Here is a 72,089-nt window from a genome sequence, read left to right on the forward strand (position 1 = left end):
GTAGTACATTTCTCAGACTACCAAAAACTGCTGGAGTTCAGTACCAAATGACCACACTTACAAGAAATTCTCAAGGGAGTACTGGGTTTGGTACCTGAAAAATAACTACCACTGCCATAAAAACTCAAGAAAAATCAAAACCCACTAATAAAATAAAAATGCTAACAGTGAAGAGAAAAAAAAGTTTATCTACAACCCAAAGAACCAACAAATACAGAAGGGAAACAGGAAATCAGAAAGAAAGGAACAAAAGACACTTAAGATGTCAAATAAAAATCAATAAAATGCTACGAGTAAATCAACACTTTTCAATAACAACTCAATGTAAAAGGATTAAGTTCTCCAATCAAAGGACACAGGCTGTCTGACTGGATTAAAAAGGAGGAACCAACTATATGCTGCCTTCAAGAGACCCACCTCACCTATAAAGAGTGAAAGGATGGAAAAAGATTTACCATGCAAACAGAAATGAAAAACAAGCTGGAATAGCTATTCTGATATCTGATAAAATAGACTTTAAACTAAAAACCATAAAAAGAGATAATAAGGGCCACTATATAATGATAAAAGGATTGATCCATCAAGAAGACATAGCAATCATAAATATACATGCACCCAATGTCAGAGCAGCCAGATTTATAACGCAAACTGTATTAGACCTAAAGAAGGAAATAGACACTAATACCATAATAGCAGGGGACCTGAACACCCCACTATCAATATTGGACAGATCATCTAGGCAAAGAATCAGCAGAGGAAAACAAGATCTAAATAACACTCTAGACCAATTGGACTTGGCAGATATCTACAGAACATTCCATCCAACAACCTCTGAATATTCATTCTTCTCATCAGCACATGGATCATTCTCCAGGATAGATCACATGTTAGGTCACAAATCAAGTCTCCACAAATTCAGAAAAATTGAATTATCCTGTGCATTTTTTCAGACCACAATGGATTAAAATTAGAAATCAATAACCAACAAAATTCTAGAAACTATACAAATATACGGAAATTAAACAGCATTCTATTTAATGACAAATGGGTCCAAGAAGAAATCAAATAGGAAATCAAAAAATTTATTGAAACTAATGAAAAGAATGATACATCATACCAAAACCAGTGGGATACTGCAAAAGCAGTACTAAAGGGGAAATTTATCACATTAAATGCTTACTTCAGAACAATGGAAAGATGGCAAGTGAACAGCCTAATACTTCACCTTGAAGAACTAGAAAAACGAGAACAATCCAAACCCAAAGATAGTAGATGGAAAGAAATCATTAAGATCAGAGCAGAGCTTAATGAAATTGAAACCCAAAAAGCAATACAAAAGATCAATAAATCAAAAAGATGGTGTTTTGAAAAGATAAATAAAATTTACAAACCATTAGCACGGCTAACTAAAAAAAGAAGAGAGAAGACCCAAGTAACAAAAATTAGAAAAGAAAAACGTGATATTACAACTGATACATCTAAAATACAAGGAATCAGAGACAACTATAAACAACTATATGCCAACAAATTTGAAAATCTCGAGGAAATGGCTAAATTTCTGGACACACACAAACTACCAAAACTGAGCCAAGATGATGTAACAAATCGGAACAGACCAATCACAATAAAAGAGATTGAAGCTGTTATCAGAAGGCTCACAACAAAGGAAAGCCCAGGACCAGGTGGATTCACAGCAGAATTCTACCAAACATTCAAAGAGGAATTGACACCAATTCTTTACAAACTATTCCAAATGATTGAAACAGAGGCTATTCTCCCAAACTCATTCTATGAAGCAAACATCATGCTGACACCAAAACTAGGTAAAGATACAACAAAAAAAGAAAACTACAGGCCAATATCCTCAATGAATATAGACACAAAAATCCTCAATAAAATTTTAACTAACAGAGTACAGCAACACATATGCAAAATTATACACCACGATCAAGGGGGATTCATCTCACGGGTGCAAGGTTGGTTCAACATATGCAAATCAATAAACGTGATGCACCATATCAATAAAATCAAACACAAGGATCATATGATCATCTCTATAGATGCTGAAAAAGCATTCGATAAAATTCAACACACGTTCATGATAAAGACTCTCTACAAGTTAGGTATAGATGGAAAGTATCTCAACATAATTAAAGCCATATGATAAACCCACTGCCAATATCATCCTAAATGGGGAAAAACTGAAAGCTTTTCCTTTAAGAACAGGAACTAGACAAGGATGCCCACTCTCACCACTCCTATTCAACATAGTGTTGGAAGTACTAGCCAGAGCAATCAGAGAAGAGAAGGAAATAAAGGGCATCCAGATTGGAAAAGATGAAGTCAAACTGTCCCTGTTTGTAGATGACATGATCCTATATATCGAACAGCCTAAAGCCTCTACAAAAAAACTCTTGGAGGTAATAAATGATTCATCAAAGTAGCAGGATACAAAATCAACACACAAAAATCAGCAGCATTTCTATTCTCCAATAGTGAACAGGCAGAAAGGGAAATCAAGAAAGCTTGCCCATTTACAATAGCCACCAAAAAAATAAAATACTAAGGAATAGAGTTAACCAAGGATGTGAAAAATCTCTATAATGAGAACTACAAACCACTGCTGAGAGAAATTAAACAGAACACAAGAAGATGGAAAGAATATCCCATGTTCTTGGATTGGAAGAATCAACGTTGTGAAAATGTCCATACTACCCAATGTGATATACAAATTCAATGCAATACCTATCAAAATTCCATTGACATTTTTCTCAGAAGTGGAAAAAACTATCCAAATATTTATATGGAATAACAAAAGACCACACACTGCCAAAGCAATTCTGAGCAAAAAAAGTAAAGCTATAGGCATAACACTATCTGAGTTTAAACTGTATTACAAAGCTATAATAACTAAAACAGCATGGTACTGGCATAAAAATAGACACACTGATCAATGGAATAGAACAGAGAATCCAGAAATCAACTCACACACCTACAGCCATCTGATTTTTGACAAAGGCACCAAGCCTACACACTGGGGAAGAGACTGCCTCTTCAGCAAATGGTGCTGGGATAACCGGATATCAACATGCAGGAGAATGAAACTAGACCCATACCTCTCTCACCATATACTAAAATCAAGTCAAGATGGATTTATGAATTATACACACACCCTGAAACAATAAAACTTCTTATAGAAAACGTAGGAGAATCACTTCAGGAAGTAGGACTGGGCACAGACTTCATGAATAACGACACCCAAAGCACAGGCAACCAAAGGAAAAATAAATAAATCGGATTATATCAAACTAAAAAGCTTCTACACAGCAAAAGAAACAATTAACAGAGTTAAAGGACACTCAACAAAGTGGGAGAAAATATTTGCAAAATATGCATCTGACAAAGGATTAACATCCAGAATATACAAGGAACTGAAACAACTTTACAACAAAGAAACAAGTAACCCAATAAAAAAATAGGCATTTCTCAAAGGAAGATATACGAGTGGCCAACAGACACATGAAAAAATGCTCAACATCACTCAGCATTCAGGAAATGCAAATCAAAACCACACTAAGATGCCATCTCACCCCAGTTAGGATGGCTAATATCCAAAAGATTGTGAATGATAAATGCTGGTGAGGTTGTGGAGAAAAAGGAACCCTCCTACACTGTTTGTGGGACTGCAAAATGGTGCAGCCTTTATGGAAAATGGTCTGGAGATTCCTCAAACAATTACAGATACATCTACCATATGAGCCAGCTATTCCACTGCTGGGAATATACCCAGAGGCATGGAAATCATCATGTCAAAGGGATACCTGTACTCCAGTGTTTATTGCAGCACTATTTACAACAGCCAAGATTTGGAACAAGCCCAAATGTCCATCATCAGATGAGTGGATAAGGAAACTGTGGTATATCTACACAATGGAATACTACTCTGCTATAAATCAGAATGAAATACTTCCATTTGCAGAAGATGGATGGACCTAGAGAGAATTATATTAGGTGAAACAAGTCAGGCACAGAAAGAGAAATACTACATGTTCTCACCTATTTGTGGGAGTTAAAAATAAATAAGTAAATTCACAAATAAACTGGTGGGGGAGGGAAGAAGACACAACAATTACAATTCCTTGAAGTTTATACGACAAGTGAACAGATATGAGGTTGTTGGGATGGAGGGGGGAGAGGGAGGAGGGAGGGAGGTTTCGGTAATGGGCCACAATAATCAACCACATTGTATACTGACAAAATAAAAAATTTTTAAAAAGAGTACAGGATTTCTTTTTGGGGTGCTGAGAATGTTCTGGAACTAGACTAAGTTGATAACTTGTACAACATTTTGGACATACTAAATGCCACTGAATTGTACACTTTAAAATGGTTGAAATGGTAAATTTTACGTTTATTTTTGCCCCAGAAATAAGCAGATAATAAGTAAATAAATAAATAAAGAGAGAGGTCAGTGGGCAAGACCCACACCTTTGAGTAACACTACAAAGCAGCACATACTCGTAGAAGGATGGCTTTGAGTTGATGGACAATATGTTTATAACTGACATACACTCCATGCAGTTTGTGTGCCACTGGGGAAAATGATATGTTTGCCAGAGGATCTTGCCAGGGAGTCTGGTTCTCACTGATTATTATTCACTTGACACCTCGTTTACACATATTCACTTTCGATACATAGAACAAGTCTGCCACTTGAGAGACCCATCCACTATTGGTGCAGACAAATCAGGTTTCCCAGCCTTCATTCAAGGGCCAGACCCTGGTGAAGCATGCTACCCTGTGAGGCTGTATAATGCACTCAGCTTCTACAGAGGACTCTCCAAACTCAACATGCACCTTTCTTTCCAACCATACTCTAAGGTAGTTAACGCTAAAGTGGGGTCTCTAGATTTATATAGTTCTTAATTCACAAATCCTAAAGATTTTTCCTGGCAACTGTGATTTTAGCTTCTCTCTGGACTAGAGCTAATTTACAGTATAACTATGGGCTATATATTTTGAATACACAGAGCAATTATATTTCCAATTAATAGAATTTTCCTAATCAAGGGAAACTTCAAATCTGACCTAGCAGATTATAGTAATCTCACCATTGCATTTATATCTATAATCAACATAATTATATTAACAATACTAGTAGAGGGAGAGGTGTCTGTTTCTCTTCGTGACTTCAAATTTCCTTTTTTTATATTTTCTGTCTAAGGTTCACATCGCAGCTGCATTAGAACCTCATTTACCATGTAAATGTAATGCAAATGATGTATTCTTTCCAACTGGAGTTCACATGTCAACAAAGGACACAAATTGAAAGTATCTTCATTCCTTCCTTCAACATTTGGTGTACCAGGTGTTACAGGCATAGTGATAAAACAGACAAAAATCTCACAAGAATAGAAAGGGAAACAGGTACACAATGACAACACAGTTTGATCAGTGTTATACAAAGTTAAAGATACTGAGTTGTAGAATCACAGGAAAGAGGCCTTTTTTCCTTGTCCGATGGGTCAGCAAAGGCTTCCTAGAGGAAGATATATGTCCCTAAGTCTTGAAATAGGAGAAGGGCTTAACTAGATGGAGATGCAGTAGAGAACATTGCTGACAAAGAGAACAGTATTTTCTGGAAAATTGTTATTTGTTTAAATTAGTGGTTCTCAGCCAGGGAAAAATTTGCTCCCCTACTTCCAGAGACATTTGATAACATCTGGAGATACTTTTGATTGTCACAACTGGGATTTTTCTACTAGCATCTAGTATGTAGAAGAGCCAGGGACGCTAGCCCAAAATGTCAATAGTGCCAAGGTTGAGAAATCCTGGCTTAAACAGATCAGGAAAAAGTAACAGAAATATTTGCATCACTACCCACACAAGATTGGGTGATACAGACTTGTTCTACAAACACCAGATTCAATATATTTCCCATAATAAACAGAAGTGAATCTTTTATTAAAGCTTCAATTGTGTCAAAATGAAAAACTGTACTCTTGACAGAATATTATACACTCTTCAGGAGTACATAATGCAACTTTACTTTGAAAAGTGGTTCTTCATACACTACATTAAATAAGATATACAGCTGGCAGATAAGCACAAGAAATGATGATTAACATCTTTAGTCTCAATTAGGGAAATGGAAATGAAAATCACAATGAGATAGCATTGCATACCCACTAGAACGGCTGAAATTAACAAGTGACCATACCAAGTACTCACAAGGATATGGGATAAATTGGAGCTGTCATATACTGCTGGTGGGAATATAAAGTTATACAACCACTTTGGAAAATAATTTGGTCATCTTAAAAAAATGTATTTACATAAGTAATTATCCAAGAAAAATGAAAGCATCTGTCCAAGCAAAGATTTGTTCATAAACGTTCTAATAGTAGCTTTATTTGTAATAGCCAAAAGTTTAAAGCAGCCCATGTCCATCCATGGGAAAATGTATAAGCAAATTGTGGTATACTCATAAAATGAAATACTGCTCAGCAGTTAAAGGTGTTGAAATATTGATAAATGCAACAACATGAATGAATCTCAAAAAATTTTGCCAAGTGAAAGAAGCAGGACAGAAAAAAAGTACATATGAGTACTGTATGATTCCATCTAGGTAAAAATCTAGAAAATGCAAAATAATCTATAGAGACATAAAGGATACAGTGTTTGCCTGGGAATGGGGGCCAGGAAAGGTGGGGGGAAAAGATTATACAAGGGCTTGAAGAAAGTACTGGGCACGATGGAGATGTTCAGTATCTTGATGATGATGGTTTAATGTGTCAAAATTTACCACATCGATATCATATTGTATGTTTACAGATAGCCAGAAAAGAGGATCTTGAATGTTATAACAACAAAGAAATTGTAATGTTCAGGTGCTATATATGCTATTCTGATTAGGTCATTATACAATATATGCATGTATGGAAACAACAAACCGTACCCCAGAGATATATACGATAAATTTTTTTTTAATTTTCAAAAATTATCAAAGTGTACACACAAAATATATAGCACTTATTGTATGTAAACTATAACTCAACAGAGCTGTTAGAAATGTGGTTTATAATATTACCAAGCATTTTGAATACTTCACAAGTTAACATTTGTCTCTAATCCCTATTTACTCATTTAATATCTCCTCAGTTTTCTCATAAGGAGACTGCTTTCTTGTTTCAACCATTCTCAAATCTACGTGTAAATTTAATTAATTGGCCACTGAAAAATGAAATACTGGTGATCCTCTTAGAACTATTCACACATAATTATAATGTAGAATTTTATTGAATGATAAGAACTCATGCCCTGTAGACAACACGTTTTTTATTTTATGCATATATATGCACTGTCTTATTTTATAATAACAATAGAAATATTTTTCTTAAATTTAAAGTCAATATGATTTTCAACATTCATCATATGAGACTGTAGCAGGGGGTCACCTTGCCACTCTGGGCTTTCTCTTTTCTGTCTTTTTGGTCATTCTGACTTCTTTGCCCAGAAGTGGTATCTAAGAGTGAAAATTCTTCGAAACGACCTAAACCATTTCCTCTCTTTCGCTTATTTTTTCTCTGCTGTGAACATAAGCCTTATTGCAAAGACCATTAATGAACAATTTTTTTTAATCCTACTTTCATCTAAGCATTGTTGATTCTTTCTCTCTTGCTGCCACACTGGCTGGCTCCAGCTGAAGAGGATCACAAGAAAACTTTTTTGTTTTTACCAATAAAGAGAATCTCTGAATCCTGCATGGAATTTGAACTGAAGTGCAAAATGAAATTAGTAATTAAGCACACAATTCAATTTATGATAACATTTTAGTTAAGTGATTATGATACTTGTAAACTAAGGACCCAGAGGTCTTTAAATATTATACTGAAGATTTATGGCTCCACCATATCCCAAGATAGGAACTACAGAACACTTTTAAAACATATCTAGACATTTATTGTATATTAACTGGCCAGGTGCTCACACAAGCACACATTCCTGATAGACAACGTCTTCAAATGGACATAAATGTTCATAATTAAGAAGTTCAATTATCTTTTGAGAGGATTCATCAAAAGCAATGCTGTCCGAGGCTTTTGTTCCTTGATTTCAATCCAATTAACTTCCAATTGACTTACACATGTCACAGGGAATTTCAAAAACATATTTCTTGATTTGGAAAAAAAGAATTCCCACTTGGTCATAGAAAAAGATTACAAATTCATATTTTATACTAAATTACTGACATTTTAGAAAAATAAAATCATATCTCAGCTGTTTTTTTACCATTATTTTTTATATGTTGGCTATTTTGATTAAATAATTTATATAGTCTTAATCCTAAATATAACTGAAGATCCTCAAGCCATTTTGGTTCTCCTTGCTAATAAAGTTTGGTCCACGGACCAGCAGCATAGGTATCATCTGGGAGCTTCTTAAAAATGTAGAATCTCAGGCCCCACCCCATTTTTTACTTGAATCAAAATGTGCATTTAAACAAAGGTCCCTTTGAGATCTCTATGCACATAATAGTTTGAGAAGCACCTGCGGTAATATCTTTAGTCAAGTCTAGGTCTTGCTTTGGTCGCAGAGCCCATTTTATCTTTAAATGTGCTTTTGAAATATATCTGCTCTTATTTTGTAGTTAACCCTTAGAGTACAATCTTATTTTCCTTATATCCAAGTTCTCCTGACTGCCTCACTTTTTTCCCCACGTATCCAAATGGAAATGGCTTATCTCCTTCTGATTTTTCTATAGCTTCAAAATGTTTAAAGCCTGGAATATGAAGCACTTTCACCAGAGGTCATACTACACCCACATCTCAAATATTAGGGCAGATTGAGGTGATGGGCATTTGGAGGACACATCCCAGTTGTCCTGGGGATGCTGTTGCCATAATGGGGTTTTGGAAATCAAAGAGTTGTTGAGACATGCTAACCTAGAGAAACAACTTAATATATACTGAGTACTTTCCATGTACCGTGCACAATTCTAATTGCATGTATTAATTAATGAACCATCAAATCTATATAGCTGACATTATTATCAATGTTTTACAGAGGCACATAGAGCTTAAACAACTATTCTAATACTACATAACTAGTAAGTGGCAGGAACTGGATTTAAACCAATTTGTCCAAATCCAGAGATCTAGTATTAACTACTCTGCTCTTTCTCTTACAATAGACAAATTTCCTATATCCAGTTTGTTCAGAAATAAGAAATAGCTTTACCATTACGAAGGCTATAGTATCTTCCATTTCTCACACTTATGCTAGAGAGAGGCTCTGCTAAGGAAGGTTGTGGTCACAAGATCTCATTAAAGATTTGATCTTGTCACATAAAATTATTCTTTTGTTAAACTTTTTGTTTTGAAATAATTTTAGATACACATTCAGTTGTAAGAATAATACAGAGAAATCCTGTGCACCTTTTACCCAGTTCCCCCCAATGGTATCATCTTGAAGAACTATTGTAAAATATCACAACCAAGATATTGACATTGATATAATCCACCTATTTTATTACAATTTCCCCCGTTTTCTTATATTCGTTTGTGTGTTTGTCATGTGTAGGTTCATGTATCCACCACCAGAGTCAAGATATAGAACAGTTCTATAACCACAAGGATCCCTTGTATTGCCATGTTGTAACCATACCCACTTCCCTCCGCAATCCACTTCTCCCTAACCCTAGCAATGTTATATAAATGGAATCATACCTGTCATAAACATCTGTGTACAGGCTTTTATGTGAACAGGAGTTTTCATTTCTCTGGGATAAATGGCTAAGAGTGCAATTTCTGGGTCATAAGGTAATTGTACATTTAGTTTTATAAGAAATTTTCAAACTGTTTTCTAGACCATTTTTAAATACAAATTAAATCCCCATATAAGTGAGTCAGTAGGTACTACTTGAGTACCTACCATGCACTTACAATAGATCTGGGGTCATGAAAATGTGCCTTGCAGATCTCTAACTTCAGGGAGCATAATTGTAGCACACCAAAATCCATTGCCACATTTGCACTGACGCCATGCTTCCCATAAGCTGGTCCCAGTCAATGACTGGTGTGGCAGAGATACTAAGGCAGGCCCATTTCCGGAGACATGGGGCTCCTCTGATGGGCAACTTTGGCCCATGGATGCCATGATGACTTACTGAACTTTCATTAGAACTACGTGGCAGTTTAAGATCACTGTACTTCTATTCGACCTTCATTCTCTCTCTCCTTTACTCCAGGTCAATCTAGCATCACAGCCCCCCAGTCTCTCCCAGCTCCTTCTACATTTTCTCTCACAGGCATTTATCCTAATAAAATTCTCCCACATTTAATCCTGTCTTAACATCTGCTTCTCTGAGGACCTTAACAAGTACACAAGAGTGAGGCATCTTGGCCACTGCCTTCACTGAGCCTGCAGTTCAGTTGGGAAGTCAGTCTGTAATGACACTGTACATTACTGAAACTGAAGGGAGTTTGAGCAGAAAGGCTTCGGAGTCAGATATATCCTGTGCTACATATTTTTCATTTTTTGACCAGTAAGACCATCTATGCTTCTGAACCTGTTTGGTCATCTGTAAGATGAGAAAAATAAATCCTACCTGCCGGGGTTATCATCAGATATTAGTGCTGGTATACTAGTGTCTCAATAAATGGGCACTACTATTACTAATAGTGCACTGCTCAGAATGAAGGATGGAAAATAATTAAGTACTCTCCATGCTATCCAGACAGAACATACAAGAGTGTAATGTCTTTAGAACAGTTTAGATGTTGATCTGAGGATGTGACAGTCTGGTTCCAGGAAACACACTGTATCCGGTATCCTAGTGAAGTATTAAATGGTAGCTCTTGTGCGAGAAATGTCTGAGTTACTAACAATAATAATGATACTAAAAATCACAAGAACTGAATTTAATAGAGTGATCAATATGTGCCAGACACCCTTAAAAGCAATTTATGTGCAGCGCCTTATGTAATCCTTACAACAACCTCATGATGTATATATGGGTAAAGAATCTGAGGATCAGCAGTTAAGTGACTTGCTCAGGATCACACAGACTCTAGCATGTAGTTGGACTCCAGTGCGTTTGAAACCTCCAAGTTCAACAAGTTGTCTGTGAGGTATTGACCTCAGAACAATTCTGAGCCTCTTGTTCCCCATCTGTATAATGAGGAAGAAAGTAAGACATACCTCACCAGAAAGTTGTGAGGCTTAAATGAGAAAATACGTGTGAAGCACTAGCACTATGTTCAATAAGTGAAAGATATGAGGAGTTTTCAAAAAGTCCATGGAAATATTAATACTATCTTTTAATTCCATTTTTCCATGAACTTTTTGAAGTACCCTTATATTACCATTATCACTTGTATTTCATGACACTCCCATCTTGTGTCACATAAACACTCAGCAAATCCAGGGAAATCTTAGTGAAAGCTCAGGTAGGTTCCACTGGTAGTAAAAATGCTGGGACTCCTCATACTGAGCTTACAGGTCTCAAAGGAATTTTCCCCTCCTCCACATGCTAAAGACACCACCATGTTCCCAGTCAGCCTGAATTCTGGCACCCCACAGGCCAAAACAACCAAAACCAAGTCTTTCCCTTTGTGGTCAGACGGAAGTGAAGTTTGGGGGAATCTTACTCCAAAAAGACAGACAGGCTAAGTTGAGTCCCATCGCAGAAATAGTCGTATGATCAAGTCAAAAAATGTATAATACAGAAGATAAGACCACGTTCACACCTATTCCAAGAACCAAGTATATACCCTGTTAGGATGATGTATGGCCAACGCAATTTGTGCCAAATATGTGCACACAGAGAGACACACACAAACACTCATCTTCACATACTTGCTCACAGACTAGGTCACAATTATTTTGTTACGTTGGAATTGTCCATTAACACATTTTTTTTCCCACTAAATATCTGACCATTTCCCCATCATCAGTCACTAACCTTGAATCACCCTCCCAAGACACCCTCCCACACACCAGACCTCCCGTTTCAGGAGCCCTGTTGCCAACACACAAACTCTTCCTTCCTCTACAAACTTGAGGCCTTCCCCGCTCAGACTCCTGACCCCTGCTGTTCTGCCTTCCTGATCCTGGGTCTTCCTCCCAGCCTCCCTACTCCCATCTGGGTTATCCTCCCGCCCCCTCCCCAATACTTGGCCATGCCCAGCCTCTTTCCTAATCCTGGATATGGATATCTCCATCACAACTCCTTTTCTCTAGCCACTTTGGATTAAACCCTGTCCTCTTTTTCTCATCCAGGCTGCAAATCTCCTATGCTAAGAGGTTATATAGTGACTAAGTCCTGGACAGAACTCCTCTTCCAATGGAGACAATAAATGATTGATAAGATAGTGTCATACTCCACTTCTTTTCCAGAGTCACTTAGCATGCCCACAGCCTTCTTTTAATTCTCCAAATAAGACAGAGGATTTACAGTTTTATGGACCCCCACCCCCCACACCAAACAAACAAAAAAAACCCTGCAATTTTTAAATTAAACCAGTATCTTAACTTTATTCATTAAAATACTTGATTATATAAAATAACTTGGAAAATGAAAATCTCGGCTTAGGGCCAAAGACAGGGCCTTCTGAGGGAGAAGGGGGCCTGGAATCAAGGGCCAACAGCAGATAAGTGCTGCTTGGTGGAGTCATGGGGAAAGGAGGCTTCAAAACTGCTTCGGAACTGGTTAATGGCTAGAACTCCTGGAGATCTCACAGGCAACTGCGGAGCAGGCAGCCCATTCAGCACAGCGGGAGATGTTGATTTTCTTCGCGGGTCCTGGAGGATGCTCACAGGGGGTGGTCACACTGCAGGCGGCATAGGGCGGTGAGAGCTCCCTTTCGGCCTGCTCTCCTGGAAAGGCAGGGCTCAGGGCATCAACCTCCGGCAGCAAGGCGCGCCTAAGGCTGGCAGGGCTAGGAGTGGAGATGGAGCTCAGGCCTGAAAACTTATGGGGACGAGGAAGAGGAGCTCTGGCCAAAAAACTTAGTAGGGGAAGAGGAAGGGCTTCGGCTAGGAGACCTAGGGGAGGAGGTGAAAGAGGAGGAGGAGGTGGCACAGGAGGAGGAGGAGGTCTCACCATATTGCTCAGGGAAAGGAAAGAACCTACCAGGAGGTGAGGGTGAGGAGGCACGCATACGGACTGCATGCCAAGTAGGCTGAGAACCAAGGCTTGGGACCTGAGGATCAGGAGGGCTTGGGCTGCTCCGAAAAACCAGTCTTCTCCCAGCGGGAGAAGGATTCCCGCCAGCCGGCCCAGACAGAGAGTGGCGGCTGAGAAGGGCTGACCTTCGCTGGGTGGAGCGGCTCTGGAGGACAGGCCCTGGCGCCGTGCTGGTGCTGCTAAGAGTAAGGCCTGAACTTGCCGAGCGGTCACGGAGAGCAGGGCCTGGCGCAGATGAACATCGGCGTCGGACAGCAGATCCTGACCCGGATTCACCGCCGTGGGAAGCAGGGCCTGGCGGGCTGTCGCGGCTGGGGAGAGCAAGACCAGACTGGGATGCACCGCTGCGAGGAGCTGGACCTTTCGCAGATGGGCGGCGTCGGACAGCAGGGTCTGACCGGGTGGCGCGGACTTGGATGGCAGGGCCTGGTCCTGATGCACGTCTGCGGAGGGCAGGCCCTGCCGGGCTAGTAGTGCAGCTGCGGCGAGCAGCACCTGGATCAGATGCACGGTCGCGGAGGGCAGCGCCTGCCCCGTCTGGTTGACTGCGGAGGGCAGGCCCTGAGCGGGATGCGGGACTCTGCGGAGCAGTGGGAGGGAGGAGGCGGCGGCGGCGGCGGCTGCGGCGCCGAGACCTTGGAGAAGATGGCGGCGAAAGCCCAGACGGCTGAGGCAGATGGCGCCCTGGAGGCTTCTGAGCCTGGGCAGCCTGCTGGCGGCAGGGCCGCTCCCTACGACGGCCGTTCCCGGGGCTCGGGTGCCCGCTGGCCTGGCCAGTCCCCTCCGGGGCTTGCCCGAGGGCGGCCTGGCCGTCCGTCTTGGGCACCACCTGTCTAAGCTCTGCGTGGGGACTACGGCGGCCTTGGGGGTCGGAGCGCCTCTTCGCCGGCACACAGGCCATGGACGGCAGCCCCGGGTCCTCATCGGCCATGGAAATGGCGGCGGAGACGGAGGCGGTGGAGGAACCTGCTGGGCTGCTCCGCAGGGAGACGCTGCCCGAGGGAGACACATCACTCCAGGCTGTGGGGACCGAGGCGACAGGATCGTGATTGCCGGTCCCACAGGCCTCGCCAGGGGCACAGGCGGCCTCGTCGTTCGGCTCTGCGGGTACCTCACCCTGCTGGAGCTTCTGCTCCTTCTGCCCGTGGGACCGGGTGGCCATAACGCCAGGTTCTCGCTCTGAGGCACTAGAGCGTGGCTGCTCGAATCACCGGAGGTAGAGCCACGGCCGTTGGGGTGAGGAGGGTGGGCGGGCCCTGCCGAATCCTCGCCTCCGATTGGTGAGCCACATGTCACGTGACACCTCTCCCCGGAGCCATCCAACCCAGAGCCATCTGGCTTCAAACAGGAGGATGTGCTCCGCCCCTCGGTGGTCTGCCGTGACCCGGTCAAGAGTGGGAATTTCCCCTTTCTTAAACCCGGCCCCTGAGGGGGGGTGTGTTTCGGGGGAGGGGCGGGGGTGAGGGGGGGTGGGAGTCTGTCTGTAGGAATATTTGAGTCGCTCCAGATCAGCTTGTCAGCACCATTCCAGTGGCTCAATCTCAAGTGATAGCTTAGAAGAAATACCACGCTGACCCAGAGGCTATATCCTCTAGCCATGTGTCCCTCTTGGCATCTAGTCAGGACACTGTGCCCATGTGTGACCCCAGAAGGGACTCTCCAGGACTCCTCCAGGCATCTGGATGACACGATGCCGGTCCCCTGGGTTTCAGGGTTGGAGAGAGGCCTGAAGGCAAGAAAAGGGAGGGGACCTGCTGCCTCCCTCAAGCCTCGCATGCCAGAGGGGGATTTAGAATATTCCAGTAAGAGGTTTCTCCCTGCCGTGACCCCTGAGGCACAGGCTGCAGGTTGCATAGGACTAAGGGTGATACTGTCCTTAAATATGCATAACATTTTCATGAGCTGCATGGAACTCCACAGACGAATGTACATTCATTTATTTGGACTAGTCTCTAGTTTCTGTTGATATAAATATGCTGTGATGCACAGACTTGAAGTTTCATATTTGGACACTCATTTTTAGTCATCATTACTAACAGGTTGCATGTTCAGTACCCTAAACAGAAAAGCAAATGTAAGGAAACTAGCACCTAAATTCCCACATACCCCACAGGCAGATAGGGGAAGTCTTTACTTATGTGTTGGTAGAAAGGCCATTCGTATATATTCCATATTTTCCATTGTCTTTGTTTTGTTTTATGAAATGGAATCGTTTTCTCCTTAGATATTGTTTTGTAACCTGCTTTTGAAAGTCCAAACACTCTTTCCACGTCAATAAATACACTTCCACAAGCCGTTTTTAACTACAAAACATTCCATTTAGAGAAGAAGCTTTCAGTTTCAAACATTCCAATACTGACCAGCTTTTATGGTGTTTCCAACTTTTCACTACCTATTACCATCACTATGAGGCACATCGTTCTTACTAAAAAAGTTGTCCACCTCTTCAATCATCTTGTTGTGGATAAATTCCCAGGACAGGAAATTCTTGGTGCAGGCCATGCACACTTGTGGTTCCCTGATTAAAATATTAGCAAGACGCTCTCCTGAAAGTCACTGTTATAACAATTTTGCAGAATGAAATGGGATGTTGACTGGACTGGCTGAGCAACCAGAGTGAAACAACACAAAATGGAATGAGACGGTGTTTGGAATGTCAAACAATATGGAATGGAAAATGGATTTGAAATGGAACACAGAACGGGATGAAATGGAGACTGATTGCAGCGGAAACTGGAATGAAATGGAGGATGGAATATGGACTTGAACAGGATATGGAATGGAAAATTGAATGGGATGGCAATTGAATGGAATATAATGGGAAAATGGAATGGAAAGGAGAATGGAAATAATTATGGCGTGTGGAATAAAAATACACGTAGACATTGTACAAGTTACATTATAAAAGGAATGAAATATACAGCAAAATAAAATATTTTAAAAAATAGGAGGAAGGAAAAATTAAATAGGAAGGAATATAGAGTAGGACAGAATATGCAATGATGCAATGACATGAAATCAATGGACTATGAAAGATCCACTAAAAATGTAAAGTACCGGCATGGAATAGAAACTAATGGGATGAAATTTGGAATGAGAATTCAAGGTTATTAAGGATGAAATAGACAATTAATAAAACTGAAATGGAACGGACTATGGAAAATGAAAAAAATACTGATGAAATAGAGGATTACTTAAATGAAGAATACATGAATAGAATGTGTTCCGGTCATCGACTACTCCAAAACTTAGTCTTGTGGAACAATGGCCACGTGATTATGCTCATGCACTCTGTGCGGCTAGAATTCCCACAGGGTAGAGCCGGGGGATGGCTTGTCTGCTCCACGATGTCGGTATCTGAGGACTCAGCTGGGAAAGCTTGAATGGCTGTGAGGCCAGGAGGGAGGGAGAGCAATCAGCGATGGCTCCTAGATTGCAGCCATAGTATCCGGGCGGATGGTGGCACTGCTTCCTGGAATAGGGAAGACTTGCTCGGCCAAGGAGCAGATTGGATAGACAGTGGGAATCGGTGATTCTGTTGTGAACTTGTTGGCCACTACTTATCTCATAGATGTCCTGTTAATCCTACAGGTCAACTTGAACTAGTTCCGTGGATCCAGTTTTCCTCAGGTGTGGGGTGGGGGAGATGTCCTTTCAGTTTTCATTCTGGGATCTTTCTTTTTGTCCTCTCTGAAATCACGCTGGGCCTTAGCCATGACCTCTGACTTAGGAATAACTCCAATGTCTACAGATCATCCCTGCCCCTCTTTTTTTTTATATTTTATTTTTTAAATTTTATTTTATTTTGTCAGTATACAACGTGGTTGATTATTGTGGCCCATTACCGAAACCTCCCCCCACCCCCCCCCAACAACCTCATATCTGTTCGCTTGTCCTATCAACTTCAAGGAATTGTAATTGTTGTGTCTTCTTCCCTCACCCCTCCGTTTTTTGTGTGTATTTATGTATTTTTCACTCCCACTAATAAGTGAGAACATGTGATATTTCTCTTTCTGTGCCTGACTCGTTTCGTGCCCCTCTTTTAAAAGAGTATTTTCCTTATGGACTGGCTATCCTCTCACGTCTCCAACTTTCTTCTATGGAAGCCCCTCTCCTGAACTCCACAGGTGTGCTTTCAGCACCCTGTCCTTTCTCTTTCCCACAGCTCCTGTTTAGAGGGAGTGTATATGTATGTATGTATTTATTTGCTCATGGAAAATCCTAGAAGGGTGAGTTTTGTTCTCATACTTTGCTTTATGAATGTTTTCAATGAGCATAGGTCACTATTACGTTCCTAAAAATACAGCTATTTGCACTTTGGAAAGCAGCTACCTTTAAATGTTTAATTTCGAAGTAAGCTGTTGTAGAAAATCAGGCTCTCTCTCTCTCTCACATGCTACCGGATGGGGTTGTACATTCATAGCATCTGGCCAGCTGGATATTTCACAATACATAGAAAAAAAGGTCACGATCATGAAATCCATTTGATGCTACAATTCCCGTTTTGGGTATTAATCCTAAAGAAATAGGCATATATAAACACAATGTTATACACTCAAAGGTGATTGTCATGGTGTCATTTACTTTTTAAAAATTTGAAACAACCTAAATTTCCAGCAGGACTGCACGTCCATACCATATTCTTAAGCAGATTTTAGAGGATGTTTTTGAAGAACGTTCAATGCCATTGGAAAATGGCTGTGTTATACAAATAAAAAACATTATGTACTGAACATACTGGTGCATATTTACATCTAACTATCCATCTATCTCCCTTATCTACCCATCTTTTTATATCTACCTAGCTTTCTACATACTTACAAAAGAAGGAAGTCCTGCCATTTGCAAAAACATGGATGAACCTTGATGACATTATGTCAAGTAAAATAAGCCAGGCACAGAGAGACAAATACTGCATGCTCTCACTTGCATGTGGAATATAAATTCGGGGGGAAAAAAAAGTCAAATCCACAGTATCGGAGAGGAGAATGGTGGTAACCAGGGGCTGGAAAGTGGGGGGAAAGGGAAATATTGGTCAAAGGATACACTTTCACTTACAAGATGAATAAGTCCTGGAGACCTAATGTACAGCATGGTGACTACTGTTGGGGCGTTGAGGCCACACACCTCCTCCCGGGGCAGAGAACTAGCCACGACCCCACCCACATACGCCTATGTAATCTGTTGAAAACATTCGCCTGGACAGGAGAAATAAAGATGGCACCTGACAGAAGCCGCCAGGGAGTGGACAAGGAAAGACATAGTTTAAAATTGTTGGATAAAAGATATTTCCGCACTCGTGCTCACCACGTGATTGCAATAGCAAAGCATTAGAGCAAGTGCATGCTCACATGACCTTTAAGATGATAGGTTGAAGTTAGGAAATCCCCTTGCCATATGCTTATAAAAGCAGGTGCTTGACGGAACCCGTGCCGCGTCTGAGTGTCTCTCTGTGGGCTGAATAGGCAGGCAGCATACTCACCTTCCTCCCGGGCTCTCCTGGCCACTAGGGTGGCAGGAGTAATCCTACCGGTTCCCTCTCTTGCTCATCCCGTGGCGGGGGGATAAAAGGGGCTACTGGGAGGTTCGGGGCCCGCCACTCTTGAGCCCCCAGAGACTACATTAATAATAATGTATTGCATACTGGAAATCTGCTAAAAGAGTAGATCTCAAGTATTCTCATCACACACACACACAATGGTACCTCTGTGAGGTGATGGATATGGATATGCTAATTAGGTGGACTGTGGTGATCATTGCACAGTTTATACACATACCAAAACATCACATTGTACACCCAAAATATATGCAATTTTATTTGTCAGTCATTCCTCAATAAAACTGGTGGTGAGGGAAGGGGACAGGAATCTCATTCACTGTAGAGCAGCGGTTCTCATTCAGGGGCATTTTGTCCCCAAGGAGATACTTGGCTCTGTTTGGAGACATTTTTGTTTGTCACAGCTGGGGAAAGCGGAAGTGCTACTGTCCTCCAATGGATCAACGCTATGGATACTGCTTAACCCCCTGAATGCGCAAGGAAGCCTCCTACAACAAAGAATTATCTGGTCCAAAATGTCAACAGTGTCAAGGTTGACAAGCTCTGCGACAGAGCATTTAGATAATTCAGAAAAGTTTGAAACAAAATTTAAATCACAAGCAATTCTACCAGTGATACAAAACTATTGTTAAAAGTTTGATATGTGTACGTGTTAAAGTTTCTGTGACAATGTTGTATTTTATGATCACCGCAAGAGTATGTTTGAGGCAAACCACTTCATTTTAAAGGCCAATTCTTCCTCCCCAATCTACAAAGGTTTTTCAAATATTAAACATATCAGTCTTTGCTTAGGAGATGATGTTCCTCAAGATTTGTAATTTCAGCTCATTTACCTGAAGGGATACACCATCAGTACTGATCCATCATCATTTATCTCCTGATTTTCACCTTTCCGATCAGAGGTTTCATTTCCAAGTATTTATATATTTGCTTAAAGTAGAGAAAAGCTGTGCCTCAAAACAGAATCTGTCTAATATATAAAGGGCTGTGTGGTTGACTAAGCAGGTCGTAGCAATCCCATCACCCCTCTGGTGATTGGGTTTGGAATGGGCACTTCCCAGTTCTAGGCGATGAGATATGGATGCATGCCTACTTGGAGTCTTTGGAGAAAGTTTTCTCAGCTCTTAAAGAAGTAAAAGAGACACAATAGATTGTTGTTGGGAAAACAGAATAGTTTAATCAGGCCCCTTCACCTCAGGTCCAGTTGGGTGTGGTGCAGTACATTCTCTGTAAACAAATTGTGTGTGTGGGTGGAGTTAGTGCTCATGCTGGCCAATGTATCTTTTTAGTTTTGTTGCTATCCTCGCGTGTTCTTTAGAGTTGTGTGGAGCAAGGGCCCTGAACTGCTGGCCGGCAGAGAGCTCTGTCTAAAAAATAGAGCATGTTTACTTTGCAGGCAGCTGCTCAGTTTTTCTTTGGACTTCCTGGTAGCAGTTGAATTTTGAGTTTCTCTTTGGACTGCCTAGCTCCTAGACGTGTGTGTGCAGAAATAAAGACTATTCTTTCTTCAACCAAGGCTCCAAGGACCTTTCTTCTGGTTGCCTAGCTCATAAACCTGCGTGTGAAGGGTTGGTGACCCAGTCTGGACAAGGGCTTCAGGGGATGTGAGCTCCAGACCCAGCCCTAACTCTACAATTGTTCACACACACAAAAATCTAAAAGGATGTATATATCTAGTATTACAATTAACAAATGTATTTAGCATGATCTTGCTAGATACACGGTCAGTATTGCAAAACTCAACTAGATGTCTATATCCTAACGTTAAAATTATGAAGAGAAAAAAATATTTAATGCCATTTATTATAGCATCAGAAAACATCAGACACCTAGGAAGAAACCTAACAAAAGATTCCCAAGATCTCTGCCCAGAAGTCTGCATAATAATTCTGAGAGATATAAAATAAAGACCTACATAAATCAGAGATATATCGTGTTTATAGATTGGATGAGGATATTATGAAAGTAAACTGACGAGGGAATTTCAATGAAAATGAGCTACGGATACCATGAAATCCAAGTCAAATTCCCAGCATTTTTCTAAAAATGGAAATGGGCATGCTGCTTCTAAATTATAAAAGGCTATCAAAGATCCAAGAACAGCCAAAGCCTTCTAAAACAAGACATCTTTTCAGGACTTTCACAGCCGGACAACAAGATCAACTGTGAAGCTCTGATAATTAAGATGGTGTGGTACATGCACAGGAACAGACAAATAGGCCAATGGAGCAAAGACAAGGGTCACGGACGGACTCACATATATCTGGTTGCCCATTTACAACAAACGTGCCACCACAGTAGTCTGGGAAAAGGATAGTGTTTTAAGTAAGTCGAGCTGGACTAAATGGAAACCCATCCGTATGGGAAAAAAAGCTAACTTTTGGCCCTTACTGACGCCATACACAAAAATTAATTCCAGAAGTTAAGGCTTCTACTAAATAACGTATAAGTGTAACTCTACAACCTTGAGGTAGACACAGATATCTGAAGCAGGCCATAAGGACACTGATGACAAAGGAAAACATTGGTAATTTGAACTTTTTCAAAAGTAAGGATGTGTGTTCATCGAGACACATGTAGAGACCGAAAAGATAAAGCTCGGGATGGGAGAAAGATATTTGTAATATGTATATTCCACAAATGTCTTATGGGCAGAATATAATACCTCCCAAAATCAAGAAGAAAAAAGAATAATGCAAGCGGAAAATTGGCAAAATATTTGAACAGAAACGTCACAAAATAGGGCATCTAACCAACTGACCAATAAACCAACAGCTGTTCAATCTCAGTCACTAGGAACATGCAAGTTAAAATCCCAGTGAGATATCACCAAACATCTACCAGAATAGCCAAGACAAGTAACAATATCCAGGGTCGCTGAGGATATGCAGGAACCCTCTACTGCCGGTGGGAGTGTGAATTGGTACCAGCACTTTGAAAAACTGTTTGGCACTTTCTATTAGAGCTGAACATGTGCATTTTCTATGACCCAGCAATTCTATCTGTGTTAGTTGTCTATTCCTGCATCATAACAAACTACCACATCTTAGCGGCTTTAAAACAATGAGTACTTATCAGCTCGCAGTTCTGTAGGTCAGAAATCCGTAGGTGGCATGAATTTGTTCTCCGCTTGGTGTATCACAAGGTGAAATCAGGTGTTGGCCAGGCCGTGTTTCTCAGAGGAGACTCTGAGGAGGAATCCAATTCTAAGCTCATTCAGGTTACTGGCAGAATTCAGTCAAACTCTCAGCTCCTGGAGGTGGCCCACACAGCTCCTTGTCACTTCGACCCCCCCGTACACCCTCTCATGCTTGAGTCGCTCAGGAAGGGCCCAGGTCATATTAAGGGTTCACTTGATTAGCCCTGGCCCACCCAAGATAACCTCCTTATTGGAAGATCCACTGATTGGGACCTTAATACATCTGCAAAATATCTTTTCCCATAGAGCGTAATATAACCACAGGAGAGATATCTCATCCTCTCATCCATATTTACAGGCTCTTCTCCCTCTCAACGTGAGGGGGTTATACAAGGTCAAAGGTCATTAGGAGGCATCTTAGAATTCTCCCTACCGCAATTCTCCTGCCCTCTGACCCCCAGGGATCCAGTCGGTCCCACAAACAAAATACATTCCCTGCCATCTCATGGTCTCCAAATTTCACATCGTTTTACAGCATCAGCTCAATTGCAAAAGCTTGTTTGAATCTCTTTGTTTGAATCAATTCAAAGTCCAAAATCTCACCATCTTGACCATCTAAACCAGGCATGCCTGAGGTCCCTAGGTATGATCGATCCACCCAGTGTAACTCCTGGGACACAATCCCTCTCCAACTTTGGACGGTTGACCCTAAAGCGACAAGCTGTCTTCCCTAACACTCCCACATACAATGATGGGATGGGCATAGGATAACAGCTCTAAACATTCTGGTTCAATAATGGGGGAAGGAGAGATGGAAGGTAGAAAGGAGTTAGAGTTTTTAAGCAGATTGGAAATTCAGCCGGGAAAACACCAGCCAGAATTCTCCAATAAAGTTTCAAAGCCTGGAACAATCCTCGGTGCCTCTCGGCTCTGTCTTTGGGCCCTTGGTTCTTCCCTCTGACTCATCCTTCCTTTTTCATGAAAGGTAGCAGGTATTTGCAGCTGAGTAGTCATATCAGCCTGCTCTCTGCCGGCAGAATCTTAGGGGTCCAACAGCCTCTTTTCGTTTTGTACTCTCTCTTTCCCTTTACGTCCCAGCTGGCAGTATTTCCGCTGCTCCAAGTTTCTCGAGAACCTTGTGGGACATGAGTGGATTTCACTGGCATTCACTCTATTACACAAAATCCCCATCCATAAATTTGTTCAGCGTAAACCCTTCTTTATTTGGGGTTCCTGCTGAGATGACTGAGGGACAGCAGCCTGAAGCTTCCCAGAGGCCTGCCGGTATACCGAAAGAAATCTGTGAGACGCACCTTTAGTCTTTTGAAGGGGGTTCTTGTGGGACTAAACTTTTGCTGTTTCTGAGCTTTCAGCAGAAGTTTGCACAGCCAAACTTGCTTTCTTCCTATGCCACTCTCAGAAGCGATCTCTTAATTTTAGCCGGCTTTCCCCCATCTAGATAGCCTGAAAACTCCCCACATCATCAAGTCCTGGTTCCTTTTGTTTAACAGTTCTTCCCACAGTTTATCTTACTCCTCTCACATTCTACTCTAAGCAGCAAGAAGAAACCAGGTCACTCCTTCCACACTTTGCTGGGACGTCTCTTCAGCTGTATATCCAGGTTCATCATTTAGAAGTTCAGCTTTCCATACAGCTGTGGGATGCAATCCTGCTAAGCGTTCTGCCACCATATATCGGAGATCTTCCCCCCTATAGTTTCCAACAGCGTGTTCCTCACTTCTTTTGGAGCCCTCACAGTCTGAAACCTCCAAGTCCAGATTGTTTTAAAAGTCTGTTAACAGTCTTCGAGTGTGGTGTTATAACACCAAGGTCAAGGGTGCAGATCTCAGTACCAGCCAGCCGCCAGAAAAAGAAAAACGACGACAACAACAAACCCCAGTCATTTTGGCTTTCTTTGAGGCAATTTAGGATTTTCATAAAATTCTCCTATTGCTTGAGAGCCCCCGCCAGCAGAGTTTTTAAATTCCAGATTTGTATTAACAGTCTGCTCAAGATAATCTAGGTTTTTGCTATATGCTCCCAAATTTTGGCTAGCCTCCACCCACTGCCTTCACCATATATCCAAGTGTGTCGTTTATATTTTCTTCTTTCCACAAAACTGCAGACAACGATCTTGTTAAACTTTCTGCCACTAAATAGCAGGGATCCCCTGCCTCCAGTTGACAATAACATGTTCCTCCATCCTTCTGAACCCTCACCAGCAGTGTCCTCAGAGGCCAGATTTCTACTAACAGTCTGTCCAAGGCAATTAAGGCCTTTTACAAGGCTGCTTAGGCTTTCTCTATCACACACCTCACAATTCTTCCAGCCTTCACCCACTGCCCAGTTCGAGCCACACCCACATTTTGGGGTGTTTGCCATGGCAGAACCCCGCATCTAGGCATCAAAATCGGTGTTGGTTTTCTTCTGGTGTGGGACAAATTACCACACTCCTAGCAGCTGAAACCAACACTCATTTATTAGTGCACAGTCGTGTAGGTGAGAAGACAGTGCACAGCGTGACTGGCTTCCCTGCTCAGGGTCTCATAGGGTGGGATGGTGTTGGACTTGCTGTGTTCCTTTCTGGAGGCTCTGGGGAAGAAGCCCTTCCAGACCCATCCACGTCGTCAGCTGAATTCAGTTCCCTGCAGCTGGGGGCCGAGGCCCCCTTTCTCTTTCTGGCTGTCAGCTGGGGCAGCACTCATCTCCTAGATGCCACTTGCAGTTCCTTGCCATGTGGTCCCCTCCAAATGCTCTCTCTTGCTTCACATCTCTCTTTCAGCAGAGACCTGGGTTCTTCTAAATGCTCACAGGATTAGGTCTGGCCCATCTATCTTAAGGGCAACTGATCTGTGATCTTAATTACATTTGCAAAATCGTTTTTGCCCTAAAAGTAATATAATCGTGGGAGTGATATCTTGTCACATGCACAGGTTCCACCCCGACACAATGGCAGGAGATTATAAGACGACAAGGGTCATTGAGAGTCATCATAAAATTCTGGCTATCATGCGATCCAAGTATATATGCAACAGAGATGCATAAACATGTTCTCCAAAAGACATGAATAAAAACGTTCACTGCTTCACTGTTGATGGTAGTCACAATCTGAATGTCTATCAACAGTTGAACAAACAGATAAATTGTCGTATATCCATATAACAGAATACTACATGGCAATGAAACAAGCACCTATCCTTACATGCAACAACATGGGTAGACCTCAAAATCAGAGTATTGAGCAAAAGAAGCCAGGTAAAAAAGAAAATGTCCATAATATATAATTCTGTTTGTGTAAGGTTCAAAAACAGGCAAAAACATTTTTATAGTGACATAGGTCAAAATAGTGGTTAACTTTTAGATGGGTACACAACACACTATTCCAGGATGCCAGTCGTGTTCTATATATCCTGGGCTTGGTGGCAGTTACATGCCTGTGCTCACTTTGTAAAATGTCATCCATTTGTGGTCTTTTAAGATTTGTGCACTCTTCTCTTTGTATGTTGTACTTTAATAAAAGAAGATTTAGCAAAAATTTTAAGAATGGGTAAAACATAAGAAGAATTGAAAGAAACACCCCAAATTCCTTATTTCAAGTCTAAAATCCCAAATGCTGTGAAAACCGATTATTTTTCCCAGCTCATTTGTCCACAAAACTAAAAAAAATGAGGCGGCTTGGAGTCTTTCTTTATCCTTCCGGCATGAATATTTATGTTTTTCTGAAGAGATATTATTTTATTAGATTCAGCATTGCTATTCCAGACCCTGCAATGGTTCTTATGTACAGTATGGTATATGGAGTCTGAAAATTGATCTGAAGAGATTCAGATAAGGGACTGTGGATGGATGGTAGCAGAACACTTTAACATCGTTTTGCCAGCCAAAGACAGATTAAGTAAACGAGAACTAAGACTGAAGAGAGTTTACCAGTCGTGGATTAAGTTACTTGAAGTATTTTTTTTCCCCCAGCATTTCAGATGATAGGGTTTTTCTCCTTTGACCTATTGATATGATGGATTGTTAAAATAGTCAAATATTTCCTAATATTACACCATCCTCTCCCTTACAGATAAAGAATTAAATCTATATCCATAAGTGAGATAGATCCATATTTCTGTGTGCGTGCACATATGTGTGTGCGTGCATGTGTGTGCGCTTGTGGGCTTTTGCGCATGCACTGTCTTTTCCAGGTGCTGGTATCAGGGTTTAGGCTACCTTCACTGAATAAATTTGGAAGATTTTTATCTTTGCTTCCAGCTTCTAAATCAATGGAAGAAGGCTTAGGAATTTCTGATTTCTGAATAGGATTGGAAAATCATATTCATCTCTCCTTGTACTTTCCTCAGTAATTTTGCTTCCAGAGCCTAGCTGAAAAAAATAACACCATTTTTGGATAAAGCTGTGAATATTAAAAAATGTGCATTCTGGGACAGGCAGAGAAATACATTGGAAAGACATGGATACTGATACAGACCGACATGGGAGGCTGTCCCAGATCCACCGCTTACCTAGTGTATGGCTTTGAGCAAGTTACTTAATCTCTTTTAGCCTAAAGTTCTTCATCTGTGAAATGGGAAGGCAAGCCCCTCACTTTCATTGTTTCCCCAAGATTTAGCAGATGGCAGTTTTCACATTATCGCCCCAGCCAATTAGTGCGCAAAACTGCTGTGATCATGAGTCATACACGCATATCGATTAACTCACAGTGACAACAGATATCAACAAGCAAGAGGTAATAACTGTTTTAGGAATCATACGTAATTTGGCACATTTATTTAACCTTGAAATTACACTTAGAATTTTTGTGAATTTTTTGTGTGTAAAAGTTCTAGACTATTTCTACGTAAAATGCATCACCTATTATTTAATTTTCTCAAATCATATATGTATAGTGTTTTAAAAATAACAATCCTAATAGTTGATAAAAAACAGATATCGTTTGATTCTACAGCCACCCCCTCCACAGACACACCCCTCCTGCTGGATCCCTGAGACAACTTCTTTCAACTTTTATCTGCTTCTCCTGGTTCTTAGCATGACATTTGCAAATCATAGGAATATACCGATTGTGGCATATTTCAAAATTGGCCACAAATAATGAGACTTCTGGTTTCAGCTCCCCATGCAAAGAGGCAAAAAAAAAAAAAAAAAAAAAAAAATCACCACTCCCATCCTTACAAGGAGAAAATGCTGGGAAAATGGAATCAATGAATTTTGGGGGACTCATCAGTGATGGAGGCAAAGCACCAAACCACCACCCTGGAATCTAGAAAGAATGTCAAATCCAGAGTGTCACAACTGAGATCGGGTCCCTGGATCAGAAGCTTCCGTCATCATGCACTGGGAGAAACACTTAAATGGTACATACGATGAATTGCCGAGGCTGGGTGTGGGCTAGCGTGAGAGTGAGAATATGCAGTCATAGGGGGCATTCACATGTTCACTGGCTTTAGCTCAAGAAACAGGCTTTTATGGTGAAGATCTGAGAAAGACACTGGTTTCTCTGGCGGGGAGAGAGGAAGGATAGTCAGTTTCAGATACCCCGAGGGCCTTCTCCAAGACAAGGGCCTACCCTCTCCAAGGCAAAAGACTTCCCAGAGCCTTATCCTAGATGGAGGAAGGGCGTTCATCCCACCCCAGGCCCCTCCAGCCTTCCTGTCTCACCTAAAAGACAGTTAATAGAGATCAATATTTCAAGGAAATAATGGGAATACTGCAGCCAGGGAAAGGATAGAGGATTGGGGAGAAGCCACCACTACTGGAGAAACACTTGTGAAGGTCAAGCCCAGAGACGCGCTCCCTCTAGAAGACTGAGATCCAGTCATAACGCTGTGGAATCTCCTCCCACCCCTGTACGTTACACTACACCAATCAGGCCACAGGGAAATAATGGATTACAGCTGAAGGTACTCGAAATCACAGACTCTGTCTGAGCAGGAGTACTTGGGGAAGACCAAATTTAAGGCGGGGGTCGGGGGAGGTGGCACAGACAAAATCAAGGACACTAGAGGAAGTGGAAGCCTCTGGCACTTACGGCTACAGCAACCATAAAACACAGCCCCGCTCCCAGCCAGATTAGCACAAATATTCACAGTAAATGCCTGTTTATTTCAGGTCCTGTTTCTCAATAGAACATGCGAAGAAAAGGAGAGTAGACTTAAATATTTAAGCACATGCACGTGCGCGTGCACACACACACACACACACACACACACACACACAGACACACACAAGAAATTAAAAAAGCAAACATTAGAACCTGTCTTAGATACTACAAAGACATTGGAATTGTCAAACAGGGAATTTAAAGTAACTATGAATAATACGGTAAGGTCTCTAATGGAAAAATAGAAAACGTGCAAGAGCAAATGGGTAAAGTAAGCAGAGAGATGTAAATTCTAAGAAAGAATTAAAAGAATACTAGAAATCAAAAACACTGTAACAGAAAGGAAGAACGTCTTTTATGGGCTCATCAGGAGACTTAGCACAACCAAGGAAAGGATCGGTGAGCTTGAAGATGGGTTACAGGTCAATAGGACCTTTTCAAGTTGAAATGCCAAGAGAAAAAGGACAGGAAAAAATAAATAAATAAAGGAATTGAACATCCCACTGTGTGAAAATTGCAAAAGTTTTGACATTTTAATTTGAATACCAGAAAGAGAACGAAGACAGAACAGGACAGAAAATAGAAAAAAAAAAAAAAATTAAAAGCCATAAGCGCTGAGAACTATCAAAATTAATCATAGACACCAAACCACATATTCAGGAATCTCAAAAAATATCAAGCAGCATATATACCAAACACACACACAGACACACACACAAATTCACATCTAGGCATATTATATTCAAACTGCAAAAAACTAAAGACAAAGAAACAAAACAAAAACAAAAAACATGAAAAAGTAAAAATACCTTACTTACAGGGCAACATGGAAAAGAAATACAGCCAAACTCTCATCAGAACGCATGCAAAGAAGAGAGTAGAGTGAAACATTTAAAGTTTTGATTGAAAAAAAAAAACACCTACCTAAAATCCTATATCCTGCAAACTTACCATTAATTGATTGTACATATCTGTGGGGTACAGTGTTGAATACCTGTGTGCGATATGTGATGCTCCAATCGGGATAATTAGCATATTCAACATTACTGAATGTCCTGACAAATTCTAAATAAACATTTCAGGAAGAAATGATACAAATTCCCCACCATCTCTTCCAGAATATAGAAGCAGAGAGAACAGTTCCTAGCTCATTCTTTGAGGTCAGCATTACCCTTATAGCGAGACAGACAAAGACATCGCAGGAAAAGAAAACTACAGACCAATATCATGAACATAGACACAAAACTCCTCAACAACATATTATCGAATGGAATCTAACAATGTATAGAAAAATTATACACCACAACCAAGTGGGATTTATTTCAGGCATGGAAGGCTGGTTCAACATTCGAAAAGCAATCGATACACAACCTACCAGATCAGCAGGCTAAAGAAGAAAAATCATATGATTGTATCAATTGATGTAGAAAAAGCATTTGATATAATTCAACGCCATTCAAGTTAAAAACTCTCAGCAAACCAGGAACAGAGTAGCATTCCCTCAACTTGAGAAAGGACATCTATGAAAAACCTACAGCTGACTTCATACATAAGGGTGAGAGACTGGCCGCTGGCCGCCCAAGACTTGTCTGCTCTCACCACACCTATTCGACACAACCCAGAATCCCAGCTTGGGCAATAAGGAAACCAAAAGATATAAAAGGCGTACAGATTGGAGTGGTTGAAACAGAACTTACTGTTTACAGATGATCTGTGTAGAAGTTTCCACAAAAACCTGATGAATTAACAAGGGGGTTTTGCAAGGTCACAGGATACAAGGTCAATATACAAATGACAACTGTTTACCTATATATATGGTCTGTGAACAATTAGAATTTGATGTTTTTTGGATTACCTTTTATAACAGCAACCCTACATATTAATTACTTAGGTATAAGCATATCAAATATGTACAGGATCTGTTTGTGGAAAACTACAAACATTAATGAAAGAAATCAAAGAACGTCTAAATAAAGGAGAGATATGTCATATATGTGGTCCGGAAGACTGGTAATTAAGATTTCAATTCCTTCCAGATTGATCTGTTACAGAAACATCAGAATCCCAAAATCGCAGCAATCGCTTTGTAGATATCGATATCGACTCAATTTTGTGTTGAAAAGCAATGGCACTAGAATAGGCAAAACAATTTCTGAAAAAAAAAAAGAGCAAAGTTGCAGGACTCATATGATCTGATCTCGAGATTTACTATAAAGCTGCAGTAATCAAGACAGTGTGGTGTGAGCAAATAGACCCAGAGTTCAAAGCAACAGAAGAGCAGGCCCAGTAACAAACCTGCACAAATATCACTCAACTGATCTTTGACAAAGGCACAAGCACAATTCAATGGCAAAAGGATAGATAGTCTTTTCAATAAAAGATGCTGGAATAATTTGGAGTCCATGTGCAAAAGAATTAACCTAGACCAAGACCTTACACTTTTACAAAAATTAACTCAAAATGGACTAAAGTTCTATAAGTTCAAAACACGTAACTTCTAGAAGAAAGCACTTGAGAAAATCAACATGTCTTTGTGTTTGCTGATGCGTTTTCAGACACAACACCTGAAGCACAATCCAAGAACAAATAAAGATAATTAGGATTTTCTTAAAATTTCAAAACAAAAAATGTGCTCTGTGAAAGACACTGTTCAGAAAAAGAAAGAAAGAAATTAAGAAAGAGAGAGAAGAGAGAGAGAGAGAGAGAGAGAACGAAAAAGAAAAACCAGGGACTGAAAGAAAATATTTGCAAAACACATGTTTTAAAAGACTTGTCTCCAAATATGGGAAGAACTGTTAACTAAGCGACCCTAAGTGAGTGCGAGTGCTTTGGAAAGTCTGGCGCGCCTCCACGTCCCCAGAGCCCAGGGCAGTCCCTGGCGCCCAGCAGGTGCCTTACTAGGATGGCTGAATTTCAGGCCAGCAAAGGCCGTTCTGATAGGGTCAGGGGACGGGTCTCTTTACATCACGTTCAACAAGTGGCCAATCCTGCCGGTGTGGACAAGGAGGCTGCTCCGTGACTGACTAGGAAACAGGGGCGGTGGGCACGTGCTTAGAAGGTTGCAGCCGCCATGAGCAGGGTGAGGAACCGAGCGGCTCTTTCGCCCGGGGATCCGCCCGCCGCCTGTGCAGCCATCGCGTTCGTGGACGCCAGCCGCGCGCGGTCCGAGTCGGCGTCGGGAGCCACGCGGCGGGCAGCGAGCGGGCAGCGGCCAAGAGGGGAAGGTCGTGGCAGAAGCGCTGGTGGCGGCGGTCTGGAGGCGGTCCCCAAGGATCCGCTTCCACCCGCCCAACCCCCACCACCCCGCGAACCCCCCAGCGCCCGCCGCGTCCGGCAGTGAGCTGTACCTGGGCGCGCAGCGGGAGCGTTGGGAGACGTTCGGGAAGCTGCGGGGCCTCAGCTGCGAGGGCGCCGCCAAGGTCCTGCTGGACACCTTCGAGTACCCGGGCCTGGTGCATCACACCGGAGGCTGCCACTACGGCGCGGTCCGCTTTGCTGCCTGGGCCCCTGCAGATCTGCGCGTCTTGGTTTGCTGCTGAAAGCTGTGCAAGAAGCGGCAGCACCACCACTTCCTGTCCCGGCCTCGCGCTTCACTCTCCTCCAGGGCGCCGAGAGCCTCGTCACCTATCGATCCAACACGCACCCGGTGCTGCACAGCTTCTGCAGTAGGTGCGGGGTGCAGAGTTTCCACGCCACTGTCTCTGAGCCCCGGGTGCACAGCGTCGCCCCACACTGCCTGGACGCGGGCACCGTGCACAGCGTGGTCATCGAGGAAGCCCGCGGTGGCGATTCAGGGGAGGAGGTCAACCAAGAAGCACAAGACCATCCAGAACATGTCCACCGACTGAGCCCCTGCCAGTCCCCTCCAGAAAAGGAGCAGTGACGGGGCCGCAAACACGCCCAAAACATGCCCGGGCGCCCCTCGAGGGAGCCACCACAGTCCTCCTAAACAAAAAATTATTGTGTGAAAGAAGTCCGTCTGCTTCTGGACTGGTCGACCTGTGGTGTCCATCCAGGCTTCCCTTCCAGTATTTTCCCTTCCCTCCCAGTATTTTTCAGGGGACTCACTTGTAATCCAGATCTCGAGCACACGAATCTGTGTACAATGATAATCTTGCAATCCAATGAGCAAGTAGCGTCTCCACTTTTCCAAGTCATCTTTTATGTCCAACACTCGGTTTTACTATTGTAAATACAGTTCTCACAAACCACTTGCAGGTTATTCCTGTGGACTGCACGTTTTGGGGGCTATGGGGAACAGGGTTGTTTTTGACAGCTGCGTCTGGTGCGTAGGACCGCTGTCTCCATACAGTTTGATGAACATTTATTAGGACGTTTTCCACCGGTGGTTGTGTGTGTGTTTTAGGTAGACACTCACATTTACACTACCTAGAGAAACGCGTTATTTTCAGCCACGTTGTTTGTTTAGTGTGTTTTCAGATAACGTTTTAAGATTCGTGAGTATTACATACCCCATTGCCCTTATTAGTCATACCAAGAATTTGGTATTTTGCTTGGTTTTGTTTTAGAAATTGTCTCTGGGCAGGGAGATGGGGAGACAGGAATGATAAAGACATCGGTGCACTGTTTGCCCTCTTTAATGTTATGAAATACCTCTCGTACATGGGTTAAGTATTCAGAAATTAGTAAATACTTAATAAATAGAAAAGCGTGTACTTCTATTCTGTATATCATAAAACTAGCATTAATTTATATGTAATTTGTTGATACCTGAAGTTTTTATTTAGCAATAGGTGATGCGTCTCATTTCATGTTCAGTGATACATATCAACGTTATCATCATTTCATGGCTTCATACAATTAAAAAAAAAAGACTCTTCTCTAACTTATTTTAAGAACTTCCTCTGACAGATGTTTAGCTTTGTTTTCAGCTTTTCATTATAGTAATAATACTTCAAAGGATCAAAGTACAAATAAATGTCCTCAGTGTTCTGTCACTTGGGTAAAAGGGCCTCTTTCCATTTGTCTTTTTCTTGCTGTCTGTCTCTGCTGTGTACATGTTTCGTTGGCTGTGCATACAATATTCATTGAGATGTTTAATGTGGTTCACCTGTTCAACAAATTGAAAACATCAGTTAAGTAGGTTTCTGTATTAGTCTGTTTCTGTTGTTTACAACAGAAATACCCGAAACAGTAATTTGGAAAGAAACAATATTTATTGCTAACAGTTTCAGAGGCTGGGAAGCCCACAGTCCAGGGGGTACATCTGGTGAGCGCCTTGTGGTGGTGACTACAGAGAGGCAGGGTGTCACATGGTGAGAACTGCAGAAACACGAGAGAGCTAATTCTTCACTCGCTCTCCTTTTAAAGCCATCAGAACCACACCCATTACTCCACGGATGGATCAGTCCATTCACCAGGACCCAGTTCTCACAATCTAATCACCTCCTAAAGGCCTCAGTTTTCAATTACCATAATATGATTTCCCACCCTCTTATCACTGTCACAGTGGGGATTAAGTTTCAATAAGCTTTGGGAGGACATTCAATCCACAGCAGTATGTGTTTCCGCGTATGCAAGAAATAACACGGCTTTGCATTCACACAGAAAAGCAACCACCCTCAATCCCTACCTTCAGTTTCCATATACCCTGGCCCCTAAATAGAGGAAGGAGATTTACTACCTGGTTTCTCTAACATGTCCCTTTGCTCTCCAAGATTCCTCCTTTGTTCTTTGGAATAGCTTGCCACCATCCTTCACCACCTAAGGGTTGACTTGCGATAGAACAGGGAGAGAGGGAGAGAGGGAGAGAGAACACGAACATGAATATACACTCCAGATGATTCAGTCATATCCATGTTCAGAAAGTACCAAATTACACTTGAGAGTTACACCCATATGACATTTTATTGCATGGATTGGGATACAGAGCGAGAGAGAGAGAATGAAAATGGCTCAAGACTTCATTCTTCTACCACGTGAGTGTTTTTCTGTACAAAGAAATGTGTGTGTATATAATTTTTCTCTTTTTCTGGGTGACTTTTCTCTCAAAGCAAATATTCATGATTTTCTGCTTCTCTATGCCATGTGCAAACTATTCATGAGTTTGTTTGGTTAAAAACCCATTTTCAAGAGCTTCAGACAGCGTTTACAACTTGGCATAAAATTTAAGAGTCCTGGGCTGGTTTTCAAGTGTGGGAGTGCAGGCAGGGGACTGTAGTGCTGGGAAGAAGGATGTGAGAGGGGCAAACCTGAGGCTGGCCATGCTGTTGGGACAGGGCATGGCCTCTTGGTGTCTGAGGATGGAGAATTCCAGAGCAGGAGAAGCAATGAGCAGCTTTGACCCAGTCAGGAATGCTGGGAAAAAGAAGAGGAGTTTAAGAAAGTCTTTGGGGGTTTTACCACTGTCAATGTTTTTTCCCCCGTCTCCAAAGAAGGTCTTTTTTCTGTCACACGCAAATATATATTACACTTTAAAATTGCGTCTGTTTGCCCACGCACCACCAGTCATCGTGGACACTGACAGTGGTCTGTGTGCCATGCTTTAGGCATCTCTTACTTCAAGGAAAGAGCAAGGGCTTGACATTTGGGCCTGGGATGAAATCCCAACTTTTCCACCTACTATTGTCTGGCTTTGTAAAATCTGTAAAAACGCACCCTTGCCTTCATTGTGAGGATGAAATGAGGTCACGCGGCACAGTGACTGACACCCAGCAGGCACTCAATAAGAATTTGCTGTGATTATTGCTCTTATCAGATCAGGACATCAATAAACAGAACCAATGGTCATGACTGTACTCACTTCTAGGATTTAGACACTTTCACGGCCATCCTCATAGGGTTCATTTTTGAGGCACTTAATGCAAGAGTCAGAGCAATCCAGTGACGAGGTAGAAAGGATAATAGGCCACAAGTCTGCAGGATGCTGCATGCTCGTTCTCTTCTTACTGGATTCGTCAGACAATATCCATTGTTTCTTTTTTGTGCACCCAGACATGCATCTCTCCTCACTCATCCAAGCCCCTAATGGGGGAATCACCCCTGGTGAAATCTCATCCTACCCCATCTCATACTCTATTCTCTCTCCAGCTTTACTCCATGTTAAGCCTCTCGGGTGCCCAGCACTGTTCTCCATGCTAAGATAGACAGGGAACAAAACACAGTCTCTAGGCCCCTATCTCTTCCATCTAGGGAATGAGAGAGACAACTGTCAACCTGCAACACAGAGTGACTAGGGAAAGAACAGGGTATTGCGAGAGCACAGACAAGAGCTCCTATTCTTGGACCAGTTAATAAACCTCTCTGAGCCTCAGTTTCAGTGACATCATCTTTAAAATGGTTGTGATAGTAGTACTCATCTCCTAATCTTGTACTCTCTCCAGGATGAGATACGCAGGAACCTAAGGGGCCAGTCATGTTCTGGGAGAAACCTTTAATTCTGTGCCCTGTGTTAGTCACATGTTAGCATGGAAGGGAAGCGTTTTAGGACCCTTGGCATCCTAGTCCACCCTGGGATCGTGGGTACAAAAATAGGGGGTGGGGGCAGGATTGGTGCCATTTCCATCCTTTCCTGTAGAGGATTCATAAAGCAAATGCACTTCACAGGGCCTGGTTTTCCAAAGCCTTGCAGTTTCAAATATTGACCTTGCAAAGGACAGGAAATTTTCCCCAGGGTATTGAATCTCTGTTGCAAGATAAGAATTGTAACACAGCAAGGTTGCTGGCTCAAAGACAGACAAGTTACTGATTGATATGTAAAGATCTTGGGAAACTGTGGTAAGAAGAGAATGTTTGCTAAAATCAAGCCTTTGTTGCAAATTGCATTACAGAAGGTCACCTTGCTTGACTTACTGAATGTTACCAGCTTCTATTGTTAAACTTGTTAAACTGCACTTAACAAAACTCCACCTGGGTCTCTTCCTGTAACTTCTTGGTCTGGAGAATAAATGCAGGAAAAGAACCCAATTTGTGGTTAATTTCCCAGATGGAAGGATGCCTCAAGCATGAGGGTCCTGGGATATTAACCCCTTTCTGGGGCTTCTCACTGCTCAAAAGAGATGGGCTTTGAGTAATCTTTGGCGGCTCTGTCACCCAGGGGAAAAAGGGTGACAAATCCGTGGGAGGCAAAGCATCACTTTCCTCTATATCCTCACATCTACTGAAAGGGCTTCTTTGATTTATTAGGTCCTCTGTGCTATGAGGACTTATAATTATAGATTGTAAGTCATTAAAATTATTCCTTACAGGTCATATACCATGTCTATCTATCTTTCTATCTATCTATCTATCTATCTATCTATCTATCTATCTATCTATCTATCTATCTATCTATCTGTCTATCTATCATCTTCCTACCTGTATATATACTACAGAAGGTGGTACCAGCAGTAGCATATCACCCTCCAGTGGGTATTATAATTAATGACACATTATTGGATGATTTTACTGCAACACTTGAGAAATTCAAAGGGGATGGGTGATGCTTGCTTCCTCAGAGTCTCTGGCAAAGAACCCTAGTAGTCAGGATGTTTTCCTGTACAATAAGCATTCCAGGAATCACAACCAGAAATAATAGTGTCAAGCAGGAAAAGAGGAACTGTCACTTTCTGTGTGTCTCTTTTTATGAAATGAGAAATCTTTCATAAAATCATTGCTCCTAAGTTCTATTTTCAGTTTTCTTTTTCCTAGCTAAACAAAATCTTAGGGTATTTAGTATATTAAGAAAAGAACCTTGATCAGTAAATTTCAAGTCTTCGGTCATGTCTGTTCATCCAGCTTTGACTGTGACATATGAATAGGAAATTGATGTGAATGCATTATTTCTAACTGCTTTATGTCTCCATCCTATGAACTGGGTCCTCCAGCTGTCATAGTGCCTTTCCTCACATTAGAATGCCCGGTACTGAAATAGGCTCTGGGATATAGAAATGAGCAGGGCATACCTGGTCTCAGTCCTTGTGGAGCTCACAGTGTGCTTGGGGAGACTGACAACAAATCTAGAAACAACAACAAACTGTTGTAGGTGCTCACAGTGATTGGGGAATTCAAGATGCCCTGACAATATATGTCAAGATATACAGCAAGGTGTATATTTTCAAAGAAAAAGACAGGTCATCTGAGACATAACAAATGAATAGACATGGGCCAGGTGAATAGCAGAAGTAGAATTTTCCAGAGAGTGGGAATAACATACATGAGGTCTTAGAAGACAGAGAGAGTGTGATACACTAAGGAACAGACTTCTATCCTGGCCCCAATATCAGATCATTAATTGTATTCGTTTAATTGCTGTTTTCTGTGGGATTTTTGAGAGCGAGTACTGTACCCAATTCTTCCTGAATCTCAAGTGCCCAGTACAGCATCTGACATATCGTTACTCGATAGATATCTATGTGTGCATAAACTAAGAGCGCCCGTTCTATGTGCCAGGCATTGAAGTAAAAGTGCCATTGTCTTTTTATAACATTCACTCTTACACTTATTCAGAAAGTACGTATATTAAAATATAGCTATTTCCTGCCAATGATAAGAAATTCAGAAAAATGTATTTACCATTTGAGTGAAAGGTGTGGGAAAACAACTAACCAGTGTTTTTGAAAATTCTTGAACATTCGAACATTCACTGTATGTACACACTGCTATGTCCATGCATTAACGTGTTTAAAAATGAATAAAGTTAGTTAAATTTACTGTATTTGTATGCTTAAATATCTATTTATGTGTATACATGTACTAATGTATATCCTTGGATACACATTGAATATGCATCGAAGTTTGTAAATAATTTAATTCTAAGTAAACATTCGATGTACATTCTCACACACATGTACCTACAGAAATGGCCTATCCTGTCTTCCCTGTCATCACCTCCACCTTCCTCCTCCATTTACTTCCCAGTTCCTGTTTCAAGGCCTTATGAACCATTTTCTCTAACTGTCCCTTCTGATGTCACCTGCACTGCCCACGGTCAGCAACCACTGGTGAGAGCTGGGAGGCCACAATATTTGGTGTGTGTTGTGGGGGGCGGTGAGGGTATCGGCCAGTTATATGTTGGTATATACTTAACAAGTATCTCTCAAAGTGTAATTCTGACGTAAATTTTGTTTTTAAACCTGTTTATTTTAACAAGTAAGAGGAAACTCAAACAATGAAGATGCTTATCAGAACCTCACTAATTTGTCAATGACTTCCGTGACTTCTTTGCCAAATTGGACAGTAGTTTTCAAATACAAAAAGAATAGTTCTTCAGTTTTGTATGTAATTCTATTGGGAATGTCACTGCCTACAAACACAAAACACACTTAAGTTTAATCTGCATTTAATCATGCAGACTTTTTATGCCACTTCCTTAATTTTAGATAATCAATATAACAATAAATCAAGCCCTGATTTCCTGATCTCCGTGATGTGGTATAAGTACCCCCACGATGGCCTATTTCAACCTACCGATGTGAAGTCACTGAATACATACCTGAGCAGAAATGTGCAGTAGCATACCATTCCATAACACTTCCACAATACAGATACAAAAATGTAAATAACTTCAAGAACACAGCTAATAGTAAAATGTAATAAAATAATTAGAAAACAATTAGTTTTGAATATTTGTCGCTAATATAATTTAATTATAAGTTCATGTAACTTATTTTTTAATTATCAGCTCTAGCAAGTCGGTATGAGCTGCCTGCAGCACACTGCTGATCTTGACCCCTTCTCTCCCTCTTCTTCTCTGTAATCCTGAGACAGAACTGAACAATCCATTGCAAAGAGGACCCCACCTTCTACACTCATCCTCCAGCTGATCTCCAGGACTCAATTAAGGACCCAGTTTTCCTAACATTACCTTTCCTTGAAACCTCAAGTCCCTTGTCCTAAACTTAAAGCCCTTAGTTTTCAGGAATCCCTGGCTCTGGCCGGTCACCCTCATCTTTGGGTGTGTTGTACTAGTGCAGAAACTCTAATATGCTTAGTGAGCTGTTCTTCTCTACCATCTTAACCCTTTTCTTCACAAGAGCAGTTCCTTACTTCATGTCAAAAGAATGTTAAAAGAGCACGTGGTAATATCCTATTGCCTGGATTTAAATGGGAGAAGAGAGAGGGAAAGAAAGAGGAAAAGGGAGAGAGGAAGGGGGTGGAGGGAGGGAGGAAGGGAGGGAGGGAGAGAGAGACAGAGAGAGAGAGAGAGAGAGACTAGAAGTAGGCTGGATGTTTGGTACTATTCCTGCATCCTGTTACTTCAGTATTTCTGGATTTGAAATTTTTTTGTATGCAAATTGTCTTAGTCTGTTTGTGTTGCTATAACAAAATACTGGGTACTGGGTGATTTATAAAGAAAATGAAATTTATTGCTTACAGTTTCTGAGGCTGGGAAGTCCAAAGCCCAATCTGGTGGTGGTGACAGTGACCCAGGGGTCTCACATTGCAAGATGCTGGAAGCAGAGAGAGCAAGAGAGAGACAGACTCTCCTCTTCTTTTAAAGCCCTTAGAACCACGTCCTTGACCACCATTTTTAATCCATTCACTACTGCATGGTTCTACAATCCAAACACCTCTTCAAGGCTCCACCGTTCAATTACCATAATAGCATTTCCCACCCTCTTAACAGTCACAGTGGGGGCTAAGTTTCTAATACATAAGACTTGGGGGACACAATTCAAACTTCATGGAGTTTTGGGGGGACATAATTCAATCCACTACGCAAATCTTTCTTTTTTTCTGGGAAAGAACTGTACTTTAAATAAAAACTTGTGTAACTGAGGACTAAGACAGATTATACATGTGAAACTCCTGGAAAAGTAGTCCTTAGTGTGTCTTAAGTACAGGAATCAGAGTGCCTGTGTTTGAAAATTGACCCCTTCCTTTAATGGCTGTGTGTTTCTAGGCAAGTTCATTAGCCTCATAGTCTTAGTGTTTTTTGTTCTTTTTTTTAAACACGTAAATTGGGCATCATATCAGTACCTACCTCATAACGTTGTTCTAAGGATTGAAATGGGTGTTGAAACATAGTTAGTTCTCAGAAATACACTTCTCATCCTAATGATGATATTTCTGATCCCAGTGGCTAACACCTTATCAATATACTTTGTTGTGAGACTGCATTTCCTGGGATTAGCTCGGCGATTATATTGTTAGATGAATATTTCATCTTCTTCTAAGGATTCTGGTTTGTCCTGTCTGTATGGATCAGGCTGCATTGCATTTAATTATTTCCCACTCCAGTTTTCTGACCATAAAACTGTAGATGGGTCATAAGGCCTAACCTGTATTCATAGCACTGTGCTAATCCCTGATGCTCACACAATGCAGAGGACTAGTAATATTGTGGTTCTACTATGTACAGCAATCATTTCTCATCTTTCTATTAACCCTGAGAGGTAGGTTTTATTACTTCTAATTTGCACAAGTAAACAAGCTCAGAGGAGTGCAGGGTCATCTCCAGAGTCCAAAAACCAGTAAGTGGCAATCAAGTGTGTTTATAAATCTAGAACCAATACCCTTCCTTCATCGTTATCCAAACTGTCTTCAGTACTACTCGTGGACAAGATCAATATGCACTGTCTTCCCAATAGGACCATTGAAGGCAGAGAACATGATTTAGCATTCTCTTGTGCCCCTGGTACTTGATGTAAGCCCATAGTAAGTATGCATGAAATACCTAGTTTATGGGGACTCAGTTTGTATTTCACATAATTTGATAAGGCTGAATCTGTAATGACATTACACCTACAGAAAGAATATGTCAGTTGAAAGTACTCCGCACTAAGGTATTTTTCTGTTCTCAGAAGCTGTATGAGTTGGTAAAAAAGACTTGAAGCAGTAAATATTTAATCAGGCATTTGTTCCAAAAACTCAAGGATCTTTAAACTGTTTTACTTGCATAATCTTGTATTTAATTCAGAAATATCACTTGCCATTAATTACATGAATAAGATAAATAAGGCAGGATATTGTTTTTACATTCATTTACTTAATTCATTTGCAATGTGGTAAGAACTTATCTTGTTATGATAATTACTCTTTGAATAGCATTGTTAAATGAATGTCATCATGCATTGGTTTATTTTGTCTCTTTGAACTAGAATATAAACTTCCATAGAGAATGGACAGTGTCAGTTTTCTTCACCTCTGAATCCCATCACCTAGAAGGGTGCCTACTCATATTAAATGAAAGATAAGTACTTATTGCATGAATCATATGATCTAGGAGCCAGCCTTGGACACAAGGTCCATCTGGAACAGGGCTCCTTTCTGAATTTTGAGTAGCATGGAAAATGGCCAAGTTAAGCTGCAGGAAGTCCCAGAGTCTAGTAAAGCCAATACACCCAAAACTGCAGGCTTCTGGATTCAGGCAGACCTGGGATGGAATTCTGCTTCTTTCACTTGCAAGTTGTGTGACATCAGGATTGGTTTAGAACCTGTCTTAGCCTGCGACCTCCTCTGTATGGTTGTTGTATAAAATTCACAAATGCTCTTATTCATTTATTCGAGAAGCATTTATTGAATGTCCTCCATGTGCCTGGCACTGCTGTGGGAGCTGGGAACACAAAGAAAAATAAACCGGAATGTATACATTTTCTGGCCTCTGGAAGCTCACAGTTCAGTGGATGAAGCAGACAAGTTACCACTGTTTACAGCACAGTGGGATTGGGGCTCTCATAGGCATTTTGTAGCTTGCCAGTGGCAGATGGAATAAGAGAAGTTGCTGCTGTTCACCTTCTTTCAGTCTTTCTACCAGTAAAGACTTACGCCTTTCAAAGGTCTGTATCCTGCCTCTTGAATTGTCTGTGGATAAAACTTAACATGGCAGGGAGAGTGAGGTATTGTTTTTGGCTCAGTTCTATCCAAGTGTAGCTCAAAACCTCAAATGGAAACAGTCATGGCAAAGGTCAATGGAGCAAAAGATGCCTTCCTCTGTGGAGATTCTCGTGAACATTGGCATATGAGCAGTTTCCACAGACCTCTAGGATGCAAGAAAGGACTTTCCAAATAAGCACCGTTGCTTTGCAGCAGAAGCAGCTGAGTCTCGGTTCACCTCTGCACAAGAGAAATTGAAAGACTCCCGCAGTGGGTAGTCAGTCAGTTCAGGGAGACCCTCCCAAGGAACAGCGAGACCACGGCTTCGGATGCAAAAACAAGAGGTTTATTGAACACACAGGTACCCGGGCGACTCAGTCTTTCGAAAGACTGGCGCGCCGAGTAGAGCTCCTGGGTCCTTTTTATAGCAAAAAGCGCGGGTACAGAAGCGAGAAGCAAGGTAATTGGTTAGTTTAAATCAAGCCAGGGGTGAACTTCGGTCAAGTGGGAGTCCTTGAAACAGCTGAGGGGCACTCTTGAAACTTTAACTGACTTGTCTATTTCTGGGAACTATCCGCCCTTTGCCTCGGGCCGGGGCCCAGGTGCATAACCACAGATATCCTGTTTGACTCTGTTCCCCTTGTTTCTTAACTTGACTTTTTGGCTGTATTTTCCCTATACCCTTGTAAAAAGCACTTCCTTCATTCCCCCATTTCTCTTGTGGATCGCTCTAATCTTAGAGCGGAATTAAAAGCTATCTTCGCCATTTAAGGTTTGGTATTTTTGCCTAAGGACCAGAATCTTAACTGCACTTACCCTATCATTGATGAATTGGACTAGTCTATTGATGACGTAGGGCCCAAGGGTGAACAACAGAAGGAGGAGTAATAGGGGCCCGGCGATGGTTGACAGTAGGGTAGTGAACCAAGGGGAGCTATTGAACCAACCTTCAAACCAGTTTTGATCTTTTTGGCGCTCTAACTGTCTTTTATCTAGTCTTTGTTTGAGTTTGGCCATGGTGTCTCGTATCACACCTGAATGGTCTACATAAAAACAGCACTCCTCTCTGAGGGCCGCGCAGAGGCCTCCCTCTCTTAAAAACAGTAAGTCAAGGCCTCGCCTATTTTGGAGTACTACCTCAGATAGAGAAGTCAATGAGTCCTCTAACTTGCTGACTGAATCCTGGAGGGCCCGGAGGTCAGTGTCCATGGCAGTCTGGAGCTCGGTTAGGCCCCGCTGGAGGTCTATAGGTCCTTTAATCAGAGCAGCCGAGCCGGTACCTATACCTGCCACAATTCCCAGTAGGACAGCTAGGGTAAGTGTGAGAGGTTCTCTCTTAAACCTGGGATGAGGGTTGTCATAGGCCTGCAACAAAGTTTCTTCAGGATGGTAATAGATGCGAGGAATCAGCTGAACCTGGACACAGAAATCCTTAGACTGATTAAAAACTGAGAGGGAAACGCAAGGGGTGAGACCGGTGCTGCAAGCCCACCAGCTATGGTTGGAGGGGAGAAGGTACTGATGGTCCCCGGAGGAATTGATGGATAGGGTCTGGTTGCAAAGATGTTGATGGGTAGAAGGTATTGTTCCTATACATAACCCTTGTCCTGTGACCTCTGTGAGAGTAAGCTTTCCCTGGGTCCCCCAACGGCAACTCTCGGCGCTGGTATAATTGGCCTCTCCCAAAAAGGCTATTCCTTCATAGTAGGGGGGGCTTATGGCCAGACAGAGCCAGCAATGCTCTGTGGCGTTCGGGTTGGTGGCATTTAGAGCTAGGAAGGCCCCCTGTACAAGACCAAAGAGCCTGTCACCCGTGGTGGGGGGTAGAGTGCCTGGTGATAGGAGGCTCTGTGTAGCAGTGCTCCTTTGTGCCGCGGGGGGTTGCCTGCTAGTCATTGGGAACAGCTTGTTGCTAGGAGGTCCCTGTTCTGCAAGGACGGGGTCGGGGCCCACTGCCACAGTTGGCATATTGGTGATCTCTAGGCGAATGGTAAACTGTACACCTGGATCGTTTCCCGTCAAATAGAACCTTAGTCCCCAGGTTCTTCCTTGTGCCCAATCTCTGGAATTTTTTCCTTTCTCTGTGAATTTTATTTTAAGGGGGTTACACCAGCCGGAGTTGTCACAGCTTTTACTGCTACCGTTACGTTCTACAGTTATGAGGTCCCATGAGGAACTAGGTCCCCAGTAGACTGTCCCCGTGGTTTCACAACCCCATTCTTTGCAATATAGGGATTCCAGCCCTCCGCACCTTCTAGCTTCTGAAAGGGTCCGGCCATCCCGGGGGCACACGTAGAAGGGGGAAGCGGCAAGCCTGTTTCTAGCTCGGGGATAGCTGCACCCTGGGACCCCCCAGGTGATCTGATTATAAGCTTTTGTATAGTCTGAATCAGGGGGTCTGATCTGGGCCTTGGAGGCCGATACACTGGATCCCGGGATATCCCAGGTTTCAATACCCGCCGCCAGGGCACATACATCAGGTTTAAGATCGGGCCACCAAGTCCAAGGAGGCTGGGTAGCCTGTTTGGTCCAGACAACTTCTCCAGTTTGGGACAGTACCTTCCAGGTGAGGATCACAGGCCGGTGGGGGTTCTTACCCGGTGGACTCATTTTTCCGCCGCCGAATACGCAGCTTAAGAGGATGATCAGTCCTTTCCAGCTCCCAGGTCTCGTTTGGTGCCGGGGGTGGTGCAGGCTTGAGATGGGAAGCATGGACCCAGGCAGCGATGCCATCAACTTTTACTGCGGTCGGGGTGGTCAGCAATACCAGATACGGGCCTTTCCACCGAGGCTCAAGGTTGCTGGGTCGATGGCGTCTGACCAGCACTCGGTCTCCGACCTGGAACGGGTGGGGGACAGCTATGGTACCGGGCTGATATGCCTCTTTGATCTGGTCCCAAATCTGGGTCTTCACAACTTCTAGAGCCTTTAAATGGGTAAATAAGACAGGGAGAAAATTATCATCGGGACCCAGTGTTTCTCCCAACTCAAGTATGGGGGGGGGTCCCCCGTAGAGGATTTCATAGGGAGTTAGACCGTACTGGCCAGGGGTATTCCTGGCTCTGAACAGCGCTAAGGGAAGGAGGGCCACCCAGTCTTTTCCACCGGTCTCTAAGGCCAATTTAGTTAAGGTCTCTTTGATGGTTCTATTCATTCTCTCTACTTGACCTGAGCTCTGGGGCCTATACGCACAATGTAACTTCCAATTTATCCCCAGTTGTGTGGCCAGTCCCTGGCTTACCTGAGCAACAAAGGCTGGGCCATTATCTGACCCGATCACCTTGGGGATCCCGAAACGGGGCAGGATTTCTTCTAGTATCTTTTTACATACAGTCAGGGCCGTTTCCGTTTTGGTAGGAAAAGCTTCTACCCATCCAGAGAAAGTATCTACAAATACTAGCAGATACCTGTTCCCATACCGGCCAGGCTTTACCTCTGTAAAGTCTACTTCCCAGTATACGCCGGGTCGATCTCCCCGTTGTCTTTTTCCGGTCTCTCGGTAGGTGGTAGTCGCATTAGTCATGGCACAAGCCGGACACCGATTGGCGACTTCTTGAACGGTGGACCGGAGATTCGGGATGGAGAGGCTGGTGCGGCTCGTTAGTTGAAGGAGCTTTTCTGGTCCTAAGTGTGTTAGCTGATGTAACCGCTAAATGAATTCTTTTCCCTGGTCAGGAGTGAGCTCTCTTGGCTTGGTCCTAGCTTGAGCAGGCTCGATTGGCTCTTGAAGCTTTATAGTTTCTGCTAGCACCCTGACCGACAGGGCGGCTTGTTTTGCAGCCTCGTCGGCCCTCCGGTTCCCGGCCGCCACAGGGTTATTTCCTCTCTGGTGGCCCGGGCAGTGGATAATGGCGACCTGCTTAGGGAGGTGAATGGCCTCTAGCAGAGCCAGAATTTCTTCTTTGTTTTTAATGTCTTTTCCAGCCGAAGTGAGCAGTCCCCTCTGTTTATATATTGCCCCATGAATGTGAGCAGTGGCAAAAGCATACCTGCTGTCCGTGTAGATGTTGATGTTTTTTCCTTCGGCTAGGCGTAATGCCTGCGTCAAGGCGATTAGCTCGGCCTTCTGGGCTGATGTCCCTTCTGGCAGGCTGCTTGCCCATACCGTCCGTTTGCCATCTACGATGGCGGCCCCTGCTCTCCGCTTACCTTCCACAATGAAGCTGCTACCGTCTGTATACCAGGCAGGCACTCCGGGCAATGGCTGGTCCTTCAGGTCCCGTCGAGTCCCAGCTTCTTCAGCAAGGATTTCTGAGCATTGGTGTACTGGGGTGGATTCTGACTCGACTGGTAGTAGGGTAGCTGGGTTCAGGACAGCAGGGGGCGCGAAAGATATCCTTTCGTTTAGCAGCAAACTCTGGTAATGAGTCATTCTGGCATTGGTCATCCACCGATTGGGGGGCTGCCGCACAATACTTTCGAGGCTGTGGGAAGCAATCACAGTCACATTTTGCCCCAAGGTTAACTTATCAGCGTCTTTGAGGAGGAGTGCCACTGCAGCAACCGCTTTTAGGCAGGTTGGCCACCCACTGGCCACTGGATCCAGTTTTTTTGATAGATAAGCTACTGGCCGTCGCCATGGTCCTAGGGTCTGAGTAAGCACTCCTCGGGCCACACCGGCCCTCTCATCTACGTATAGAGTAAATGGTTTGGTGAGGTCTGGGAGAGCCAAGGCGGGGGCAGACAGCAAGGCTTTTTTTATGTGGTCAAAAGCCTTTTGATGCTCCTCAGTCCAGGTAAAAGGAATGTTTTCCCTTGTCAGGGGGTACAAGGGTGCAGCCAGGGAAGCAAACCCAGGAATCCAGAGCCTGCAGAATCCGGCAGTACCCAGAAATTCGCGGACCTGCCTGGGGGTTATGGGAGTAGGGATCTTCATAACTGTAGCTTTCCGGGCCGGGGTCAGCCATCTTTTTCCCTCCTTGAGCAGGTACCCCAAATAGGTGACCTCTTTCTGGCATAACTGGGCCTTTTTAGCTGATACCCGGTACCCCAACTTACTCAGTTCCTGCAAGAGCTTTTGTGTCCCTCTTTTGCAGCCTTCATATGTGGGAGCTGCCACTAGGAGGTCGTCCACATATTGGAGTAATATGACCTGGGGGTTGAGAGCCCTAAAAGGAGTTAAATCCCGGTGGAGGGCCTCGTCGAAGAGAGTGGGTGAGTTCTTGAACCCCTGTGGCAGCCGTGTCCAGGTCAGCTGACCAGTGTTACCTTTTTCTGGGTCTCTCCACTCGAACGCGAACAGTGGCTGGCTGTTGGGGTGTAGTTTGAGGCAAAAAAAGGCATCCTTGAGATCCAAGACTGAGTACCAAGTGTGACTAGGCGGAAGGGAACTCAGGAGGCTGTATGGGTTTGGGACTGAGGGATGAATGTCTTGCACCCTTTTGTTAATTTCTCTCAAGTCTTGGACTGGCCGATAGTCATTGGTCCCTGGCTTTTTTACTGGTAGCAGAGGGGTGTTCCAGGGCGACTGGCAGGGCACTAAGACCCCTAGGTCTAAGAACCTTTGGATGTGGGGTCTGATGCCTTCCCGGGCTTCTTTAGTCATTGGATACTGTCGGACAGCCACCGGTGAGGCACCCGATTTCAGCTCTACTACTACTGGTGGGACGTTATTGGCCAGTCCCATACCTGTCTTTTCTGCCCATACGGTGGGAAAAAGTTGGAGCCAGGATGGGTCGATGGAGGGAGAGGCCGGCTTTTCATACAGCCGGTATTCTTCTTCTAGGTTTAGGACCAGGCACATGGTAGAGTGATCTCCCCATGTTACTTGTGGGCCCTCTGTAGAAAACTGGATTTGAGCTTTTAGTTTGGTCAGGATGTCCCGGCCCAACAGAGGAGTAGGGCACTCAGGTATGACCAAAAAGGAATGGGTCACTTGCTTATGTCCGACCCTTAAAAGTCTCTGTGTGGTCCAGGGGTAGACTTTGCTGCCGGTCGCTCCTACTACGACTGTCCGCCTGGACCCTACCTTCCCCATGGGTTGGGTCAGTACCGAATGTTCAGCCCCGGTATCGACCAGAAACTCGATGGGGGTCCCCTCCACTGTCAATGTTACCCTAGGTTCGGGGAGGGGGTCCGAACCTTGACTCCCCTAGTCGTCTAGGGATAGAACCTTGGCTTCTCTGATGTTCCTTTTCCGGGGACATTCTCTTGCCCAGTGACCCTTCTCTTTACAGTACGCGCATTGGTCTTTGTCTAGAGGGGGTCTTCCATCCCTAGGTGTTTTCTTTGCCCGGTTGCTCAGGTTCCCTGTCTGCCTATCTCTAGACCCTCTTTCACCTACCACTGCGGCCAAAATCCTAGTCAAGTTTTTTTCTTGGCGCCTATCGCGCCGTCTCTCTCTCTCTTCTGTCTCTCTTTTTTCTCTTTCTTGTTTTTCCTCTTCTGTCTCTCTCTTGTGGTACACCTTTTCTGCCTCTCTCACTAAATCTTGTAAGGAATAATCTTGGAGCCCCTCTAGCCTCTGCAACTTTTTCTTGATATCTGGGGCTGCCTGTCCGATGAAGGCCATTGCAACTGCCGCCTGCTGTCCCTCAGAAGAGGGGTCAAACGGAGTGTATCTCCTATATGCCTCCATCAGGCGTTCCAAGAAAACCGAGGGGGGTTCTACCGGTCCCTGCAAGACCTCTCTTACCTTAGCCAAATTGGTGGGGCGCCGGGCTGCCCCTTTGAGACCTGCCACTAGAGTCCGGCGGTAGACCAGAAGACGCTCCCTACCTTCGGCCGTGTTGTAATCCCATTGAGGTCGATTGAGGGGGAAGGCCTCATTAATGAGGTTCTCGAGTTGTGTAGGGGCCCCGTTGTCCCCGAGAACGTTCTTGCGGGCCTCCAGAAGAATCCTTTCTCGCTCTTCAGTGGTGAAGAGGATCTGGAGTAGCTGTTGGCAATCGTCCCAAGTGGGCTGGTGAGAGAACATAAGGGACTCAAGAAGTCCCGTGAGTCCTGCTGGTTTTTCAGAAAAAGACGGGTGGTTAGACTTCCAATTGTAAAGATCTGCTGAGGAAAAAGGCCAATATTGTAGAGGAACTAGGCCGTTGGGCTCGGCTGGGGGTCCTATGGCTCGGAGGGGTAAAATCACAGTGGAGTCAGGACCTGAGTCGTCTGCCGGACTGCGGGCACGGCGACTCCTGGTCCTAGCGGCTGGTCCCTCAGGATCGGAACTATCGGGCGCCTGGCCCGGCACCGGTCCGATCGCCTGAGGGGCCAGAGGAGGCGGCAGGGCCGCCGGGTAGGGCGGGGGCTCAGAGAGAAGGAGCGAGTCGTCTGGTGTCGGGAGGACGGGGGGTTGGGGAGGGGCGGAAGGCTTCCTTGTAGGTGGCCTTTGAGTATTTTCTGATCCCGAAACAACAGCGACTTTGCTGGAGGGTGGCACCCAGGGAGGGGGATTCTGGGCGAGGTCTTGCCATACCACGACATAGGCAACCTGGTCCGGGTGTCCTCCGGTCTCCTGAAAAACAATCTTTTTAACTGCAAAAATGACAGTAAGATCAAAGGTTCCCTCTGGCGGCCAACCTACGCCGAATGTGGGCCACTCAGACGAACAGAAAGTCTGCCATTTTCCTTTTTTGATCTCCATGGACAGATTGTGAGCCCTGGCTTTGACATCTTTCCAATGATCTAGAGTAAGGGAGAGGGGCGTAAGGGCACTTTGCCCCATCTCGAAAATTTCCAATAGGGGAACGACGACGCAAAGACCTATCACAACTAAGACAAAAAGAAACCAGAAACGGCGACGAGACCGAGTGCCGTAGAAATAGAAGAAAGAGTCCGATGGCAGAGCGCGCCTCCCGAGACGCGGTGAGACCAAAACACAATAATCCTCTGCCAAGGGGTCCACCAGGCGTCCCTGGTCCTCCCCTGATCCTGGGACGTCTCCCAGGATTGCCGGGTGGCGAGCCCCCGAACACGTCTGTTCGCTACCCGCACTTCGCTCCCAGAGCGACTAACCCGGAACAAACTGAAACCAAAATGCGCGCGCTCAGAAAAGACAGTCGAAATCACTGAGTCAGACACAGAGACGAGACACAGAAACGAGACACAGAACGACTGCTGGCCAGCTTACCTCCCGTTGGTGGGTCGGTGGTCCCTGGGTGGGGGTCTCCGATCCCGGACGAGCCCCCAAATGAAAGACTCCCGCAGTGGGTAGTCAGTCAGTTCAGGGAGACCCTCCCAAGGAACAGCGAGACCACGGCTTCGGATGCAAAAACAAGAGGTTTATTGAACACACAGGTACCCGGGCGACTCAGTCTTTCGAAAGACTGGCGCGCCGAGTAGAGCTCCTGGGTCCTTTTTATAGCAAAAAGCGCGGGTACAGAAGCGAGAAGCAAGGTAATTGGTTAGTTTAAATCAAGCCAGGGGTGAACTTCGGTCAAGTGGGAGTCCTTGAAACAGCTGAGGGGCACTCTTGAAACTTTAACTGACTTGTCTATTTCTGGGAACTATCCGCCCTTTGCCTCGGGCCGGGGCCCAGGTGCATAACCACAGATATCCTGTTTGACTCTGTTCCCCTTGTTTCTTAACTTGACTTTTTGGCTGTATTTTCCCTATACCCTTGTAAAAAGCACTTCCTTCAAAATGTGCTGATGCTGCTCAGGCTGAATGTGGTTCAGAGAGTTTTCAGGGCAAGGAGATGACCGAGACGGGGCTGCTATGCTCTGGGAGTTTACAGTCTAATAGGGAGGAAACATAGATAATCTCAATGAGTACATTTTTTCTTTCCCAACCTGCTCTGAGAGATCTTTATCAATAGCTGCCCCCTGTGCTTTCTACAGATGAGGAAGCAGGCTGAAAGGTGTTCAGTAACTTGGGTAGTGACTGATGGAGCTGGGATTCACATCCGGATTTGTCTGTCTCCGAAGCCAGACCTTTATCCACTAACTGACAATGCTTCACTTATATTATACTTGCTGACATATACCTGCCCTTTCTGACGAGACATGCATTATGCTTCCAGTAGGGTTCATGCCTGGAAAATCTGGGCACCCAGCAGGAAAGAGCAACCCTGTAAAGTGCTAAGTCAGATCTCAAAATTGATGCTCTGAAGCCAACGGGCTGGGGTGAACTTCATAGAGAATATGGAAGAAGAAGAAGGTAGCATGGAAGTGACAGCAGAGACAGAGGAAGTGTACCTCTAAAGTCTGAATGAAGACAGATGGCATGTTATAGGTACGAGCTTGGGGTAAGGTAAACTGCATGGAGCGCTGGAGTCATCCTGACCTAGTGATGAAAACTGACCACACCACTATTTAGCTCTGCGCCCCTGACCAAGTGAAGCCTTTTCCAGCCTGATCACAAACATACACCCCTCAGCCTAGTGTTTAGAGGCCTTTCTCTGAGTTTCTAGTGTCTCATCTTCTTACCCCTGTCACAGTCCTCATCAAAATATTTGGTATGATAACCAAAAGAGTCTGCTCTGACCAGCTCAGCTAAATTATAGTGCCTTGGGAGATCTGGAATGTCAGTAATCACGTCCACCTGTCCTGGAACACGTTCTCATAAGGCCATTTTACTTAGAAGCAGCCACAGTGGCACCAGAAAGCCATAAAATAACCTAGAATACTACTTATTATTCTTACTCTAGACCCCTGCATGTAGAATGTAACCTAGTAACAATCCCAAATCTCTATGTCATGTACCACCAATAGAAAGCCTCATTAAGTAGTTAGGCGGGGCTGCCTTTCTCTCTCCTTTGACCCTTCCCTCTTCTTGTGATTATAGAATTTTAAGTTCTGCTGGCCCTCTTTGAAACACATTTTCAGGGCTACCTGATCTACGTGTCTCCCAGTTACAATCATAATATTGGCTCAATATATCCTTGCTTTATGTATTTGGTCTCAGTTTCTGTTTAAGCTAACATTTTGGCAACCATGAGCAGGGACCCCAGAACAACCCCCCTGACTGACCAGCATTTCCCCTTGTGTTCGAACTATCGGTACTGGCAACAAGAGGGGCCCGTTGTGCGCTCCAGCTCCAGGGACTTCATTGCTGTGGAAGGGGTGAGTTTCTCCTGGACTCCACCCCTGCCTCTTTTTGGTTAAGATCAGAGGGTCTATTGAGCTGTTCTTTTTTTTTTTCTTTCCCAACCCTCTCTTTTCCCTTTGAGAGAGACGGTTTCTGTCTTTCCCACGAGGGTTTCAGATAAAAGTACTGCAAATTTCCACTCTCCCTGCACGGTGGGAGATTCTAGGTTTGGCAGCTGACTATATACTTTTTATAGAACTCTCATCTCAAATAACTGTTTTATTATAGATACATCTGGGAAAAAAATGAACGAAACAGCCTTTAAAACAGTTAAAGTTCCTTAGACCTGCCACAAAATTCCTTTAACTTAGGAAAGAAATATTCATAAAAATTAATTTAAATTCTTAACTTAAAATGATGACTCTTAACGTTTTGGCGTACATATTTGTGATCCTTCTACTCCCATAGACAGCTTTTGATTTCTGTTTTATCTTACCAATGGTTTTTTATTTTCCTGCTAGACTAGAAGCACTTTGTAACCTTGGCTTGGTTCTTCTCCATGTCCAAAAATAAATAAAAAAGAATGAAACGAATAGACTTCCACGCTACTAAACAGGGGTACTTCAAAAAGTTCATGGAAAGATGCATATTATCTTTTAATTCTATTTTTCTACCAACTTTCCGAAGTACCCTTGTATTCTTTCATCCAGTCCCATAAAACAACTCAGAGTGCATAATACCATTTCCATTTTTCAATATGAGTAAACTGATACCTGAGACGTTAGGAAACATGCACAAAGTAACAGAGCTGCTACATCACAGATTTAGGAAGGAAACCCACAGCCACATGATGCCAAAGCTGGCAAAGATTGCTGAGGAGGCAGTGTAGGCAGTCCTCAGCTTGCTTATTCACCAGCATTCTCTCTGACACAGCTTTACGGGGTTTACATCCTCCCAACAGTCAGCGCTATCAGCCAATTTCTCATCCCTGAGGCCTCTCCCCAGATCATGTGGCAAAATGCTCAGAACACCCAAGGAGATTAAGTATGGCTTTTTACTTCCTGAAATGCAGTTATAATTTGTGTCTTTTGGGGTCAGGGGAATTTGTTTGATGGCCTTCTGAGAAAGGAAAATTCATGGTTTACAATGTCCTGCTATTGTCCAAAGATTGTGTCCTGAGGAGGGACCTTCGTTGCAGAAATGGATTCTGGTAGAACAATGCAAATCAGAAACTTAGATTCTGCTTCTGTAAAAACAGATGACAAACGGGGGAGGACAGAAGGGTGGCTTCTACTCTTGGGGAAACAAGAAGTCTGATAATGGATAGAGGATTTAGAGAAAAAAAAATGGGCAATTGCCAATAGGGGAGGAAGTCCGAGGGAAAGATCAGAGATATTTACAGGAAATTTTATGGTGATTTTCCATTAAGTATGTAATGTCGATGCCCTTCCCCATCACCCCACAAAAATCTTGATCTGGCTGTGATACATTATAATAATAAAAATCGCTATTAAATTTAATAATAATTTAAAAATTATTGTGGGTATCATCAGTTTTCTGTGTTTCACACTTTTGGAAGCTCTTACTTTCAAAAAAGAGAGAGAGTTTTGAAACTAGTCAGACCTGGACTGCAAAGTTACATGTCAAAATGGGCAGAAAAGGTGAACAAACCGTTAATCTTGTCTATAATTAGACATGGTACATTTCACAGCCTGAGATAATCCCTCAGTCCTGAATTGTGGCATCCTTTCCATACAGTAACACATGGCATTCCTGATGAGATAGGCATCTTCCTGGCAACATCGTTTCCACCTGGACAATCTAAAAATCCAGGAGGACACAGTGCCCTATAATGTGCCAGAAGCCTCTGAGTCAGCCCTAAAAGGAGTTGCCCCGAAGCCAGTAGGCCTGCAGCCCACCTTCATAACTTTTTGTTGTGAGTGCGGTAAGAGCAGACAGCTCAGAAGATGACAGCGACATTAGAGAGCAAGCATTTTCTCATGAAGTTCAGTGCCTCACTCAAAGAGAAAGGCTTGGAAACTGCAGCTTCCCCTTCTGTCACTGCCCTGTACGTGAGGTTCAATCTTCAGAGAGAGCAGCTCTCTAGAATCCCCTGTGGCCTGGGAAAACGGGAAGGAAAAGACCTGCCTCAGAGCCTAGTACCATTCACGACCAGGCAGGGCTTTTATTCCAGGGTTCTCCTCTGCGCAGGCACCAGGAAAATATAAAGACTTGCTGCATTCTGTCCTTGGAAACTGTCTCCTGATCATAGACCACACAGTATTTAGCTGATTTTAAAAAATCAGACACAAGCAAATCCAGGGAAAGTGAAGGTTATAGTGGCTAAAACAAGTAACATTATTAAGAAAAAGAGAGTTTAGCGTCGTGGAAGAAGCACAGGGCTTTGAAATAGCCCAATCTCGGATTGAAAACTAACTCCAGCACGAGCTAGCTGTGTTGTTGAGCAAGTTGCTTAACATCCATTCACTCCTTAAAGGAATGTGTACTGAGTGCCTGCTATAAACCAGGAACTACTCTCTCGGTTAATTCCTCATCAGGCAAATGGGGATAATAATAATGCCTACCTTCTAAACAAGTCCCCTACTGAGACCACATGGATTAAAGGGGCCCATCTCTGTCTTTTCAGCGTCCCGTGTTCTCACAGCTTCCCTAGCTCCCATCTCAGCGGTACCATACTTATCTGTGTGTCTCTCTGTCCATTATTGTACTGATTATTTGTTACTTGGCAATAATATATGGTAAATAAGTGATCATAGGACATCTCTCAACTCCAACTTTCTTCACTAAAGGGAGGATCTGTGTCTTCCAGTCCCATACTTTTCACAACTTCCAGTGCCAGTATATTCTTAAATTAAATTCTTGACTTCTTAATGTATCTGAGTATATCTGTTAGTACAATTTTTTTTCACAATGGGATGAGCAGAGTGATTCAGCCTTACATAGACATATTTAAGGGCGTGAACCCAATGATCAATGGAATTGTCAAGTACAGGTAGCATTCTCATACTCAAAAGAGAGAGTTCTGCTGGTTTTCCTTCAACTTCTGTAGCCATAGCTTCTCTCTCTAGTTCACTTCTCTCCCCTTCCTCTGTGTCCCTCCTTTGCACTTCCCTGATTCTGCAGACAGGGCAAGGACCATATTCCCTGGTCTCTACAGGTCCAGCATGCAGGCCATTGGTTAAAACCTAACAGGCATACTGACTTATTTGTTGAATTAATTGATTAACTGATACAGTGACATCGATAGGAAAAGAGCCCCTTCACCCAGTCTGGAGTTAGAAAAGTAAGTGCTATCACTATTGGCACCAATGTGTAGCTTTGTGGATCAGGTGCCAGATTAACTCTTCTGGTGAGCTGTGAAGTAATGAAGGGGAAGAATTGTGACTCCTTGTGCCAAGACATTGCACATGCTAACTATCGTAGTGCTCACCACGCACCATGAATCAAAGTAGCTTTTCCCAGATCTTGGTCATTCATGTATCGTCTCTAGGATTTTTTATATGTCCAAATACCACCTGAAGAATATTTGATTAATATTTCCATTAAAATCATATAAACTCTTAAAACATTTAAAAAGATACCCCACATCATAATCAAAAATGGAAAATCAATGTCACATGTCATAGTATATAATTAAGAATAAATACATATATCAAGTCATCATGTTGTATACCTTAAATATATGCAGTTTTTATTTGTCATATCTTAATTGTAACGCAGGAGCCCCAAATCTGAGAGGGCACTCGTGTAGTGTTTGTCTGTTCCAAAGAACTCACCGGGAAGTCCAATGGGTAGAGACATCAGTTTAGTAGACTTGCGAAAAGTTACTGACGCTGGCCAGGCAGCTGGATATCCACACCACCACAGGGTGCATACAACAGTTATATAGCGAACAGATTAAAGTAGGGGTGTAAATCATTTGCAGGCTTACGGGGAGACCCTCACTTAGCTCACATAACTGAGAGCATGGGAGATCTGGCTGAGTAGACAAGTTAATCTACTTGCTCCTTTCCTGGTGCCTTAGGGTCCCTGCTTCTTCCCGTCTTCCATTTGTCTTAAAGCGGATGTGCCTTTCCTTAGGCAACTACCTTGGCCGAGGGTAGTTTCCTAGGGGAGAGGGGGAACTCTGGTATGCACGGAGAGGGGGAATAGCGCTAAGTCCAGCATTCATCTTACATCAATAAAGCTGTAAAAAATAATAAATAAAATAAAACAAGACAAACAGTTGTGAAATTCTTAAAAATTCAAAAATAACAGAGGTCCTATATCTGATTACCACTATATTATAAAACTAATATGTGTTTTCTTCTGAGAGATGAGGAAGAAATTTTTGCCCTTTCTTGCTGCCTTCGAAGGAAGATCCTTTATTTTAGTGCTGGCTTTTGGTATTAAGGTGCCCATAGAAGGGATTCAGAGAGAGCAAAATTTCCATGTCTGAGAAAATCCATGGAAGAGGGGTTGAAGAAGCAGGCATTCGGGGAGGGCAGAAAGGATTTGGAGGATTTGGTGAGAGAAGAAATGGGACCACTTCCACCAGGAACAAACTCGAGGGAAAATTTGGAGTGTTTAAGGGGATTTTATGGTGATTTTCTTTGGATGTGTAATACTGGTGTTCTCCATGACCACCACTCAGTGCACCTTTAAAATGCTAGTGTTTTTGCTATTGCAAAATAAAACAAATACCCTTCTATTTTTCTTTTTTCTTTTTTCTTTTTTTTTTTTTTTGGTAAAAGTTTGTTCATGTTTTGCTAAAGCATTTTGCACAGCATCAATAATCTTCTTACAATTGTCAGAAGAACTGGCTGAGCAGGAAGTGTCAGGGATTTGAAATTGGACAACTTGACCTGTGTACCAACTGTGCCACTTACAGTTGTCCAATGTTGTAAAATCTGTAAAAATTTTTACGTACCTTGACTGTTAGGAGTAATGGGTTAATGCGTATAAAGCATAAAGCACGGCCCCCACCACTTACTCAGGTCACACGCCCAGGACAGGACAGGAGGAGGAACTTCCCCCAGCTCTGAGGGCTCCCAGGTCAGTGCTCTTTCCATCTGCGAATGGTCACAATATATACCCCACTTCATCACTTCTTTCTTGGCCTATACTTGTCCCCAGTTACAGAAGCTGGAAACCTGGCAGTCTACTTGGACTAATCCTTTTTCTTTCACCTGCCCAATTGAGTCCCAACTCCAAATGGTGCAGTAGACGTCACCTACCCATTTCCTACCACAGCCCTCCCCACACACCACACGTTTAATTTCTACCACATGTCAGGCACTGTGCCAGATGCTAGGAATGCAGTGGATAAGAAAGCACAATCTGACACTGGGCATATTAATCTAGAAGGTGAGGCAGATGAATAACCATCTATTTACAAAGCTGTATGTTAGGAGACACAGGGAGGACTGTGAGGTCTCAGAGAAGGTCCTGTACAAACTAATATATCTCTATGGGCCTTGGTTTTCTCATCTGTAAAATGGTAATAATAATAATAGTACACATTTTACAACCTTGTACAGGTTGAATGAGGTGACTGGATATAAAGTGCTTAGTTCAGTGTCTGTTGTGTGAAATGGTCAATGGTCAATAACCATTTCACACATTAGTTATTGTAACTTTTATTGTTGTTTAGCATCATTACACTCATGGCTTCGCTGGGCACATAGTAAGATTTCAATACACCTTAGTTATCATTTTATTAAAGTGCAAAATAAGGTATTAGTAATCAAACCAAAATAAACAGAGCCTCCTCTGTTCTGCCTGAAAACAGTTCTGCTGAAAATAGTGCAAGTGGCAATTTCCAATCTCATCCTTTTTGAGCAGTGAAGTCCTGCGTTTTCTCTGAAGGACGAGTTTATGTGTCATGGGAATAAACTAGAGCTGCTACAGCTGGGGTTCAATTCGTTCAATCATGATGAGTCCCTAAGGTTTAACACTACTCCTCTTACTCTGCCTGGACAGGAATCTTGGGGACCTAAGCATACCTGCCGTGGTCCAGAAGAGCCATTCACACTGTGCCCTCTGCTAGCCACACATCAGTATGAAGGGAACCCCTGGGATTCTAGTCTATTCACAGATCAGAAACAGGGCGGATATAGCGCTGGGGACAGGATCACTGCCATTTCTATCTTATCCCTTTTGTCTATACAGCTAAGTCCTGGACCTACTTTACATATGAAACTGTAAATGATTCACATCTACTCTCACTGAGAAACGCAGATGGTATCAGCAGTGGTGTGGCGCCCTCCTGTGGATTTTGGAGGAAATTGAACAATCCTGGATAGGTTCTTGGGGATGCTGTTTCTCCGCTGACTCTTCAACGTGTCTGGAAAGGCTGTCTGAAGTCAGAAGATAGCTGATTTCTGTTTCCAAGGGGTCCAGGAAATAAGCCTTCTGACATCAAAAGAGACTTCAGTTAGAATGCTTTTCTCTGCAATTAGAGTTCCAGGCATGAATTCCAGGCACAACTGCATCCAGCAGAAAAAGAAGGCTGCCGCCTTTGAGTGTCTTTTCTTAGGAGCAAGAAAACCCTTCCCAGAAATCCCCAGCCCCCAGATTCTGTTTCCAACTACATTTTATTTAATTTATTTAATTTATCTATCTATCTATCTATCTATCTATCTATCTATCTATCTATCTATCTATCCATCCATCCATCCATCCATCCATCCATCCATCTATTTATTTATTTATTTATTTGAGCCCGAATAAGATCTTGGCCCGTTTGGGACATTAGTAGTGAGTTTTCATCATCTTCCATTCACTAAGAAGTCACCTCCTTTATTTGTGCCTTTCAATCAGCTGTAATCTATGTTGGATGATGAGGAAACGATGGGGGCAAAGTTTCATATTGGTCTTTGAGACCCAAATGAGACAGAGTTCTCCCAAACCTGCCTTCTGGGTATTGTGTTAGATTCTAGAATGCAAAAATAAATAAGGTTTGTGCTGGTTTTGTACGGTCTGCTAAGAGTCAGAAAACAAAACATACAAAAAAGAAACTACAGCAAAGAGTGTATGTGCTCTCTGAAGTATACAAAATTCAGGATGTTTTGATGTCACACAAGATGAAAATTTCTCCTAGTTTAGGGTGGCCGCCTAGAAGAAGACATTTAGAAACTGAGACCTGAAGGGACAGTAAAAGACTGCCGGGTGGAGGGGGCAGGGCAATTTTTCCAGTTAGTGGGCACAGCATATCTGAGCCCCTGAACAAGTCAGAGAGAGCTTGGTTCACATGAGGAACAGATTTCTCTCCTAGCTCTCATATTATGCTGAGATTGTTTGGTTACACAGAATCCCCTCCTCTCCATATATGTATACACACACCATATCACGAGAACCCTGTTTTATTCATTTAAATCTTGAGTACCCTAATCTGGGAATGGGAACTAGGGGATTAGAGACCCAGGATGAGATGGGGACTTTTTAACCTATACCTTTTTATTTGCTGATTTAAAAAATTCTGTGAAAGTATTATATAATTCAAAATAAAATAATAAAATATGTAATTAATTCAAATGGTGGCAAATCCCAAACATAAAATATCATCTGCAATGCCATCATTTGGAGATGACGTTTTTGTGTGTTTGTGTATCTTTCTAAACTTCTAACTATACATGTGAATGTACACACTCATACACACACACACAACACATGTCTCTATTTCAAAAGCTGTTTTTCTTGTTTGGCCTTGGAAGATGAAAATATATATATATATGTTTATAAAATTTTACTTTATCATGATAATTAAAGCCATATATGATATGCCCACTGCCAATATCATCCTGAATGGGGATAAGCTGAAAGCTTTTCCTTTAAGAACAGGAAGTAGACAAGGATGCCCACTCTCACCACTCCTATTCAACATAGTGTTGGAAGTACTAGCCAGAGCAATCAGAGAAGAGAAGGAAATAAAGGGCATCCAGATTGGAAAAGATGAACTCAAACTGTCCCTGTTTGCAGATGACATGATTCTATATTTCGAACAGCCTCTACAATAAAACTTGATTTCAGCAAAGTAGCAGGATACAAAATCAGCACACAAAAATCAGTAGCATTTCTATTCTCCAACAGTGAACATGCAGAAAAAGAAATCAAGAAAGCTTGCCCATTTACAATAGCCACCAAAAAAATAAAATACTTAGGAAGAAAGTTAACAAAGGATGTGAAAAATCTCTGCAATGAGAACTACGAACCACTGTTGAGAGAAATTAAAGAGGACACAAGAAGATGGAAAGATATCCCATGCTCTTGGATTGGAAGAATTAACATTGGGAAAATGTCCATATTACCCAAAGTGATCTACAAATTCAATGCAATCCCCATCAAAATTCCAATGACATTTTTCTCTGAAATGGAAAAAACTATGCTAACATTTATATGGAATAACAAAAGAACATGAATAGCCAAAGCAATTCTGAGCCAAAAAACAGGAAAGCTGGAGGCATAATAGTACCTGACTTTAAACTATACTACAAAGCTATAATAAAGAAACCAGCATGGTACTGGCATAAAAACAGACACTCAGATCGATGGAATAGAATAGAGAACCCAGAAATCAACCCATACACCTACAGCCATCTGATCTTTGACAAAGGCACCAAGTCTACACACTGGGGAAGAGACTGCCTCTTCAGCAAATGGTGCTGGGAAAATTGGATATCCATATGAAAGAGAATGAAACTAGATCCATACCTCTCACCATATACCAAAATCAACTCAAAATGGATGAAAGAATTAAATATACACCCTGAAATAATAAAACTCCTTAAAGAAAATATAGGGGAAACACTCCAGGAAGTAGGATTGGGTACACACTTCATGAACATGACCCCAAAAGCACAGGCAACCAAAGGAAAAGTAAACAAATGGGATTACATCAAACTAAAAAGCTTCTGCACAGCAAAAGAAACAATTAGCAGAGTTAAAAGACAACCAACAGCGTGGGAGAAAATATTTGCAGAATATACATCTGACAAAGGATTAGTATCCAGAATATACAAGGAACTCAAACAACTTTACAACAAAGAAACAAGTAACCCAATTAAAAATGGGCAAAGGAGTGGGATAGGCATTTCTCAAAGGAAGATATACGAGTGGCCAACAGACACATGAAAAAATGCTCAACATCACTCAGCATTTGGGAAATGCAAATGAAAACCACACTGAGATACCATCTCACTCCAGTTAGGATGGCTAATATCCAAAAGACTGAGAATGATAAATGCTGTTGAGGTTGCAGAGAAAAAGGAACCCTACTACACTGTTGGTGGGACTGCAAAATGGTGTAGCCTTTATGAAAAATGGTTTGGAGGTTCGTCAAACAATTACAGATAGATCTACCATATGACCCAGCTATTCCACTGCTGGGAATATACCCAGATGAATGGAAATCATCATGTCAAAGGGATACCTGTACTCCAGTGTTTATGGCAGCACTATTTACAATAGCCAAGAATTGGAACCAGCCCCAATATCCATCATTAGATGAGTGCATAAGGAAACCGTGGTATATCTACACAATGGAATTCTACTCTGCTATAAAAAAGAGTGAAATACTACCACTCGCAGCAATATGGACGGACTTAGAAAAAATTATATTAAGTGAAATAAGTCAGGCACAGAAAAAGAAATACCACATGTTCTCACTTATTTGTGGGAGCTAAAAATAAATAAATAAATACACAAACAAACAGTGGGGGTGAAGAAGAAGACACAACAATCACAATTCCTTGAACTTGTTAAGACAAGTGAACAGATATGATGTCGATGGGTTGCAGGGGAGGCAGAGCAGATGGTAAAGGGACATGAAAATTAACTACATTGTATAATCATAAAACTAAAAAATAAAAAAATAAAAATTTATTGATTATGCATATTCATGAGGTATAAAGCTGCACCTGGTATGTGATGGTCTGATCAATAATATCAGGATGCCTATTACCACAAATTGTGATTATTCCCCATATACCCCACCCAATTAATCCCCGACCCCCCTCCCAACCCTATGTATGCTTTCTTCCTCTGTAAGTCCAACACACCACTGTGGTCTTTCTTTCCTTCCTTCTTTCTCTCTTAGTTCCTGGGGAATATACTAAAAAGCATATGTACTTCATAGAGCCTGGTTTTCCCAAGTCTTGCAGTTTCAAATATTGACCATTCGGAGGACTGGAAATTTCCCTCAGGCTATAAGTCTCTGTTGCAAGATAAAGAATTGTGGCACAGCAGGTTGCTGGCTCAAAGACAGACTAGTTACTGATTGTTATGTAAAGATACTGAGAAATTGCTATAAGAAGGACTGTTTGCTAAGATCAAGCTTGTGTTGATAAGACCACTTAATTGTCTACTGGAATGTCATCTGGCTTGTTTCACTGAAAGTTACCAGCCTATATTGTTAAACTATAACCCCACCTTTGTTCTCTTCCTGTAACTTCCTGGTCTGGAAGATAAATGTAGGAAGAGAACCCCAAATCGGTGTTAATTTCCCAAGGAAGAGATCCCTCTTGCTTGAGGGTTCTGGTGAGATATTAACCACTTCGGGGCCTCTCACTGCTCAGAAGAGATGGGCTTTGAGTAATCCTTTGTGTCTCCATCACCCAGGGGTAGTGGGGTGACAAATCCATGGGGGGGCGAAGCAACACAAAGCAACAAAATGGTGCCCCATGTGAGAACGTTCTCCACGGATCAGAGACTGACCTGCCAGGCATTGGAGAGGAATAGGACATCCGATTCATCCCAGAAAGGGAGTCCCTAATAAGGGAGATGAAATGCACCCCAGTAAGGGAATCACAAGTGGCTTTCGATTAGCGATTGCACACCTGCAGCAGGTCAAAGTTAGGTCTTTTCAACCCCAGAGATATTTTTTTTGTTTTCTTTACTTTTAAATTATGGATAATTCGTTAACAAAAGGGGAGACTGAATATACATTACAACTCCAATGTCTCCTTAAAGCAGCAGGCTGTAATAACTGAGTAGCAGCTCATTAAACTGTTAGTGGATATTAAACAACCATGTCCTTGATACCACAAGGGAGGGAGCCTTAAGATAAAAATTTGGGAGCAAATTCGTCACTGGTTAATTATGCAATGGGTCTTGTTAAGGCTTCCCACGTGACAACTAGGAATCTATGTCAAGTCGCTCTGAGACCTAAAAAAATACTAAGACATGTTTATGTCACCAAAAAAGGATAAAACTTAATCTTTGCCAGTGACTGAGAAAACTTTAAATTGGACAATCTAAAGTAAAAGAAGTTAATATTTCTTTACAGTGTTGGTATTATGTGAGCATGTTTTTCTTTCTTATCTGCATGATGCTTCTCTCCTCTCTTCAAAGCAGTGGTTCTTAACTGCATGTGCTACTCTCTTTCTCTGAAGACTCTGGAGTTTTATGAAGAAAAGCAGCCATGGCGCCAACCAGACCCCTTTTGGGTCTACTGCTCTTCTCCTAAAAACCTCAAGAGTCAAATGGTTTCATCTCTGATAGGTCGCTCAGCTCTTGAGCTCAGTAACCCATTTGAGGAACTAAAACTAACCTAAAATCTACCTGTTTAACTAGATGGTCTCAAATTTTCTGGCAACTACTTGGTTATCTTAAACAGACGTCTAAATTTTCTTCTAGTCTCATCTATGTATTTCTTCACAAAATCCTATTGGTAGAATTCTATGCTATCTTCTTAAAGGAAGAAAATCTTCTCTGCATCTTCTTGAAAAGTTTTGCATACTTTGTTTTACAATGTAAATTTGTTATCTTGCTTTCTTTAAGGCAAGGTGAGCTCACCAATAAGTCTTTTGGAAACAACACAACCTAAACCTGACTGTCCTTTTTACTAGTGAGCTTTTATTACATCTTGAACAAAACCTATAAGATCTTTTGTTCTTGTTTATGTCTGCATATATGTGTGTGTAAGCTGTATGTTATGTCTATATATATGTTCATGTCTGTTTGTGTAATCGTTTTATGTGCAAGGTACCAAATTGGCTTATAATTAATGAGCACTCATTAAATAAATAAGTATACTTTTCAAGTTCACGTGACTTAAATCTTCTAAGTTTTGATAAACATTTTTTCAAAATTTGATTCAAACCTTTTACCTAAATTTGTCTCTAGGTCAATATGTCTCCTTGTTATCTCAGCTCTGCCTCCTGGCTATGCTGAGAGAAACAATATCATTTAGACAGAGATAGTGAACACTGCCCTCCGCCTCTCTGGATTCCACATGGCTCCAAATGCCATGTGGAAACCTGGGACCTGAAATGGCCAGTGAAAAGAAATCTATGCCAAATATCACATAGGCCCTGGTTAGTATTAACTGATAAGGGTATAGATAGAATACACCAAGTTTTTGGCTGGGAAACCATAAATGTGTATTTGGTAAACTCAAACTGGGCTTTGTATAATTTGGTCTGATAAATGGATGCCTATTTACTAACCTGAATGTATAAAAATGTTCTTATCAGTGCACATCATTGCGTGGGTTTACTAATCAAATGGGATTACTACAGATCTTTTCACTTAACTGCTCTTGATGCAAAGTTGTAAAAGGTTTTCTTTGTCTCTTAGATAACTGGTTTAAGAAACTTATTTCATGATAAGTTCTTGTGCTCTCTGCCTTTGAAACCCTTTATCACTTTGGTTTTGTTTTTTGTAATAATTTGTGATCTTATTCAACTAAATGTTTTAAGCCTTTTGTTATTCAACAAAGCTTTCCAACACGAAATTCTGAAAGTTTAAAATAACTTTGAGGAATTCCAAGGGCCCTGGAGTTTCTCAAAGGATATATAAAAGATGTATCAACACTAATTGGCTTATTTAATAAATTAGACTATATGGGAAAGCATTGTCAGTACTGAAGGTGTTATGGATATGTGTTCCAAAGTCTTGTAATGTTCTTAAATATCTGTGTCTTGATATAAATGCTACCGGTCATAATCTTGGTTTAATTATAATTTTAAAATGTTATGTCTTCAAGTATTTCATGAAAAATCTCTGATAGGTACAGTTTTCCAACAAACTTTGAGTTCATAGCTTTAAACTGAAGTTCCAAAATTCTAATGAAGAAACTGATGGCTTTATGAAATTGTTCACAAAGGTCAAAACAACAAAAGTTAATTGGTAAACTAAAAAGTAGTATGGGTTTTTACAATTTCCTTGTTTTAAAACACTGCTGGTTCTCCTAATGTTTTCCAAATGTAAGAAAACTCTCTCTCTCTCTCTTAAGCTACCTATAACTAACAACAGTTTGGTAAAATGTCATTTAAAACAGAGATGATAGCATTTGTTTTCTCCTTATTTGATCCCCCCGAAATTTAGGAACTTTAAGTATTCTTATGATTATTATGACAATGTGGCTATTTTTATGTTCAATGAAAATTAACTCACTCTCTCTTTACAACAGGATATAACTTAGAACTTTGGATATAAGATAGCATGTCTCATTTCCACGTTGCTGATTTCTTTTTCTGTTGCTGTAAATTTGGCCCAAACTGCTACTTCATCCTGCTGTTCATCTTTCCCCCCGACGTGGGACAGACAGATCTTCACCTGGGAAACAGTGTTCCCAGCAACATGGGACAGATCACTGAAAGAAAGTGAGCTGAGATGCTTCTTTCAATCACCACCTGGGAAAGAGCCTTCCCAACACCAAGAGATTTATGCAGCAAAAAGTAAGACCTTTTCAATCAAGATATTGATCATCAATGCTTTTATGAAGAATGCCTTGATCATAAAGGGGGAAATAACATCTTCTCTTTAAAAGCAGTTCTCTAAATTTTCCTGGCCTTAAAGAGGGTGTTTGTAATTTGGATGAGACATCCTGTTTTTAAGCAAAAGACTTGTAGTTGAACAACAATTTTACAAAAGACTAGATGCTCTGAGAGCAGTAATGTCCTGGACAGATAAACATTAACAAACTCCCTGGACTCAGAATCAACTATTATGGGGAGCAGAATCCCTTCAACAATTGGTAATTACACCCAATTCACAGCACCTGGATTGATGCTGCTGCAGCCACCCTGAGAGATGATGACATCATCTGTCCTCACCTAAAGTAAATTAAAAGGACTTGCCATGCTAAATGATACTAACTTTGCTTTAACCAAATGCTTTTTGTCTTAACTGTGCCGACCTGATCTATAGCTTTTTCTTTTTCTTTTAAATAAATGAAATGGGGGGGATGTGGAATATATGAAAAATCATATGTACTTCACAGGGCCTGGTTTTCCAAAGTCTTGCAATTTCAAATATTGACCTTGCAAGGACAGGAAATTTTCCTCAGGCTATAAGTCTCTAGTGTGTCGGGTCTACCGCCGGCTGACCCGAACAGCCCTAGCCTCGTTCCTTGGTGGGCGAGCGAATTGCCCAGATTCCTCTTTCCCTCCAGTCTCCGTTGGGAGGAGACGGGGGAAGAGAGCCATGAAGAGAGGTGAGCAAAGCCGCCAGCCCCAACCTGCCTGTTAACGGACACTCAGATGCGGCAGGGGTTCTGTCGAGCAGTTCCGTTTATTATCACACAAGCACTTGCTTTTAAAGGCAAATGGGGAAGGGAGGTTTTTATATCCTCCAATCAGCTTAAAGGTTACAAGAGCATGCATCCTGTCTCAATGCCTAGCTATTGCAATCACGCAGTGTTCACGAGCGCGGAAGCGCGTATTTGGCCAATAAGGGCTAAGGCAAGGTTCCCGCAGACACTACCACCCTACTTCCTCCCGGCGCCATCTTAGGCTGCCACGTTCCTTGTGGGCCCATAATGGCACCGCTCATAACGTCACTTAAGGTGGCGTTAGTTTTTAAGGCCCGACACTAGTGTAAGGTAAAGAATTGTAGCACAGCAGGTTGCTGGCTCAAAGACAGACTAGTTACTGATTGTTATGTAAAGATACTGAGAAATTGCTATAAGAAGGAATGTTTGCTAAGATCAAGCTTGTGTTGATAAGACCACTTAATTGCCTTACTGGAATGTCATCTGGCTTGTTTCACTAAAAGTTACCAGCCTGTATTGTTAAACTATAACCCCACCTTTTTCTCTTCCTGTAACTTCCTGGTCTGGAAAATAAATGCAGGAAGAGAACCCCAATTTGGCATTAATTTCCCAAAGAAGGGATCCCTCTCGCTTGAGGATTCTAGTGAGAGATTAACCACTTCGGGGCCTCTCACTGCTCAGAAGAGATGGGCTTTGAGTAATCCTTTGCATCTCCATCACCCAGGGGAAGTGGGGTGACAAATCCATGGGGGGCAAAGCAACACAAAGCAACAAGTTCCCACTTATGAGTGAGGACATGTGCTATTTTCCCCTCTGTGCCTAGCTTATTTCATTAAACATAATTTTCTCCAAGCTCATCCATGTTGCTGTAAATGGCAGAGTTTCATTCTTTTTTATGGCAGAGTAGTATTATACAGTGTATATATATCACCTATTCCTCATCCAGGTGTCCATCAATGGACATTTAGGTTGCTTGTATATCTTGGCTATTGTCAATAGAGCTGTGATGAACATGGGAGTGCAGGTATCCCTTTGACATGATGATTTCCTTTCCTTTGGGTATATACTTAGAAGTGGGATTGCTGGATCATATGGTTGATATATCAGTAGTTGTTTGAGAAACCTCCATACTATTTTCCATAGTGGTTGTACTAATTTACAGCCTGACCGACAGCATAGGAGCAGTCCCTTCTCTCCACCCCCTTGCCAGCATTTGTTATTCTCCGCTTTTTTGATTACAGCCAGTCTAACTGGGGTGAGCTGATATCTCTATGTGGTTTTAATTTGCATTTCCCTGATGATTAGTGATGTTGAGCATTTTTTAAAGTGCCTGTTGGCCATTTGTACGTCTTTCTACGAAAAATGTCTATTCAGCTCCTTTGCCAATTTTTAAATTGGATTATTTGGTTTTTTTTTTTTTTTTTTTTTACTGTACAGTTCTTTGAGTTCCTTGTATATTCTGGATATTAATCCCTTGTTGGATGTCTAGTTGCAAATGTTTTCTCCCATTCTGTAGGTTGTCATTTCACTCTGTTGATTATTTTCTTTGCTGTGCAGAAGCTTTTTAGTTTGATATAATCCCATTTATTTATTTTTTCTTTTGTTGCTTGTGCTTCTGGGCACTTGTTCATAGTGTTTGCGCCCAGTCCTAGTTTCTGAAGTGTTTCCCCTATATTTTCCCATAGTAGATTTACAGTTTCAGGTCTTACACTTAAATTTTTAGTCCACTTTGAGTTGCTTTTGGTATATGGTGAGAGGTGCAAGTCTCATTTCATTCTTACGCATATGGATTTCCAATTTTCTCAACACCACTTAATGAAGAAGCAGTCTTTTCCCCAATGTGTGTTTTTGTTCTGTTTCTCAAATATCAATTGACTGTAAGTCTGTGGGTTGATTTCTGAGGTCTCTATTCTGTCCCACTTGTCTGAATATCTATTTTTATGCCAGTACCATGCTGTTATGGTTACTATAGCTTTGGAGGATAATTTGAAGTTGGGTAGTGTTATACCTGTGGCTTTATTTATCTATTTCTTTCTCAGGGTTGCTTTGGCTATTCGGGGTCTTTTCTTGTTCCATATGAATGTGAGGATTGCTTTTTCTGTTTCTGTGAAGAACGTCATTGGAATTTTGATGGGGATTGCATTGAATCTGTGGATTGCTTTGGGTAGTATGCACATTTTCACGTTAATTCTTTCAATCCAAGAGCATGGAATATCTTTCCATCTTTTTGTGTTCTCTTTAATTTCTTTCAGTAGTGATTTGTATTTCTTATTGTAGAGATCTTTCCCCTCCTTGGTTAAATTGATTCCTGGGTAATTTATTGTTTTGGTGGCTATTGTAAATGGGCTTGCTTTCTTGATTTCTCTTTCTGTTAATTCATTATTGGAGTACATAAATGTGACTGACTTTGGGGTATTAATTTGTATTCTGTAGCATTATTAAAAGTATTAATCAGCTCTGAGATATTTTTTTATAGAGTCTTTAGGTTTTTCCTCCATAGAAGATCATGCCATCTGCAAATAGGGACAGTTTGACTTCATCTTTTCCTATTGGGATGCCCTTTATTTCTTTCTCTTGCCTGATTGCTCTGACTAGTACCTCCAGTACTATGTTAAATATGAGTGGTGAGAGCGGGCATCTTTATCTTGTTCCTCTTCTTAAGGGAAAAGCCTTCAGTTTTTCCCCACTTAAGGTGATATTGGCAGTGGGCTTGTCATAGATGGTTTTTATTGTGTTGCGATAGTTTCCTTCTATCCCTGATTTGCTGAGAGTTCTTATCATGAAGTGATGTTGAATTTTGTCAAATGCTTTTGCTGCATCTATTGAGATAATCATATGGTTTTTGTCCTTGATTTATTTGATGTGGTGTATCAAATTTGTTGACTTGCATATGTTGAACCATCCCTGCATCTCTGGGATGGATCCCACTTGATCATGGTGTATAATTTTTTGATGTGTTGGTGTATGAAGATGAATATATTTTTGTGTCAAATAGTATATGATCGCATCATCATTTCTAGTATCTCCATGATATTCAACTTCATGGATATAGCACAGTTTATTTTACCACTGCCCGCTGTGATAAATGCTTAGGGTTTTTTTTTTTTTTTGGTTGTCTATGGTTATAGTGCTAATTCAAAAGAGCAAAGTACAAAAGAGTGTGTACAGTGTGCTACCATTTAGGTAAAAGTGGATGGAGAATTTATTGATCAATGTACTTATACAATATACCTATCAATATACTTGGAGAGTTACTGAATTCTTTACCAGGTGAATGTTACAAACTATTTTTTTAAATCCACAAAGATTTCAAATTAACAGTCATTCATTTTCACATGAGTGGACTATAATAGAAATAACCATTACACAGACAAGCCCACCCCATTCAGCCCCTTCACCCTCCTCCACTTTCAATCCCTGCTCACCACTCAAAGCATGAAAAAACAAAACAAAAAAAAAACAAAACAAAAAAACACGTTCTCCAACCTGTTCCTTTTCAATCCAGTGCCCTGTAATCACCTGTACTTTTTCCTCATGAATAATCTGTCATCACCAATCACCACTCTAGGGCTAGCAGCCCTCTCCTGTGCACCCACTGTCCAGTGACAAGTGCCAGAGGGTTTCGGGGGTCCTAAGAAGTAGTGATGTATTTTGCATGTATTGGAAATAGTTGGGCAATCACACCCATCACACAGAGAAGCCCAGCTTCCCATTTTGCTGTGTGCTCCTACCCCCTGCTCTCCCCACTAGTGCCTTAAGAATGAATTTAGGACCCGTTTCTCCTAGTATTCCCTTTCTCAGTAACCTGACAACCAGGACATTTTATTTTCAGGAAAATCTTGCTACAACAAATCACCTCCACTTTCCAGAGAGCCTTCCAAAGCCATGATCACTCTAGCATGCCAAAAGGAGTCTCCATTTTTTAACCCTTTCTCTTCTAGGGTGGCCATTTATTTCAAGGTTGTGGCCAAAGAATGTCAAAGGAGAACTTGAATTTAGGAGTGTGTGATATCCCATAGCATGGATTTGATGGGCTGGGGAGGGAAAGGGGAAGGGGAGAGAAGAGATTGAAGGAGAATGGCTTGATAGCAGAAAGTGTTGTGCAAGTTTTTCTACCATGTCTGTATTTCTGTATAAAAATGTCTTTTTCTTCTTTTCACAATTGGGGAGACAATAGTGTACTGTAGTGGGTTATGATCACGGGTACTAGGGCCAGACTGATGCCTGGATTGAAATCTCTGCAGCAGCATTTGCTAGCTGTTTAAGTTGGCTGAGGTCCCTCGGTTTCCTCATGTGTGATATTTAGAAAGTAATAGTACCTACATCATAAGGTTGCTGTGAGGATTAAGTCGGTGTATAAGAAATACTTAAAACAATTCCGACATATCCTATATCTTCAACAAGTGTTAGTATCAATATTTCTTTTGCTATTGTAACATAATTGATTACACATATTTGTGGGGTAAAGAGTTGACTATCAGTATTTGTATATAATATGTGATGATCAAGTCAGGAGAGTTGGCATATTCATCACTACAAAATGTACTTATTCTTCATGTTCGTTAACCAATTTCTCACTACCCCTCCACCTTTCCTCCCTCTAATAATCACAGTTCTGTTCTCTCATTCTGAATGTTCAATGTATCATTGTTTGTTGTTTCTTTGTTTCTTTCTTAGCTCTCACTTATGAGTGAGGATATGCAGTATTTCTTTTTCTGTGCCTGGCTTATTTCACTTAACATAATTTTCTCCAAGCTCATCCATGTAGTTGCAAACGGCAGGATTTCATTCTTTTTTACGGTAGAGTAGTATTTCATTGTGTACATATACCATGTTTTCCTTTTCCAGTCATCTGTTGATGGACATTTAGGTTGGTTCTATATCTTGGCTATTGTAATTAGAGCTGTGATGAACATGGGAGTGCAGGTATCCCTTCGACATGAAGATTTCCATTCCTCTGGGTATCTACCCAGAAATGGGATTGCTGGATCTTATGGCAGTTCTATCTGTAGTTGTTTGAGGAACCTCCATAATGTTTTCTATAATGGCTGCACTAATTTGCAGTCCCACCAACAGTGTAGGAGAATTCCCCTTTCTCCACATCTTTGCTCTGTCTTTTAGTATCAACAGGCCTGTGTAAATCAATTTAGAGACAATTTATTTAAAATCAGTGTTCAGAGGTTTCAGACATTTGTCTACTTGGTGCAGTGCCCTCCAGGTTGAAAACAAATATGCCCAGTGTTAATTTTTTATGAGACTCTCTTACTGTACTGTGTGTGCGTGCACGTGCGTGTGTCCCTCAAGGCTGCCTGGAATGAATTAATAGACACTTAACTTTTTAAAAAATTGTTTTTGTGTGTCCTGCCTGGGTATGTCCTGGAGCTATAGATTTTGTCAATAAAATTTTCATGCTTCAGTTTAATATTTAGAAAAGAAGTGGAACCTTGGATTCCAAGTTCAGTTGAGTGGAGTAGATACCGAGAATCAGAACTACATTGTTCCTTAAAAGTACATTTTGTGCTTAACTACTGATTTCCATTTGTATTTTGCCTCACATACAAGAAATTACTTTGTTTAGAAAGCAAGTTTTCATGACTTTGTTTAGCTGTAGTTAGCACTGTTCCTGCAGAAGAGAAAGAGATAAAGATTTTAAATTGCAATGTATCAAAAAGTAGTGGTCATCAGCATTATGCTCAAAGAGGCTGTTGTGGAAAGAAGGTGGACAAGATGTTACAATGTTTAGAGTTGTTTTAAAGTTCTAGCTCAAGGACTTAGATATTGGGAAAGAAGTCAGGATGCGCCCAAAAGAATGACAGGAATGAGGAGAAGCCATCTGCTATGGGCTCACATAAGGGATATAAGGGGATATTTTTTCAAATTAGCCTTTAT

General features: G+C 42.1%; 1 protein-coding gene and 1 pseudogene across 1 annotated transcript; one reads left to right on the plus strand and one right to left on the minus strand.

Annotated features, from left to right (window-relative positions):
* Window positions 1-12,712: 12,712 nt before the first annotated feature.
* LOC134368032 (EZH inhibitory protein-like) lies at window positions 12,713-14,351 on the minus strand. The gene is made up of 2 exons (XM_063084650.1): window positions 13,004-14,351; window positions 12,713-12,966 (listed from the first exon to the last, which is right to left on the minus strand). Exons 1-2 carry the CDS (start codon window positions 14,349-14,351, stop codon window positions 12,713-12,715), a joined length of 1,602 nt encoding a protein of 533 aa, XP_062940720.1.
* A 16,710-nt stretch (window positions 14,352-31,061) lies between these two features.
* LOC134368033 (centromere protein V-like protein 1) lies at window positions 31,062-31,874 on the plus strand (annotated as a pseudogene).
* The last annotated feature ends 40,215 nt before the right edge of the window (window positions 31,875-72,089 follow it).

This window comes from Cynocephalus volans, chromosome X (genome assembly GCF_027409185.1).
Source record: "Cynocephalus volans isolate mCynVol1 chromosome X, mCynVol1.pri, whole genome shotgun sequence".
NCBI lineage: Eukaryota > Metazoa > Chordata > Mammalia > Dermoptera > Cynocephalidae > Cynocephalus > Cynocephalus volans.

Bases quoted from the DNA above. Each gene is read 5' to 3' on its own strand.
- LOC134368032 (XM_063084650.1), bottom strand. From the start codon at position 14,351: ATGGCCACCCGGTCCCACGGGCAGAAGGAGCAGAAGCTCCAGCAGGGT. The intron at 12,967-13,003 runs GCCAGAGCTCCT...ATAAGTTTTCAG, and splicing joins TTCCCCTACTAAGTTTTTTG to GCCTGAGCTCCATCTCCACT.